The sequence below is a fragment of the Rhinopithecus roxellana genome, chromosome 15 (genome assembly GCF_007565055.1).
Source record: "Rhinopithecus roxellana isolate Shanxi Qingling chromosome 15, ASM756505v1, whole genome shotgun sequence".
Classification (NCBI taxonomy): Eukaryota; Metazoa; Chordata; class Mammalia; order Primates; family Cercopithecidae; genus Rhinopithecus; species Rhinopithecus roxellana.
In genome coordinates this window covers 84,487,300-84,559,388 of record NC_044563.1, presented here as the reverse complement: position 1 = coordinate 84,559,388, position 72,089 = coordinate 84,487,300, and the positions used below count along the sequence as shown (strand labels likewise).

General features: G+C 36.6%; 3 protein-coding genes and 1 pseudogene across 3 annotated transcripts; all 4 read left to right on the top strand.

Moving 5' to 3' along the window:
• Positions 1 to 8,853: 8,853 nt before the first annotated feature.
• On the top strand, positions 8,854 to 9,940 carry LOC104662337 (olfactory receptor 52Z1). The gene has a single exon (XM_010363342.2). The coding sequence runs from the start codon at positions 8,894 to 8,896 to the stop codon at positions 9,851 to 9,853; it is 960 nt and encodes a 319-aa protein (XP_010361644.2). The 5' UTR covers positions 8,854 to 8,893; the 3' UTR covers positions 9,854 to 9,940.
• Positions 9,941 to 15,312: 5,372 nt separating this feature from the next.
• Positions 15,313 to 23,706, top strand: LOC104662348 (annotated as a pseudogene).
• An 11,901-nt stretch (positions 23,707 to 35,607) lies between these two features.
• Positions 35,608 to 36,545, top strand: LOC104662336 (olfactory receptor 52A1-like). The gene is given in 2 exon segments (XM_010363341.1): positions 35,608 to 35,695; positions 35,698 to 36,545. Coding segments are annotated over 2 exon segments (936 nt in total).
• A 22,357-nt stretch (positions 36,546 to 58,902) lies between these two features.
• On the top strand, positions 58,903 to 59,853 carry LOC104662335 (olfactory receptor 52A5). The gene has a single exon (XM_010363340.1). It carries the CDS (start codon positions 58,903 to 58,905, stop codon positions 59,851 to 59,853), a length of 951 nt encoding a protein of 316 aa, XP_010361642.1.
• Positions 59,854 to 72,089: the final 12,236 nt, after the last annotated feature.

The window sequence follows — 72,089 nt, the reverse complement described above, 5'->3', positions numbered from 1 at the left end:
TTCCTGCACTCTCCTGTGGGCATTTAGTGCTATAAATTTCCCTCTACACACTGCTTTAAATGTGTCCCAGAGATTCTGGTATGTTGTATCTTTGTTCTCATTGGTTTCAAAGAACATCTTTATTTCTGCCTTCATTTCGTTATGTACCCAGTAGTCATTCAGGAGCAGGTTTTACAGTTTCCATGTAGTTGAGCGGTTTTGATTGAGTTTCTTAGTCCTGAGTTCTAGTTTGATTGCACTGTGGTCTGAGAGACAGTTTGTTATAATTTCTGTTCTTGTACATTTGCTGAGGAGTGCTTTACTTCCAATTATGTGGTCAATTTTGGAATAAGTGTGATGTGGTGCTGAGAAGAATGTCTATTCTGTTGATTTGGGGTGGAGAGTTCTATAGATGTCTATTAGGTCTGCTTGCTGCAGAGATGAGTTCAATTCCTGGATATCCTTGTTAACTTTCTGTCTCGTTGATCTGTCTAATGTTGACAGTGGATTGTTGAAGTCTCCCATTATTATTATATGGGAGTCTAAGTCTCTTTGTAAGTCTCTAAGGACTTGCTTTATGAATCTGGGTGCTCCTGTATTGGGTGCATATATATTTAGGAGAGTGAGCTCTTCCTGTTGAATTGATCCCTTTACCAGTATGTAATGGCCTTCTTTGTCTCTTTTGATCTTTGATGGTTTAAAGTCTGTTTTATCAGAGACTAGGATTGCATCCCCTGCTTTTTTTTGTTCTCCATTTGCTTGATAGATCTTCCTGCATCCCTTTAGTTTGAGCCTATGTATGTTTCTGCATGTGAGATGGGTCTCCTGAATACAGCAGACTGATGGGTCTTGACTCTTTATCCAGTTTGCCAGTCTGTGTCTTTTAATTGAAGCATTTAGTCCATTAACATTTAAGGTTAATATTGTTATGTGTGAACTTGATCCTGCCATTATGATATTAACTGGTTATTTTGCTCGTTAGTTGATGCAGTTTCTTCCTAGCCTCGATGGTCTTTACATTTTGGCATGTTTTTGCAATGGCTGGTACCGGTTGTTCCTTTCCATGTTTAGGGCTTCCTTCAGGGTCTCTTGTAAGGCAGGCCTGGTGGTGACAAAATCTCTAAGCATTTGCTTATCTGTACAGGATTTTATTTCTCCTTCACTGATAAAACTTAGTTTGGCTGGATATGAAATTCTGGGTTTAAAATTATTTTCTTTAAGAACGTTGAATATTGGCCCCCACTCTCTTCTGGCTTGTAGAGTTTCTGCCGAGAGATCTGCTGTGAGTCTGATGGGCTTCCCTTTGTGGATAACCCGACCTTTCTCTCTAGCTGCCCTTAAGATTTTTTCCTTCATTTCAACTTTGGTGAATCTGGTAATTATGTGTCTTGGAGTTGCTCTTCTCGAAGAGTATCTTTGTGGTGTTCTCTGTATTTCCTGAATTTGAATGTTGGCCTGCCCTACTAGGTTGGGGAAGTTCTCCTGGATGATATCCTGAAGAGTGTTTTCCACCTTGGTTCCATTTTCCCCCTCACTTTCAGGCACCCCAATCAGACGTAGATTTGGTCTTTTTACATCATCCCATACATCTTGTAGGCTCTGTTCATTTCTTTTTCTTCTTTTTTCTTTTGGTTTCTCTTCTCGCTTCATTTCATTCATTTGATCCTCAATCGCTGATACTCTTTCTTCCAGTTGATCAAGTCGGTTACTGAAGCTTGTGCATTTGTCACGTATTTCTCGTGTCATGGTTTTCATCTCTGCATTTTGTTTATGACCTTCTCGGCATTAATTAGTCTAGCTGTCAATTCTTCCACTCTTTTTTCAAGATTTTTAGTTTCTTTGCGCTGGGTATGTAATTCCTCCTTCAGCTCTGAGAAGTCTGATGGACTGAAGCCTTCTTCTCTCATCTCGTCAAAGTCATTCTCTGACCAGCTTCGATCCGTTGCTGGTGATGAGCTGCGCTCCTTTGCAGGGGGAGATGCGCTCTTATTTTTTGAATTTCCAGGTTTTCTGCCCTGCTTTTTCCCCATCTTTGTGGTTTTATCTGTCTCTGGTCTTTGATGATGGTGACGTACTGATGGGGATTTGGTATAGGTGTCCTTCCTGTTTGATAGTTTTCCTTCTGACAGTCAGGACCCTCAGCTATAGGTCTGTTGGAGATTGCTTGAGGTCCACTCCAGACCCAGTTTGCCTGGGTATCAGCAGCAGAGGTTGCAGAAGATAGAATATTGCTGAACAGCGAGTGTACCTGTCCGATTCTTACTTTGGAAGCTTCCTCTCAGGGGTGTACTCCACCCTGTGAGGTGTGGGTTGTCAGACTGCCCCTAGTGGGGGATGTCTCCCAGTTAGGCTACTCAGTGGTCAGTGACCCACTTGAGCAGGCAGTCTGTCCATTCTAGATCTCAACCTCCGTGTTGGGAGAACCACTGCTCTCTTCAAAGCTGTCAGACAGAGTCGTTCGCGTCTGCTCTGGCCTCTGCTGTTTCCCCTGTTGTTTTTTAGCTGAGCCCTGGCCCCAGAGGTGGAGTCTATAGAGACAGGCAGGTTTCCTTGAGCTGCTGTGAGCTCCACCCAGTTCGAGCTTCCCAGCGGCTCTGTTTACCTACTTAAGCCTCAGCAATGGCGGGCGCCCCTCCCCCAGCCTCGCTGCTGCCTTGCGGTTAGATCGCCGCATACTGCTGTGTTAACAATGAGGGAGGCTCCGTGGGCGTGGGACCCTCCCGGCCAGGTGAGGGATATATTCTTCTGGTGTGCCCATTGCTTAAAGTGCGGTATTGGGGTGGGAGTTACCCGATTTTCCAGGTGTTGTGTGTCTCAGTTCCCCTGGCTAGGAAAAGGGTTTCCCTTCCCCCTTGCACTTCCCAGGTGAGGCGATGCCTCGCCCTGCTTCAGCTCTCGCTGGTCAGGCTGCAGCAGCTGACCAGCACCTATTGTCCGGCACTCCCTAGTGAGATGTCCCCAGTACCTCATTTGAAAATGCAGAAATCACCGGTCTTCTGTGTCGCTCGCGCTGGGAGTTGGAGACTGGAGCTGTTCCTATTCGGCCATCTTGCTCCGCCCATCAAAACTGAATCTTTTAACGGCACAATCTGCTCTAAAGTGATGGCAATTTCTGACATGAACTTATGTGAGAATTTTTTAAATCTTTATTTATTGTACATAATACATGTTCCCTGCAAAAATACCTAGGTATATTAGAAAATCATATAGATATACGATTATTAAGGGCATACCAAGACTCCAATGATATTGTTATTTGATATCAAGAACATGATTATGTAACTTTTGTAAAAATTGGAAAATGATTTTTCTAAAGCATGTGGCTCAAAGACTGTCAAACTCTATAAGAAAACTAAGCATATTAGGTCAAGTGCGGTGGCTCACACCTGTAATCCCAGCACTTTGGGAGGCCGAGGTGGGCGGATCACGAGGTCAGGAGATCGAGACCATCCTGGCTAACACAGTGAAATCCCATCTCTTCTAAAAATACAAAATACTAGCCAGGTGTGGTGGCGGGCACCTGTAGTCCCAGCTACTTGGGAGGCTGAGGCAGGAGAATGGCATGAACCCGGGAGGCAGAACTTGCAGTTAGTCTCAGATATTTCCTTACAGCAATATGAGAATGGAAAATACAGAAAATTGGTACCAAGAGTAGGGTACTACTGTGCTGAGATCGCGCCACTGCACTCCAGCCTGGGTGACTGAGCGAGACTCCATCTCAAAAAAGTAAAAAAAAAAAAAAAAAAAAAAAAAAAACTAAGCACATTAAAGGTTATGGATAACGATTATTTCATCTGCATAGAATATTGCTGGAGGTGTGTTTTAAAGTAGTAATATGGTACTTGTATGACAGTAGTAGTAGTTTGGATCACTGACCTCTTGCTTATTATATGTATCAGAAATCATTATTTACAGAAAATGTTTGCTCAAAAAAAAATTCTTAAAACTTTAGAGTATCCAAATTTAAAAATATTATAATAAGTTATCAGCAGACCTCGTGGATTCCATTCTTTGTTTCTAGTCACTACCAGGCAGTCAGATGCAGACATCAATTCCTATTGTCCCCTAAATTCTCCTTGTCCTTTATCCATCTCTTTTTCTCTAATATCCTTTGATTCTTTTAATTTGTTTTCCAAGGATAGGAGGGAAGATAAGTACTATGTTTTTTTTTTTTTTTTTTTTTTTTTTTTTTTTTTTTTTTGAGTTGGAGTCTCGCTCTGTCATCCAGGCTGGAGTGCAGTGGTGCAATCTCGGCTCACTGCAAGCTCTGCCTCTGTGGTTCACACCATTCTCCTGCCTCAGCCTCCTGAGTAGCTGGGACTACAGGTGCCCGTCACCACGCCCGGCTAATTTTGTGTATTTTTAGAAGAGACGGGGTTTCACTGTGTTAGCCAGGATGGTCTCGATCTCCTGACCTCGTGATCCGCCTGCCTCGGCCTCCCAAAGTGCTGAGATTACAAGCATGAGCCATGGCGCCTGGCCAGTACTATCCTTTTTTTTTTAAATATCTGAAAAAGCAAGGCGAAGCCATCCAATTTACTCTCACTATGGTTTTAAGACCTCTGAATGGAAAGCACTTTAAATGCATGTGGTAATTCTTGTGTCTCCTTCCATATAACACTCATGCTTATGTAATAAAACACGACCTCTCTCAGCCAGTGAGAACTAAGATGTCTAGATGACTGACTGGAGGATCTGGGCACTTGCCTAGCATCCAGTCAAGATCATCCAGTCAGGGTCAGCTGATGTCAAACATCGTATTTATAGGGATGTTTTACTATCTTTTTTTTTTTTTTTTTAACTAAGTTTTACTAATGTAGGTTAAAAAAACTTGTAGGGGTTCCTTGAAAAATATCAGAAAATCACAGATATTTGGAAGGCTCCACTTGAGAGAAGTTAATAAGAAAACATCTCTCTCCATAAATCTGGTTTATCTGTGTGAAATCAGTTTTTAATTCCATGAATATCATGGTATTTGTTTCTATCTTTTTATCTTCATCTGTATTCCTCATTAAAGTATACTTCAAGAGAATGGGATCTCTACAGTAGCCAATATAATTTACTGGCCCTTCTGATTCTGACCCATTTACCGTGTGACCAAGAAAAACCGGGGAAAGCAATAGAGCCTTAAAAATTAAAGGGAAATAAAAATGAGAGAATTAACTTTTAGGCGCCATCTAAGATGTGTAAAGTCCTTTTCCCACATGTCTCTTTGGCAACCTATATTTGCCAATGGTTCATTGGGAACCATATATGACAGGGACGAAAGATCTGGACAAGTAGATGTATGTGTTAACTTAGGTGTCAGAGAGTGCTGGCTGAAGAAAAAAATGCACAAATTATAATGGAACAGAATGCAGTATGCTTCTCCCTGTGGGCTATGTACCAGCACCAGCTCCATGTCATCTCCTTCCGTGGGAGGAGTAAAATTCAGTCCTCTAGAGTTGAAAACCTTGGCCCAAGAGATGCTTTTAAAGAAGTATAAATGGTTCCAGATTTCCTATCATGTTTGGATATCTCTTTGCTTTTTTTTTTTTTTTTTTTGGTCTCCTCTCAACCTGCTAAATATCTTCAGGATTCTAGAAAATACAAGTAAGTAAACTGAGTTAAGATCAATGAAAACATGTAGAAAATGACACCAGAAAAAAAAAAGTCAAGAAGCTGCAGAAGCTGATCATTCTTCCAACAACTTAACATCTCACATTTTCCTTGATTTTTGACCCATGGAGTACTGGACTTGGCTTTAGCTGGAGTTAACTTGCAATTGTAGTATTTTTTGTGTCCTTGTATTAAGTGAGTCATTTTCAAAAAGAGTAGTTTATTTTTCTCTTAGAATATGTTTATGTAATGCTCATTTTCTTTGATATGATACAGATTTGAATGTTGTATAAAGACTCAAGGAATTTATATTGTAGTAGTTAAAACAAGGTTCAGTAATAAAAAATTTTAGTAGTTTAATGTGTATGTGTGTGTGCGTATGCCTTGTTCTGTAGTTAATTGACTATTATGCATCAGGTAATAATAGCCTAGGCACAGATTAAGAAGTTGGCACTCCAAAATTTTTAACTCTCTTCCCTGTGTAACAAAGATATTATCCTGGTGAGGGGCAAAAATAAAACTCCATTTCAAAATTCATGTGTCCATCACCATGCTGAACTATTTGCACCTCATCAAAGTAAATGACAGATTCGGGGTGAAGATTACCAACTGATATCATGTACCCAGTGTAAGAAATTTATTCCTGGTATTTATGGATACCCTAAATCAATTAAATTTCAATTTGATGGATAATAAGCCTGAAGTCCCAAAAGTTAAACTTATTCAAGTTGACAATAATTTTGGTCTTAATTGCTACAATTTTGTTAGTACCCTGATGTCATCTATTGTTGGGATAGAGATATGAATGACTTATGTAGCTACCATCCTAAAACACTGACTTCAGAAATGACGTTTTAAATTTATGTTTATTTTTAGGTATTTTACAAGCAAGAGAACTAAAGTGCAAATTAAATGATGTTTCCAGGGTCAGAGAGTCAGAATAAGATTTAGCAAGTATTTAAATACAATTTCATATGTCCTTAGAGCTATACTGTTCCAATTACACCATACTGTCTTTGCTCTGTGGATACATTAATGAGTCAGTCAGAATATGCCATCAGAAATATCCTAGAATAATGCTACAAGGAACCCAGGCCTATAATCTGGGTAATCACATGTGACAATGTTATAGAAAAAACAAACAAACATTAAAAAACCATTGATATCACAAAAGATTACCAGAAAAAAATTTAAAGGCCCGAAAAGTCTGTTTTCTTTCCTTCTTATCTTCATTCTGTACTTTTTTTTCCTCTTAGATTTTTCTCTGCCAACCCTAATGTCCAGATGAAGCCCAGTCACTGTAACCCTCCCTTCTACAACTACACTTCACTCACATGCATGACTCTGGCCTAAAACTGTGTCAGGAATTCTTCAAAATTAATCTTTTCTGTCTCTGAAACATCAAGAGTTTATTTAAAATATTCTAACAAGGTGAGATACATATTAAATAGTAAAACAATTAGTTTATGTAAATAAAGTGGATCCACGGAGTTAAATAACTTCAAATTTTATCTTAATATTTTTAAAGAACCTTATGCTAACTTAAAGCAAGGCTAAATTGGTCAACTGTGTGGATATTTTATATTCTAAACTGTAACTCAAAAAATGGGGTCCAAACATTTTCATCATATAAAACTTGAGACCAGAATATTCAGCACTTAACAAAAAACAAAAGTAAAGGTAGCAGACTATGCTATACGATGATTAGTATATTGAACTGTAATGGAATCAAGAGATGGAGGAGCAGTCATTTCTTAAGCCCCGGTGCCACCTCAAAAAAACAAGAACTTTAGCCAGCTTTTATTTGAGAAAGGGGACTGATAGAGTATAGAAGCCACCTGTCATTTGCATATTATCATCTATGTTTATACCCATGCATCTATCTATGTATCTATCTATGTATCTATCTATCTATCTATCTATCTAATCTGTCTCCTCTAATCTATCTATCTACCTATATAATTTTTCTGTGTGTATGTCACCTACCCTGGTGTTTTATCTCCTAATCTTCCTTTTCATCCAATATTACATTTGCTTCTATCCACATTTTTTGGAACTAGTAATTGGTAATAACTAGTAATTTATTAAAGTAATATAGACTCCTGTTTCATAATATGAAAACATTAAATTACTTGCTACTGTGGTGGTACTTAGAAATACAATATGTATTGTCTCATTTTCAATCAGTGACTGAAGTGGAAAGAAATGAAATATTTTATTCTTTACCATCTATGAGGCATATAGTTGGTTTTTTTTTTTTTTTTTTTTTTTTTTTTTTTGAGAGGGAGTCTCGCTCTGTCACCCAGGCTGTGTAATCTCTGCTCACTGAAACCTCCGCCTCCCAAGTTTAAGCAATTCTCCTGCCTCAGCCTCCTGAGTAGCTGGGATTAAAAGTGCACGCCACTACGCCAGGCTAATTTTTGTATTTTTAGTAGAGACAGGGTTTCACTGTTTTGGTCAAGCTGGTCTCGAACTCCTGACCTTGTGATCTGCCTGCCTCGGCCTCCCAAAGTGCTGGGATTACAGGCATGAACCACCGCGCCCAGCAGGCATATACATTTAAAAACCCAGCTCAGTTTGGCATTGCAAATAGTTAAAGTTTATAATGTCTTATCTTATATTTTTGAGGAATAGATTAATTGGCAGAATAATTTAATTTGCTGTGTGTCTTCAATGGCTAGCATATGGCTTAACAATAAGTTAATGCCAATAAATGTAGAAGAAGGCATATAAGCTATATTGCTTGAAATCTATTTTGTCAGACTTATTCCCTCCCATTTCTGTAAGCAGTACAACTCCATTTCATAACTCTCTATTTTCCTTAGGGATATGATAAAAAATTTGATGCTGTGTTTTGTATCTAGTTTTATCTTGATAGGCAGCATTGGATGGTAGTAAAGATTAAAGTTTTCAGATTTACCCTGCCTTACTTTAAATCCAATAGGGCCTAGGATAAGAGGCTGAAAGTCTGGGGGTTTTCTTACATCTGTAGAAATAATAGGATTTATATAAAGGTAATTTAAAGGGGTTTTCAATAGGTTATTGTGAAGATTTAATAAGTTAATATTTGTAAGGTAGTATAACACATATTAAGCAGTTATTAAATAATATCTATTCATTTTTTAAGGTATAAAAAATTATTTGGTAGGACTTAAATATTAGGCTTATTAACCCATTTTACTCTCCATTCCCAGAGAAGAAAACATTGAAAAGAAAAAAAATCTGATCAGACCTCATTCAGCCTAAGGTGGTGCTTCTGTATCCTCAACCTTGTGGTCTTTCATTAATGGCACTAGGCCTGGAATAAACTGTACACATGGCTCCTTTCATTCATAATCACACTAATCCGCAGGATGTGTGGTATGTCCTAATGGGAATCCCAGGGCTGGAAGGCTTGCATACCTGGATCTCCATTCCTTTTTCTTTTGTGTACACTGTGGCTGTTGCAGGCAATATCTTCTTGATCTTCCTGATCATGACTGAGCGCAGTCTCCATGAGCCCATGTATCTCTTCCTATCCATGCTGGCCTCAGCAGACTTCCTGCTCTCCACTGCTGCAGCCCCTAAGATACTGGCTAACCTCTGCTTCCACTCTACGGATATATCCTTTGGTAGCTGTGTGTCTCAGATGTTCTTCATACATTTCATCTTTGTGGCAGAATCTGCTATTCTCCTGGCAATGGCATTTGACCGCTATGTGGCCATCTGTTACCCACTGAGATACACCACCATTTTAACCTCATCAACCATCAGGAAGATTGGCATAGCAACTGTGGTCAGGAGCTTTTTCATCTGCTGTCTGTTCGTCTTCCTGGTATACCGACTTACATATTGTGGGAGAAACATCATTCTTCATTCCTACTGTGAGCACATGGGCATTGCCAGATTGGCATGTGGCAGTATCAATGTCAACATCATTTATGGCCTCACTGTGGCCCTACTCTCTACAGGACTGGATATAGTGCTTATCATTATATCCTATGTAATGATCCTCTACTCAGTGTTTCAGATACCTTCCTGGGCTGCCAGGTTCAAGTCCCTTAGTACGTGTGGCTCTCACATCTGTGTCATACTTACGTTCTATGCCCCAGCATTCTTTTCATTTCTTGCCCATCGCTTTGGAGGTAAAACCATCCCTCACCACATTCACATCCTAGTGGCCAATCTCTATGTGTTGGTGCCCCCTATGCTAAACCCCATCATTTATGGGGTGAAGACCAAACAAATTAAAGATCGAGTGATTTTGCTTTTCTCTCCTATCAGTGTATGCTGTTAAAATTTAAAAGTCTATTTTAGGGAATAGAAATAGATACAATCCATAGAAATCCTCAAACACACTTAAAAGGATGGTGTCTATCAAAATGCCCACTGCATTTTGCTAAGGCACTCAAAGATCAAAGATATTGAAGAAAAATACTTTAAAATAATGACATTCTCAATTTTTTTCAGACATACTATTTTCAGGAATTTTAACTTAAAAATGCATAAAGATAATTGAGAAAAGAGAAATATATTTTAGGGTTTAATCCAGATTGACTTTTCCTACATAGAGCTAAGAAGTGGGGTTTCGAGTCAGTCACCGTGCTTTTTACAGTCAGTCTGAAATTCTGATGAAATGTACAACACTCCCGCTGTCCTCTGCAGAGACTTGAACCAATAACATGAAGCCATAATATTATAGTTATTTATGTCAACACCTATTACTTAAGTTAAAATGTTACCCTTAAAATATTTTCTAACTCACTGACATCTCACAAAGTCTATTGTATGGAATAGACACATAATACATATGTATTCAATAAGTGCATAATAGTGAATTAAAGCAAATAATAACCAATATTAAATTAACACATATGAGATTACCTGGATGATTTAACAGCTAATACATATTTTCCCCCTATAATGGAGATTTTAGACCCAAATCATCAATATAGCATCATGGCATCAACAGAGACATCACTGAAGAAGTAAAATGATTGAACATTTCTATACCTGGGTGATAAATAAATGTTTAAAATAATCATTTTTTAAAAGCTAAAGGAGATTAAGGAGAATATTATCCAAGAAACTTAAGTAAAAAAAGAATGTAATCACAGCAAAAGTAATTATCTATGATTTAATCTACAGACTATACCTTAATTCCTTCACATCAATACACATTTTTACAATCTCTCCTTCTTAAAAGCCTAGAACAATGCCATAAGAAAGTTTAAAAATTGACCTTATTTATGCCTAAAGAAAGAAAAAAATAACTTTGAGAAATTTGAGGTATTATCTTAAACACTTGCAACCTACTTATGCTTGACTTATGCTTAATTTTTTCTGATTTTTATAGAAATTTATACATGTATTAACACATACATTTACATATACATACACTCATTTTTCTACATTTATATGTGGATATACTTTCATATATGTGTATGTACACACACATACATATGTATGCGTGTGACATACACACACATACATATGTATGCGTGTGACATACACACACACACGTTTGTGCACCAAAGAATAAAAAAGTTAGAAATGGACTTCCTATAGTATTTCCATTATTGGGAAGGGAGAATACATGAAACATTCTAAAAAATCCAATTAATTTTTTTCTACTAGTACTACACTAAATATTTAAGTGCTATTTTGAATTATCTGCAAAATATTTGCATTTCTCAGTACATCTGTTAAACTTTACATAGTATGCTTTTTCTACTCTACAGAATGTTTTGGACATTCTGTGTGAAATTTATACTCATTTTTGTATTTCTCCGTAAAAGTAATAATATGACGGAAAATGAGGGAATAGATTGCAGTATGATGACAGAGGATTTGACTGAAAGGCAGGAAGGTTTTGTATCCCTGATTTTAGCAGTGGGGATCTAAGAATATGACAATTTCCCATCCAGAATGCATGAAACATGTTATCTAAAATAGGTATATGAATATATGTAGTCATATATACATAGCTACACAGTCATACACATGTCATTTTAGCAGTTAAAAATGGTATAAATAAAAATGATTGAATTTATGTTCTTTAAACAAACTTTCAGTTCAGCACTCAGATTCTGAAAGGATTTAGGAAATGGCTATTGCTATGTAGCTGCTGAAGGAAACATTACTGAGCCATTGCCCTGGACATGAGAAGAACTTTTCATGTTCTACTGTCTCCTTAATCACTAACCTTTCAGCTAGGAAAGAGAAAGAAGAAGAAAGAAAGAAAGAAAGAAAGAAAGAAAGAAAGAAAGAAAGAAAGAAAGAAAGAAAGAAAGAAAGAAAGAAAGAAAGAAAGAGAGAGAGAGAGAAAGAAAGAAAGAAAGAAAGAAAGAAAGAAAGAAAGAAAGAAAGAAAGAAAGAGAGAGAGAGAGAGAAGGAAGGAAGGAAGGAAGGAAGGAAGGAAGGAAGGAAGGAAGGAAGGAAGGAGGGAAAGAAAGAAAGAACGAAAGAAAGAAAGAAAGAAAGAAAGAAAGAAAGAAAGAAAGAAAGAAAGAAAGAGAAAGGAAGGAAGGAAGGAGGGAGGGAGAGATGGAGGGAGGGAGGGAAAGAAAGAGAGAGAAAGAGAGAGTGAGGGAGGGAGGGAGGAAGGAAAGGAGGGAGGAAGAGAGGGAGGGAGGAAGGAAAGAAGACCAAAAAAAGGACAGAACACCACACAATTTTAAAGCAGGGAGTTTTGGATGCACTTAGCTAAAATTGATACGTTGTTCTAGACAGAATTAGCAAAAACAAAAAAGTATAGGGTGCTAAGCATTTGATAAAGTGAAAATAGTATTTCATATGAGTGAGAGATCGAAGAACAATACTACTATGAACTATTGTTATAATTGAGGTCTTAGTTAATATAAATCAAACAAAAGTTTGATTTTGGGTGGAGAAAGAAAGACAAATTTGGAATCTGGGGGGTATTTCTTTATTTACATCTTTGACTTTATTTTTAAAATTTCTTTTGTATATGATATGATCATTTAAGTATAAATCACTGGAAAGTAAACAGAGTTATACAAGGACAACATAAAAATTAATAATGTTTTATACAACTGCAAGAATCAATAGGAAAAAAATCACATTCAGAATGATGATAGAGGCCAGGCGTGGTGGTGCACACCTGTAATCACAGCTACACGGGAGGCTGAGGCAGGAGAATGGTTTGAATTCTGGAGGCAGAGGTTGCACTGAGCCGACATCACACCACTGCACTCCAGCCTGGACCGTAGAGAGAGACTCAATCTCAAAAAAAAAAAAAAAAAAAAAAAAAAAAAAAAAAAAAAAAAAATTCATAAAACAAAAACAAAAACAAAAAATGAAAAAAAAGAACCAAAATGATAACAGAACTGTACATCTGCCTAAAATAAATGAAAGAGTTGTTTATTGTACATTGTTTATTATGATAACAATTCTCTCCAAAACAACTCATAATTAATTCAATTCAATCCTAATCAAAATAAGAATTTGTCTTGTGTTTTACATTTCTTTCCATTTTTATTGTGATAAAGTTTATAAATATGCTACATATAATACTGTATATCATATGTGATAAAGTTCACCAGGTTAACCATTTTTAAGTATAATTATATGGCATTAATTATATTCACAATATTGTATCATCATCATCACGATCTCATGCCAAAATTTTTTCATCATTCAAGCAGAAATGTTATACTTGTTAGGCAATAACTCCCCAGTCCCATAGTAACCTCTAATCTACTATATGTTTCTCTAAGTCAGTCTATTTTAGATAATTCATATAAATAGATTCATACAATATTTGTTGTTTTGTGTCTGGCTTATTTTACTCAACATAACGTTTCAAAGTTCATCCATGCCATAACATGTATGGTAGTAAGTCTTTGCTTAATGTTATCCTTTCCTAGATTCTTGGAAACTGAAACTTTAAGCCAAATGACATATAATGATATCCATTTTTTTTCTCATCTAACAAAACAGCATTGGATAAAACAGTGTTATTTGAGGATCTGTTGTACGTTATTTCACTTAGAGTTGCCGTTTCCAAAAACTTATTCATGACATTAAATGAGGACTTACTGCATCTATGCTTCATTCTTTTTTATCGCTACATAATATTCCATTGTGTGTATATATCACATTTGTTTATTCATTCATCTATTTATGTACATTCTGGTTGTTGCCACCTGGCTATTGTGAATAATGTTACAATGAACATTTTGGTACAAGTACCTGTTTAAATCTTTATATATATTTGTAATATATACCTAGGAGAGGAATTTTGGGGTCTTATGATAATTCAGTGCCTACGTTTTTGAAGACCTATCAAAATATTTTCTACAGAAGTTGCACCACTTAACACTTTTAGCAGCAATATATGAGGATTCCAATTTTCTAATATCTTTGTCAACACTTGTTACTTTTCATTTGGTTTGTTTCTCTTAAATTATAGGCATTCTAGTAAGTTTGAAGTGGTGTTTTATTGTTGTTTTGGTTTGCATTTTATGTGCCAATGATCATTTATATATCTTCTTTGTAGAAATTACTCATTCACATCATTTGCATATTTTTAAACTGAGTTGTTTGTCTCTTTGTTTTGAGTTGTAGAACTTCTTCATACATTCTGGATATTAAACTTATCAAATATATAATTTGCAAAGATGTTCTTTCATATCATAGGTTGTCTTTTTACTTTCTTAATAAAGTCCTTTGTTGCATGAACTTTTTAAATGAAATCCAATTTATGTATTTATTTTTTGCTACTCATGCTTTTTGTGTCATATCTAAGAATCTATTGTAAAATCAAAGTTCATGAAGATTTACCCATGCTTCCTTCTGAGGGTGTTATGGCTTTAGTTCAATTTAGGTCATTACTAAATTTTCATGCACGCTGGCTTTTTGAAAGAAAAGCCTATTTGAAAGAATAAATACAAAAAGTTAGCATGACAACTTAAAACTATAGCTTGACCAATTGAATACGAAGTTGTATATAAAAACAGAATAATGGCAGTATGTGCATATGGCAAAAAGGACACAGATCAAAGAACAGAAAACAGTCCAGAATTAGATCCATATTTATATGAAAATTTAAAATAAAATATATGTAGTCCATCAAAATGCTTGGAGACCAAACCTTGATCTTATACTTGGTATTAGAAAAATTGTTTATATGTTTGAGAATACTGATGAGTAAAATCCCTAATTACCCAAGTCACCAAAACAAATATCAGATGGAATCCAGAATCTCTCTATTACCTGTCTTTATCATGATTACTGTCTTTATCCCCCTTTAATATTATCTACACCACTATCCCTATCTGCAGTTTTGTCTCTAGCTCTAGATCCAACTCTGCATCTCTCTACTTTTTGCTTTGTGTACGGAATAGCTTCTTAAGAATGAAAAGTATACAATATTAATAAAACGTATGTTAACCTGACTACATAAAAGTTTTCTAAATGATCGTGTATGAAAAAATTAATGAAGTTAAGAGGTGGGGAAGTATATAAGAAATACAAACCAATGTCTTATATTTAAATTATAATTAATGACATTGTGTAACTATTTTATGTTTATTTGGGTTTTGCATTGACATTGGCATGTTCTTATGCATAATCTCTGACATGTTTCTCAGGAATTATTCCCTCCTTTTTCTCTAATACACCCGAAGGTTCTGGGAATAATTATTCTTGGTTAATGGCTTCTTGAGGGATTCTGACTCATTCTGTCTCTCTGTCTTCCAGTCAACTAAGCACATATACAAGTAGGTAGTAACTATGTCCACAGCCCAGTTGAAAGTAAGCAGTAACAAATAGTATGCATGGATTGATGTGGCAGCTCTCAGTTCCACCTAGGTAAGTATCTGAGGTCTAGGATCAACTATAGTTATGCCTAATGGTATAATGTTCTGACTTGCACCAGCTTAGGAAAACTGATTATGCTCATTTCAGCTCTGCATTTAATGGCATCACATTGGTAGTCTGGAATTCATCATGGTAGGAGTCATTAAAACACAAAAATTGGTAACCGGTAAAAATCAGGGCATTTTTATTTGGAAACATCTATTAGTATTCCATTGATTATGCCTAACCAAGAGCCCTGGTCCAACATGGGAAGAAGAGTTCAGCCTTAGTCACATTCTTACCTCTGAGCCTCATCCTGAATTCCATTTCTGGCCTCCAACCTTAATACCTAAGGTTCTGCTACAGATAAGCGGAACATTAGTGCTAATAAACTTATTCCCAGATAAATATCTCTAAGCCTGTACCCTAGCCCCACCATCACATGTGACTTGTGAGATACTGATGCTTCTGATCATGCTCCCTGACCCCAGGTTCCAGCAGAAGACCCTGACCCTTCTGCAAAATACAGAGGAGCTTTCCTAATCTTCTATGGAGAGCAGGTGGAGAAAGAGTGAACTGGAGGGGCGGAGCAAGATGGCTGAATAGGAACAGCTCCAGTCTCCAACTCCCAGCGCGAGCGACACAGAAGACCGGTGATTTCTGCATTTTCAACTGAGGTACTGGGTTCATCTCACTAGGGAGTGCCGGACAACTGGTGCTGGTCAGTTGCTGCAGCCCGACCAGCGAGAGCTGAAGCAGGGCAAAGCATCGCCTCACCTGGGAAGCGCAAGGGGGAAAGGAATCCCTTTTCCTAGCCAGGGGAACTGAGACACACAACATCTGGAAAATCAGGTAACTCCCACCCGCTGTACCAAGGGTCTTAGCAAACAGGCACACCAGGAGATTATATCCCACACCTGACCTGGAGGGTGCCACACCCACGGAGACTTCCTCATTGCTAGCACAGCAGTTTGCGATCTAACCGCAAGGCAGCAGCGAGGCTAGGGGGAGGGTCGCCCGCCATTGCTGAGGCTTAAGTAGGTAAACAAAGCCACTGGGAAGCTCCAACTGGGTGGAGCTCACAGCAGCTCAAGGAAACCTGCCTGTCTCTGTAGACTCCACCTCTGGGGACAGGGCACAGTTAACAACAACAACAACAAAAGCAGCAGGAACCTCGGCAGATGCAAACGACTCTGTCTGACAGCTTTGAAGAGAGCAGTGGATCTCACAACACGGAGGTTGAGATCTGAGAAGGGACAGACTGCCTGCTCAAGTGGGTCCCTGATCCCTGAGTAGCCTAACTGGGAGACATCCCCCACTAGGGGCAGACTGACACCTCACACCTCACACGGTGGAGTACACCTCTGAGAGGAAGCTTCGAAAGCAAGAATCAGACAGGTACACTCGCTGTTCAGCAATATTCTATCTTCTGCAACTTCTCCTGCTGATACCCAGGCAAAGAGGGTTTGGAGTGGATCTCAAGCAATCTCCAACAGACCTACAGCTGAGGGTCTTGACTGTTAGAAGGAAAACTATCAAACAGGAAGGACACCTACAGCAAAACCACATGAGTACGTCACCATCATCAAAGATCAGAGGCAGATAAAACCACAAAGATGGGGAAAAAGCAGGGCAGAAAACCTGGAAATTCAAAAAATAAGAGTGCATCTCCCCCTGCAAAGGAGCGCAGCTCATCGCCAGCAACGGATCAAAGCTGGTCAGAGAATGACTTTGATGAGATGAGAGAAGAAGGCTTCAGTCCATCAAGCTTCTCAGAGCTAAAGGAGGATTACGTACCCAGCGCAAAGAAACTAAAAATCTTGAAAAAAGAGTGGAAGAATTGATAGGTAGAATAATTAATGCAGAGAAGGTCATAAACAAACTGACAGAAATGAAAACCATGGCACGAGAAATACGTGACAATGCACAAGCTTCAGTAACCAACTCGATCAACTGGAAGAAAGAGTATCAGCAATTGAGGATCAAATGAATGAAATGAAGTGAGAAGAGAAACCAAAAGAAAAAAGAAGAAAAAGAAATGAACAAAGCCTGCAAGAAGTATGGGATTATGTAAAAAGACCAAATCTACGTCTGATTGGGGTGCCTGAAAGTGAGGGGGAAAATGGAACCAAGTTGGAAAACACTCTTCAGGATATCATCCAGGAGAACTTCCCCAACCTAGTAGGGCAGGCCAACATTCAAATTCAGGAAATACAGAGAACGCCACAAAGATACTCCTCGAGAAGAGCAACTCCAAGACACATAATTGCCAGATTCACCAAAGTTGAAATGAAGGAAAAAATCTTAAGGGCAGCCAGAAAGAAAGGTCGGGTTACCCACAAAGGGAAGCCCATCAGACTAACAGCAGATCTCTCGGCAGAAACTCTACAAGCCAGAAGAGAGTGGGGGCCAATATTCAACATTCTTAAAGAAAAGAATTATAATCCAGAATTTCATATCCAGCCAAACTAAGTTTCATAAGTTAAGGAGAAATAAAATCCTTTACAGAGAAGCAAATGCTTAGAGATTTTGTAACTACTAGGCCTGCCTTACAAGAGACCCTGAAGGAAGCCCTAAACATGGAAAGGAACAACCGGTACTAGCCATTGCAAAAACATGCCAAAATGTAAAGGCCATCGAGGCTAGGAAGAAACTGCATCAACTAACGAGCAAAATAACCAGTTAATATCATAATGGCAGGATCAAGTTCACACATAACAATATTAACCTTCAATGTAAATGGACTAAATGCTCCAATTAAAAGACACAGACTGGCAAACTGGATAAAGAGTCAAGACCCATCAGTCTGGTGTATTCAGGAGACCCATCTCACATGCAGAGACATACATAAGCTCAAAATAAAGGGATGGAGGAAGATCTACCAAGCAAATGGAGAACAAAAAAAAGCAGGGGTTGCAATCCTAGTCTCTGATAAAACAGACTTTAAACCATCAAAGATCAAAAGAGACAAAGTAGGCCATTACATAATGGTAAAGGGATCAATTCAACAGGAAGAGCTAACTCTCCTAAATATATATGCACCCAATACAGGGGCACCCAGATTCATAAAGCAAGTCCTTAGAGACTTACAAAGAGACTTAGACTCCCATACAATAATAATGGGAGACTTCAACACTCCACTGTCAACATTAGACAGATCAGTGAAACAGAAAGTTAACAAGGATATCCAGGAATTGAACTCATCTCTGCAGCAAGCAGACCTAATAGACATCTATAGAACTCTCCAACCCAAGTCAACAGAATAGACATTCTTCTCAGCACCACATCACACTTATTCCAAAATTGACCACATAATTGGAAGTAAAGCACTCCTCAGCAAATGTAAAAGAACAGAAATTATAACAAACTGTCCCTCAGACCACAGTGCAATCAAGCTAGAACTCAGGACTAAGAAACTCAATCAAAACCACTCAACTACATGGAAACTGTAAAACCTGCTCCTGAATGACTACTGGGTACATAACGAAATGAAGGCAGAAATAAAGATGTTCTTTGAAACCAATGAGAACAAAGATACAACATACCAGAATCTCTGGGACACATTTAAAGCAGTGTGTAGAGGGAAATTTATAGCACTAAATGCCCACAAGAGAGAGCTGGAAAGATCTAAAATGGATACTCTAACATCACAATTAAAAGAACTGGAGAAGCAAGAGCAAACACATTCAAAAGCTAGCAGAAGGCAAGAAATAACTAAGATCAGAGCAGAAATGAAGGAGATAGAGACACAAAAAACCCTCCAAAAAATCAATGAATCCAGGAGTTGGTTTTTTGAAAAGATCAACAAAATTGACAGACTGCTAGCAAGACTAATAAAGAAGAAAAGAGAGAAGAATCAAATAGATGCAATAAAAAATGATTAAGGGGATATCACCACCGACCCCACAGAAATACAAACTACCATCAGAGAATACTATAAACACCTCTACACAAATCAACTAGAAAATCTAGAAGAAATGGATAATTTCCTGGGCACTTACACTGTCCCAAGACTAAACCAGGAAGAAGTTGAATCCCTGAACAGACCAATAGCAGGCTCTGAAATTGAGACAATACTTAATAGCCTACCCACCAAAAAAAGTCCAGGACCAGATGGATTCACACCTGAATTCTACCAGAGGTACAAGGAGGAGCTGGTACCATTCCTTCTGAAACTATTCCAATCAATAGAAAAAGAGGGAATCCTCCCTAACTCATTTTATGAGGCCAACATCATCCTGATACCAAAGCCTGACAGAGACACAATAAAAAAAGAGAATTTTAGACCAATATCCCTGATGAACATCAATGCAAAAATCCTCAATAAAATACTGGCTAACTGGATCCAGCAGCAATCAAAAAGCTTATCCACCATGATCAAGTGGGCTTCATCCCTGGGATGCAAGGCTGGTTCAGCATTTGCAAATCAATGAACGTAATCCAGCATATAAACAGAACCAAAGACAAAAACCACATGATTATCTCAACAGATGCAGAAAAGGCCTTTGACTAAATTCAACAGCCCTTCATGCTAAAAACTCTCAATAAATTCGGTATTGATAGAATGCATCTCAAAATAATAAGAGCTATTTATGACAAACCCACAGCCAATATCATACTGAATGGGCAAAACCTGGCACAAGATAGGGATAACCTCTCTCACCATTCCTATTCAACATAGTGTTGAAAGTTCTGGCTAGGCCAATCAGGCAAGAGAAAGAAATAAAGGTATTCAGTTAGGAAAAGAAGAAGTCAAATTGTCCCTGTATGCAGATGACATGATTGTATATTTAGAAAACCCCATTGTCTCAGCCCAAAATCTCCTTAAGCTGATAAGCAACTTCAGCAAAGTCTCAGGATACAAAATCAATGTGCAAAAATCACAAGCATTCTTATACCCCAGTAACAGACAGAGAGCCAAATCATGAATGAGCTTCCATTCACAATTGCTTCAAAGAGAATAAAATACCTAGGAATCCAACTTACAAGGGATGTCAAGGACCTCTTCAAGGAGAACTACAAACCACTGCTCAGTGACATAAAAGAGGACACAAACAAATGGAAAAACATACCATGCTCATAGATAGGAAGAATCAATATCGTGAAAATGGCCATACTGCCCAAGGTTATTTATACATTCAATGCCATCCCCATCAAGCTACCAATGACTTTCTTCACAGAATTGGAAAAAACTGCTTTAATGTTCATATGGTACCAAAAATAGCCCGCATTGCCAAGACAATCCTAAGTCAAAAGAACAAAGCTGGAGGCATCACGCTACCTGACTTCAAACTGTACTAGAAGGCTACAGTAACCAAAACAGCATGGTACTGGTACCAAAGCAGAGATATAGACCAACGGAACAGAACAGAGTCCTCAGATCTACAGCCATCTGATCTTTGACAAACCTGAGAGAAACAAGAAATGTGGAAAGGATTCGTTATTTAATAAATGGTGCTGGGAAAATTGGCTAGCCATAAGTAGAAAGCTGAAACTGGATCCTTTCCTTACTCCTTATATGAAAATTAATTCAAGATGGATTAGAGACTTAAATGTTATAGCTAATACCATAAAAACCCTAGAAGAAAACCTAGGTAGTACCATTAAGGACATAGGCATTGGCAAGGACTTCATATCTAAAACACCAAAAGCAACGGCAACAAAAGCCAAAATTGACAAATGGGATCTAATTAAACTAAAGAGCTTCTGCACAGCCAAAGAAACTACCATCAGAGTGAACAGGCAACCTACAGAATGGGAGAAAATTTTTGAAATCTACTTATCTGACAAAGGGCTAATATCCAGAACTTACAAAGGACTCAAACAAATTTACAAGAAAAAATCAAACAACCCCATCAAAAAGTAGGCAAAGGATATGAACAGACATTTCTCAAAAGAAGACATTCATACAGCCAACAGACACATGAAAAAATGCTCGTCATCACTGGCCATCAGAGAAATGCAAATCAAAACCACCATGAGATACCATCCCATACCAGTTAGAATGGCAATCCTTAAAAAGTCAGGAAACAACAGGTGCTGGAGAGGATGTGGAGAAATAGGAACACTTTTACACTGTTGGTGGGATTGTAAACTAGTTCAACCATTATGGAAAACAGTATGGTGATTCCTTAAGGATCTAGAACTGGAAGTACCATATGACCCAGCCATCCCATTACTGGGTATATACCCAAAGTATTATAAATCATGCTGCTATAAAGACACATGCACACGTATGTTTATTGTGGCACTATTCACAATAGCAAAGACTTGGAATCAACCCAAAAGTCCATCAGTGACAGACTGGATTAAGAAATGTGGCACATATACACCATGGAATACTATGCAGCCATAAAAAAGGATGAGTTTGTGTCCTTTGTAGGGACATGGATGCAGCTGGAAACCATCATTCTCAGCAAACTATCGCAAGAAGAGAAAACCAAACACCACATGTTCTCACGCATAGGTGGGAACTGAACAATGAGATCACTTGGACTCGAGAAGGGGAACATCACACACCGGGGCCTATCATGGGGAGGGGGAAGGGGGGAGGGATTGCATTGGGAGTTATACTTGATGTAAATGACGAGTTGATGGGTGCTGACGAGTTGATGGCTGCAGCACACCAACATGGCACAAGTATACATATGTAACAAACTTGCACATTATGCATATGTACCCTAGAACTTAAAGTATAATAAAAAAAAAGACAAAAAAAAAGAAAAAATGGAAAATACTTTATTCTAGCAGAAACTATCTCTGTGTTCTAATATATTAAATTGTTGTTTTTATTCTATACATTTAATGTTAACTATATTCCACATATAATGATACACAATATATAAATATTACTTTAAATTACTATTATTGTGTTTATAGCAAATATCTTGGTCTGAGATAATTAGAAATATAAATAAACTTTAATATAATTCCAAGATTACAAGTCAATTAAATGTTAGAATCGTGGATACTCTTTACTAGTGTTATATTACTTTAGCTGTTTATTTACTCTCTTTACAAACACTACAAGTTAGCAGTTTCTTCAGTCAAAATTTCCCTGTGACTCTCATCTCTGTGCTTATTTTAACTGTTTTCCACTGCCATAGATGACCCAACCTGAGATTTCTATTAATGCCTTCTGTATCTGGCATATAGCCTATGTTGGAACACTTTTCTGTATGACCCACTAGGTTTCTCTTCCACTCACTGTGGCTTACCTGTGCCCTTGTTTCAGAAATAAATTTTTCATCCCTTTTTCTGAGAAAATGTCTTAGATATGACTGTTAGAAGCTCAGAATTTGATGTGCAATAACTGAGTAGAAACTTATATATTCCAGTCTCCATGTGCTTCTCAATATCTTCGGAGGAAGTATCACCATGATATTTTCAATGGTTCCATAACATTCATACCTATAACATTCACTCTTGTTGGCATCCTGGGACTGGAGGCAGAACATATATGGATATCCATCCCCTTCTGCCTGATATACACCATCATCTTTCTGGGAAATGGCATCATTCTTCACATCATCCGAATTGATTCTTTCTTGCACCAACCCATGTACTACTTTCTGGCCGTGTTGGCCTTTGCTGAACTTGGTGTCTTTGCTTCCACCATGCCCACTGTGTTAAACATATTCCTCTTTGGCATTAACGATATCAGTTTTGGTGATTGTCTGCTCCAGATGTTTTCTATGCATTCTTTCACTCTCATAGAGTCAGGTGTCCTTCTGGCAATGTCAGTGGATCGCTTTGTGGCCATCTACAGCCCACTGCGCTACACAACCATCCTGACAATTGCCCACATTACTGGGATGGGTGCCGCCATTGCCTTGAGAAGTGTAATGCTTATGTTCCCAATGCTCTTTCTCCTGAGGCATCTGCCTTTCTGTGGCCACAATACCCTCACACTCTTATTGCCTCTACTCAGATCTGATCAAATTGCCCTGTGGAGACACATGCCCTGATAGCATCCTGGGTCTATTTGTCATTACCTTCACATTTGGACTGGACTCATTGTTCGTTGTGGTTTCTTATGTGCTGATTCTTCATACAGTACTGGAAATAGCTTCTGGAGCAGGGTGGTGGCAGACACTCAACACATGTGTGTAGCACATATGTGCTGTGCTTGTGTACTATGTGCCCATGATCAGCCTCTCCCTGATGCACTGCTTTGGATGGCATTCACCTCCACTTCTCCAGACTGTCATGGCCAATGCTTACCTCTTCTTTCCTCCTGTGGTCAACTCCGTTGTCTATAGCATCAAAACCAAAGAAATTCGCAACAGCATTGTTTGTACACTATCCAGGAAGAGGGGTGAGTTCTAATGGAGACATATGATACCCTGAAAGTACATGCACTTAGAACAGGCTTATTACCTGAATATTAGTAGCTTTGCAGATATGAAAAATTCCATGGCTTATTATTGCTTGTTAATGAGCTTTAATATTTTGTAGATTGAGAAAAAAAAAAACGGTTTTACATATTTCCCTGAGAATAGGAAATGGCATTGCTCTGAAATAAAATTATGGAAGGAGGCATAAAACCCAGGCTTTGACCTGGTGATGACACACTTTGTGTGCTGAATCCTTGAATACTCATTTCAGTGACAGTTGGTTCTTGGAATATGTAGAAAGAGTCTTGGGGAGGTTTATGTTTCTGGGTATATTAAAATTAGTGATACATATTTGTGAAGGAAAATAATCAGGACACAAATGAGTACATATTGTATTATTTGTATAGTTTCAGAACATGTACATCTAATTTAATGTCAAAAAATCAGAACACTGCTTACCTTTGATGGATGTAAAGATGGAAGAATGGGGAGAGACATGAGGCAATTTCTGGGGAGATGGAAATATTTTGTTGTGTTAGGGACGTGGTGACATGGTTTTGTCAATTTGTCAAAATGGTACAGCTAAGATTTGCACATTTCAAGGTGCATCAATTTTACCTCAAAACTTCTGAATGATAGTAATAACAAAAAGGAAAATAGTAATAATAATATAGATGATTAAATTGCATAGTGAATGGAAGTGTAGAAAATACAACAATGTTGTAATGATGATAATTGTTGAAGTTGTGTCATGGGTACCTGGAAATTCATTATAATATTCTGTTTACTTTGTATAGTTTACAATTTCTGTAATAAAAAGATCCTTAAAAAAGTATACTCAATCTGCCAGTGTTAAATCTTCATTGAACATGCAGTATGAAGCAGAGACAACTTTCAACTGGTCAGGAGAAAACTGTTTGGCTTTAGAAAACTAATTTACTTTTAATGAGTTCAATACTAGAAAGAAAAAAAAACACAACCATTTGAAAATATTGTTTTAGAAGAAAATAATTAAAAAGCAGAAAAAGTAAGGCCTACTCCTGTAATAGTCTTCGGTGACATGAGTCGCTCAGCAGTAGACATGCTTCTGACAAACAGAAAGGTAGGGAGGACAAAAAGAATTCTAGAAAATCCCTCAGACAGGGATTGCAGAGCCCAACTTTTTGTTTTCTACAGATAATTTTGAATTTCCATGAACCATAATGAATATCCTAACAAACCACACAGTCTTGAGTGATTACCAGTCAACCAAGTAATTAATAGAAGGTTTGGTCAAATAAAAATATGTATAAGGTAATGAGTGGCATGATTTATATTTTTTTCTGTTTTCATCTAATTTACTCAATTTATGGACTTTAAAAAAATTTTAATGAATGAAACACCTTTGAAAGTGTTCAATATAGTAAAGTCATAAAAACAAGATGGGATTTTTTAAAAATTCTCAAAATTTATTCCTTAACAATAATTATTGGTAACCTCCATGACAGTCCTGTAAGTTAGACAGTACTATTATTCTTATGGTATACATGAAAAGACTAACAGATAAGTTACGTAATTTTATCAAGTTCACAAAATGGAAAAGTTGTACACCCAAGAGCCAAGTCCTCAGTGAGATGTTATACACTTGAAACAGATGTACCTCGTTCGAATCTTAGCTATCTTGCTATTAATAATTGTGGGATCTTGCTAGTAGTATGACCTGATTGAATTTAATTTATTCATTTATAAAAGGATAACAAAATAAAATTCAGCTTTTATGGTCTTGAAGATTAAATGAAATGGTGCATACGAAGCAATTAGCATAGTTCCTAGTAAAATTTGCTCAAGAAGTAATTATATTTTATTAAGTAATTAGTTTTTTACCAAGTCTGACTAAAATACGTGAATACAGCCAAATTTCACAGTTCCTGATAGTCTCTCTAGATCCTAATTTTATGCTCAAGTACATCAAAATTAAAGTCATAAATTCCTCTGACATGAACTATACCATACTAAGTGATTTATATAGATTAGCTCATTTAATGCACAGAACAAATACATGAGGAAATTATCAGTTTGTCTACATGTTACAAACGTAGAAACAGAAACAGAGAAGTCAAGTTATCACGTCCCAAGTCAAAGAGTTAGTAAGTGGCAGAATCACAATTCAAAACCAGACAATCCAACTAAAAACCTGATTCCTTAGCCCACCACATCATCAGTGATGGGCTTAACTTAAGATTCAAATTGGACTTTAAAATTGGAATCTGAAGAACATCAAGCAATTCTGTAAACCATTTTCTTCTTTGAGACTCACGAGGACAAAATTCACTCACCTCTGTTTTCTCTAGTTATGGTTATGTCTTGATAATGTATAAATGATTTCTCAAGAGAATCTTTATAAAATGGGCCTTCACTCACATTAGTTTAACTGCTTAGGTACTGATTCTCTTCTACTTCCTCAACCCACACTTTTAGAAATATCATCTAAGATTACATCGGTCAAATTTTCTTATGCTTGCAATAAGTAAGTATTTTTTCAAGTCAGCAACTTAACTTCACTTACTATGTTTTATTACATATTATTCATTCTAAGTGTAGTCCTAGATATAGTAGGGTACTACTTCAAGACATCAGGTCAAGGGCAAAAAGATGATTCTAAAAGCAGAAGAGATGAGAAACAAATAGCATATAAAGGAGCTCCAAATCCTGTGACAACTAACTTCTCAACAGCAATCACGCAATCCAGGAGAGAGTAGAATGAAATTTTCAAAGTGCTCAGAGATAAAAGAAAACTGACATTCAAGAATATTGTACACAGTAAAACTGTTATTCAAATATAAACAATATATATAGTCGTTCCCAGACAAACAAAAGTTGAGAGAATTCACCGACACCAGACCCATCTTGCAAAAAATGCTAAAGGGAGTTATGCAATCTGAAACAAAAAGGACATTAACATGCAAAAGAAAACTTTGCAAAGTATGAAACCCACTGTAAAATTAAGTACATATAGAAACCTAGAATACCCCATTACTATATTTGTGGTGTGCAGTCCACACATAACTCTAGTATGAAACTCAAAAAGCAAATCTTTCAAAAACAGTAATTGCTATAGCAACCTTTTAAGATGTAGGTAATATAAAATATGTAAACTGAGGCAATTAAAAGTCAAAATGTGGGGGTGGGGTGGAGTTAAAGTGTAAAATTTTTTTGCCTGTTTTTGCCCTTGTTTATATTTCTTTATTTGTGATCTAAATAATTTGTCATCTCTTTAAAATAACTTGCTATATTTATGTTTCTTGAAAGCCCCATGGTAACCACAGCACAAAAACCTATAATAGATTAACTAAAAAAAAAAACCAATAAATTAAAATATACTACCAGAAATAATCATACAACCACAAAGGAAAAAAAGGAAGAGAGGAGTCTCCATAGAGCCAAAAATAGGAAAAAAACAAACAAGCAAACAAACAAACAAAAAAAAAACAGAAAGAAAAAAAGGAAATCCTTACTTAATAACAACACTGAGTGTAAATAGTCTCAGTTCCCCAATTAAAAGTCATAGAACGATAAACGGATAAAGAAATAATATCCAACTATACGCTATCTTCAAGAAACCCACTTCACCTATAAAGGCACACATAAATGAAAGCAAAGGGTTGGAAAAAAATTCCATGTAACTGGAAACCAAAAAGTGCAGTAGTAATTGTACTTAAATCAGATAAAATAGACCACAAATTTAAAAACTATAAGAAAAGATAAGGAGGGCCACTGTATAATAATAAAGGAGTCAATCCAGCAAGAGGAATACAATTATAAATATTGATGTACCCAACATCAAAGCTCCCAGGTAAATAAGGCAAACATTAATAGTCCTAAAGGGAGAGATAGACTGCAATACAATAATAGTAGGAGACTTTAAACACCTCACTCTCAGTAATGAACAGATCAGCCAGACTAAAAATCAACAAATAAACAACAGTCAATGTATGCACTATATCTAATAGACCTAACTGACATTAACAGAACATGTCACCCAACTGCTGCAGAAGATACATTTTTTTAAAGCAGCATGTACAATATTTTCCTAAATAAGGCCATATGTTAGGCCACAAGGTAAGTCTGGACAAAGTTTTCAGAAGTAGCAATTTTATCAAGTATATTTTCTGACCACATTGGAATAAAAACTAGAAGTGAATAACAAGAGGATCATCAGAAAATACAGAAACATATGGAAATTAAACTGTATGCTCCTGAATAACCAATGAGTCACTAAAGAAATTAAGAAGGAAATTTTAAAACTTCTTGAAACAAGTGAAAATGGAAATACAACATACCAAAATCTATAGGATATGGCAAAAGCAGTACTTAGAGGGAAGTTTATAGCAATAAACACCTATATCTAAAAAAGTAGAAAGGCTTCAAATAAGCAACCGATGTGCCTCGAGGAAACAGGAAAGCAAGAACAAACCAAATGCAAATTAACAGGAGGGAAGAAACAATAAATATCAGAGAAGAAACAAATGAAATTGAGACCAAAAAAGTACAGAAAATCAATAAAATGAACGGTTGTTTTTTTGGAAAGGTAAACAAAATCAGCAAAACTTTAAGAAAAAAAAGACTCAAAATCAGAAATGAAAAAGAGGATACAACAATTGAGACCTCAGAAATACAAAGACTCAATAGAGACTATTATGAACAGCTGTATTACAACAATTGGAAAATCTAGAAGAAATGGATAAATTCCTGGACACACAGAGCCTAGCAAGACTGAAGCGTGAAGAAATAGGAAACCTCAACAGAACAGTAATGAATAACAAGATTAAAGTTGTAATATAAAGTTTCCTATTAAAAAAAAACCCCAGGATTTGATGGGCTACCAAATATTTAAAGTAGAACTAATACTAATCCTACTCAAATTCCTCAAACAAACAAACAAAAACTGAAAAGAAGGGCCTCCTTCTAAACTTATTCTGTGAGGCCAGCATTACTCTAATATACCCAAACCAGACCAGGACACAGCAACAACAAATGCACCTCAAAGGAGGTACAGAAGAATCATACCTCAAAATAATAAAGACCATATAGGACAAAGCAATTGCTAACATCATACTGAACACAGAAACATTGAAGGCCTTTCCTCTTAAAGACTGAAACAAGGCAAGAACGCTCACTTTCACTGCCATTATTTAACGTAATATTGAAAGTCTTGGGCAGAGAAATTCAGCAAGAGAAAGAAATAAAGGGCATTCAAATTGGAAAGGAAGAAGTTAAATTAGCCTAGTTTGTAGAGGACATGATCTTATATTTAGAAAAAACCTAAAAACTTCACTAAATACTATTAAAACTGATTTTAAAAAATCAATAAAGTTACAGGATATGAAATAAAAATACAAAATCCGTAGTGTTTCATATATAAAAAGTAAATAATCTGTAAAAAAAATCAATAAAACAATCTTATTTATAATAGCAATAAAAATATAAGATACCTAGGAGTCAATCTAACCCAAGAAGCAAAAGATCTCTATAAGAAAAACTATAAAACTCTGGTGAAAGAAATAGAAGAGGACACACAAACAAAATGGAATGATATTCCATGCTCATGAACTAGAAGAATTAATATTAAAATGACAATACTACCCAAAGCAATGTACAGATTCAGTGCAATTTCTGTCACAATACCAATGGCATTCACAGAAATAAAAAAAACAATCCTAATATTTGTATGGAACCACAAGAGATCCCCAACAGCTAAAGCAATCCTAAGCAAAAAGAACAAAACCAAAGCTATCACACTATATGACTTCAGAATCTACTACAAAGCTACAGTAGTCAAACAGCATAGTACTGCATAAAGACAGACACACAGCCCAATGGAGCAGCATAGAGAACTCAGATACAAATCCAGGCACTTAACAATCAAGTTATCTTTGACAAAGTCATCAAGAACATAAAAAGAGGAACAAACGGGCTGGGCACAGTGGCTCACACCTGTAATCCCAGCACTTCGTGAGGCTGAGGTGAGTGGAACACGAGGTCAGGAGTTCGAGACCAACCTGACCAACATGGTGAAACTCCATCTCTACTAAAAATACAAAAATCAGCCAGGCATGGTGGGGAGCTCCTGTAATCCCAGCTACTCAGGAGGCTGAGGCAGGAGAATCGCTTGTACCTGGGAGGCAGAAGTTGCAGTGAGTTGAGATCGTGCCCCCACTGCACTCCAGCCTGGGCAACAGAGTGAGATTCCACCTCAATAAAAAAAAAAAAAAAAAAAAAAAAGATACAAACAGTCTTTTCAAGGAACAGTGCTAGGAAAACTGGATATCCATATGCAAAAGAGTAAAATCAGACCCCTATCTCTCACTATACACAAAAATCAAATCAAGGTGGATTAAACACTTGAATCTAAGACCTGAAACTGTGAAACTACTGGAAGAAAACAGTGGAGGAATCCTCCAGAGCATTCATTGATTTGGGCAAATACTGTCTATGAGACTTCAAAAGCACAAATAACCAAAACAAAAATAGACATTGGGATTGTTTCAAGATCTGCACAGCAAAGGAAATAATCAATAAAGCGAAGAGACAACCCACAGTATGGGAGAAAATATTTGCAAACTATATATTTTACAAGGGATTAATAACCAGAATATGCAAAAAACTCAATCAACTCAATAGAAAATAAAGAAATAAAAAATGGCCAAAAAATCTGAATAGATATTTCTCAAAAGAAGCCATACAAATGGTCCAGAGGTATTTGAAAAAATGTTTAGTATCACTAATCACCAGATAAACCAAAACCACAATGTGGTATAATCTCACCTTAGTTAAAATAGCTTATAACAAAACAACAGGAAATAACAGATGCTTGTGTGGATGTGGACAAAGTGAAACCCTTTTACACTGTTGGTGGAAATATAAATTGGTATAGCAATGATAAAGGACAGTATGGAGATTTCTCAAAAATTTAAAGTAGGACTAACACATGATCCAGCAATATCACTCCTAGGTAAAAGAGGAAATTAGTATGTCGAAGATATATCAGTACTCCCATGTTTATTATAGCACTATTCACAAATGCCATGATTTGAAAGCAACCTATGTATTTGTCAACAGATAAATGGATAAAGAAAAAAATATATATATATATATACACACACACACAATGGAATATTATTTAACCATAAAAAAGAATGAAATATTATCAATTACAGTAACACAAATGGTACTGAAAGCAATTATGTTAAGTGAAATAAGCCAAGCACAGAAAGAAAAATATCACATTTTCTAACTCATGTGTGGAAGCTAAAAATGTGGATCTTATGAAGACAGAGAGTAGACTGGTAGTTACCAGAGGCTGGAGGGAAGAGAAGAAGGAGAAATGAAGCGGAAAAAAAAACTCCCACTCTCTCTCTCTCTTTCTGTGTGTGTGTGTGTGTGTGTGTATGTGTGCATATGTGTGTATGTGTGTGTATATATATATAAAAACGTGTATATGTATGTGTATATATATAAATTTGTATATCTATATATGTATGTATTACCACTGAACTGTACACTTAAAAATGGTAAAGATGGGCTGGGCGTGGTGGCCCATGCCTGTAATCTCAGCACTTTGGGAGGCCAAGGCAGGTGGATTACGAGGTCAGTAGTTTGAGACCAGCCTTACCAACATGGTGAAACCCTGTCTCTACTAAAAATACAAAAACTTAGCCGGGCATGGTGGAAGGCGCCTGTAATCCCAGCTACTCAGGAGGCTTGGGCAGGAGAATCGCTTGAACCTGGGGGGCGGAGGTTGCAGTGAGCCAAGATCGTACCACTGCACTCCGGCCTGGATGACAGAGAGAGACTCTGCCTCAAGGAAAAAAAAAAAGTAAAGATGGTCAATGACATATGTATATTTTACCTTAATAAAAATAAATTTAAAAAATATTCAGTAGACTAGCTAAAAAAAATCTAGAGATAGGTATTGATTCATATGTAAAAGTCTTCCAATATTTACAAGAAAATAAAAAAAAAATCCTTGAATTAAGTGTAGAACTCACTGACAGTGTTTCAAAGGATTGACATATGAACTAAAATGTGGACAGTACATTCTGTTCCTACGTACTTGGAACACAGGGAGAAAATCTGGGCTGGAAATATTGTTATAGGAGTTAGCACATGAAGGTGACAACTAAATTATTTGGAGTAGATGGAGTCACTAGCACATATGAATAGTTTTAGAATGAAATGACCCAGGATAGAATTTTGGAGAGCCCCCAAATTTAAATAAAATCAGTATAAGAGAAGAGGAAGAAACCAAATGGTATACTAGTCTAAATTGTTTCTTAGTGACAAAAGAATAACCTGAATATTAGATTAGCTGCCTATATGCTCTCTAAATCAATTTCATCCAACATGCAGCAGTACCGTTGTTTTATGCTCCTTCACAGAGGAAATTCTGGAAAGAGCACATAGGGTTCCTTGCCTTTTCATCTGTATTCCTTATTCTCCTGGAAATTCACTATAAATATTCTCCACCATTAGTACGCTTCCTAAATTTGCCAATGTCTAAACATTATATGAAGTGTCTCTTAGCTACATTAAAGAAAGCCTAGAAACCAGGTGTAAAATGTCAAGGAGAATAGTGTCATATGCATAAGTCTTGCTTAGAATTTATCAGATACTTATGTGATAAATGAAATTTTAATGCATAATCCCATTTTACTAATAATGTAAAGGTAAGAATATTTATAATTTTTTTCATTTCATTCAGAGTATATAACATTATCTCCCTCATATATAGTAGGAATATAATGATTGTTTTTTTGAAAGAAAAAGAAGGAAGGAAAGTAAGAAGGAAGAAAGAGAGAAAAGAGAAAATGGATGCAAGTTAACTCAAATGTTCAACAAGCTGCTTCCAGCTTTAAAATTGTAGGACTTAGAAATGTCCATTATAATTTGTCACTGTAAGAATGTTACATAATTTACTAAAAGATAAAAAAAAATTCAATGAAATAAAATGGGAAGAATGAGACTGAAGAAGACTGAGGAGGTAATTGTGTGATAAAAAGTAGTTATGAACACAGATTTTTCTTTTCTGAAAAAAAGAGAAAAACCTTGCCTCAGTGAAAGTGTCACCAAGATATTTATTTAAATAGAATGGAATTGGCATAGAAACATGTTTGCATTTAAATGGGCTTTAGAATTTTGCAAATAGAAATGGCAGAAAAGGAACATAGCTTGTAAAAAAAAAAAGCATATCAATTATTCTGCATTTAGCCTGAGGGAAAAGAGAAGAAGAGAGATAGGAGATTTCTGCAAGTGTAGAAATAACTACGAGGATATTAGGTGCCAATGAACCCAAGAGGGCTGACTTAAAATTTGCTGGGTTCCTTGTGGTTTTGGCTATTAACTAGGAAATCCCTCATTTCATGCTCATAACTCTTCCTACTTCGCCACACATTCATAAAGTAACATTAAATTGGTGGCTAGCAACTTTTTTTTTTAATCCAATTTGAGCTCAACAAATTTATCCCGTGTTTCGAATGCCACAGACCTTTTGAATGCCACTTTGAGTTTTACTGGGGGATGAGCACACAAAAATGGTCTCAGACAGACTTCCAGAAGACGAAGAGTGTCCGTATTAGAGATAAATGAAAAGTGTAAAAAGTCATATGCAAAATGTCCACAGTATATTATATTGGCACATATCCCAGCACCGAATGGAGTAAAATTTATGACATTAGCTGGATGCTGTTACACAGAGTGCAGACAGAAAGTACAGCCATCACAGAACCCGCAGCTTAAGGGAAGGTGACTGGAATCACTGGAGAAGAAAAATTGGTGAGTGATGAATGAAAATGTTATGAAAAATGGACAATATTCTTCAGGTATTTGGTAAGAGTAAAACCAGGTCTCAATAATAATTGAGGAGTAAGTCTCATGAATTCCAAGTTTCCCCCATAATTTAATTGCCAGCTTCTCCAATAACAATCACCCTATCCAACTAACCAGGAACTTACATACACCACCACCTGCAACCCTGCTATCTGTGCCTGTCAGGTAGTCCTCACATGTCAGCTCTTTAATCTTGAATAAGTCAGACATTGTGATTGCCCTTAAAGGATTCTTATTCCAATTGTGATTATCTTTGGAGAAGAAAAAATTTGCCCTATTAGAAAAAGCCAGTGACTTACGGATGGGAGTGTCATAAAACTAAGCACTGAGGATCAAATCTATGGAAATCACAGTATTTAATTGACCTACAAATTTACAGTAAATATATGTTAGCTGATACAACCTCCCTGTCATGAAATGTCCTCTGCTGATTTGGTTCTTTGATTTGAAGTTCAGCAACAGTTGAACATTTGTTGTTGAACATTTGAGTAAACTTGTATCCCTTTCCTCTTTTCTCTTTCTTCCTTGTTACTTTCCTTCCTTCTTTTTCTTTCAAAAAACAGCAGCTTTTTCTTTCAAAGAAGAGTTGCTTCCTGAATTTCGAGTATATTGGTGACATTAAGTATGTAGTTAGCTCATTCATGAGCTTGCTGAGATAAAGCAATTTTATTGAAATGTCTAGGAAAGAATGAAGTAACTTAACCCTACTTTTCACTGAATCACAAACATTTCTCTAATGTATAGCTTAAAACGTACTGATCCAAAATATGTAATTTTTAGAAAATAACTATTTTGATCAGAGAACTTTCATATAAAGCATAAGAACCCAGGTTTTTCAGAAAATTCAGTCATCAGTGAAATTGAAAAGTGACTAAATTTTCTTCAGTTATTCATAGTGCTTTTCTCAATTTTAGTATCCTCAAGTTTGTCCTGTCTTCCCTGTCTAGTTCTGCATTTGACTTCTTCTAAGAAATCTGTCCTTTAGCTTTTTTATTTTTACTAATTTCTTATGTCAGAGCTCACAAAATTATATAAGCATCTCACTTACCTATATTTCATTGAGAACTAATGAACCTTCATTGGGTCATATTATGCTAATTATGACTCTCAACAGTTTAAAACCGAGAAACTGGACTTTATTCTGGCTAAATGATTCATTTGTCCTTATTCATGATCTGTGGTTTATCAGGAGCAAGTCCTCTTGCTGCATGCATTGTTGCTGCTCATCTTGTCCCTTAGCAGTTCCTTCTCTCTAGGTATTCTATAAAGTGTACTACAGAATTTTTAAACTCACAACATTTCAAGAATCTCAGCTGTTAAAAATATATAGGAAAAGTATAATTCCCTTTAACTTTAAAGAAATTTAAAAAGCAACCAGGAGATTTGGCCCAGATTTGTCAAAAGTATAAGGACTTCTATACCTTCTAAAACACTCTCTTTACATTCTTCTGAATATAAAAAGAAATATATTATGTTCTTGGGTGTCAATTATTTCTACCTCTATTCTCTTTCGTTGGGAATCTTTTACACCAATGTACTGGTCAGAGTCTGATAATCTGCTGGTCTAAAATGTTCTTAACTTAAAGAAAATTGGAAATAGTTAAATACTAGAGGAATAGCTGAAATGTGAAATATGGAGAAGTTTATTACACTCATTAAAGTGCAATACCCAATAAAAATAAATTTCTATGTATTTTTTTGTCCACAGGTCTAGAAAGAAATAACAGACAGGCCAGTGGTCCAATCTCCTGTCCAGGTGATTTTGCTGGTTCTAATGTATTTGGATTGCCATGTGCATAATGTCCTATTATGCCACAGTGCCTGTGAATGCCCTACCTGAAAACAGTGATGTATCTCCATGAATCCATCTTTTCCTTTCAAAACTGTGAATAAGATGGATGATTTTAGAGTTCTACCCAAATCAGACAGACTCAATATAATGACTTTGGATAAAATCAGAAAGCAGAAGGGGAACAATAACACTGACTGAGAAACTTCTTTTGTTTGCATCAGGAGGCCCAAGGACACTATGTCCATTTCCAACATCACAGTCTACATGCCCTCTGTGTTGACACTAATAGGGATCCCAGGCCTAGAATCTGTGCAGTGCTGGATTGGGATCCATTCCGTGACATTTATCTCATTGCTATGATTGGAAATTCCCTTCTTCTGATCATCATCAAATCTGAGCGTAGTCTCCATGAGCCCTTGTGCATTTTCTTAGGCATACTAGGAGCTACAGATATTGCACTTGCTAGCAGCATTATGCCCAAGATGCTTGGAATATTCTGGTTTAACGTGCCTGAAATCTATTTTGATTCCTGCTTGCTTCAAATGTGGTTCATCCACACATTTCAGTGCATAGAGTCAGGCATCCTGATGGCCATGGCCCTGGATCGTTATGTGGCCATCTGTTATCCACTAAGACATGCCATCATCTTCACCCATCAGCTTGTCATTCAGATAGGAACTATGGTCGTACTCAGGGCTGCTATTCTTGTAGCCCCATGCCTAGTACTGATAAAGTGCCGGTTTCAATTGTACCACACAACAGTCATCCCCCACTCCTACTGTGAGCATATGGCCATTGTGAAACTAGCTGCAGCAAATGTTCAAGTCAACAAAATCTATGGTTTGTTTGTGGCCTTCACTGTTGCAGGATTTGACCTCACATTCATCACATTGTCCTACATCCAGATATTTATCACAGTGTTTCGTTTGCCCCAGAAGGAGGCTAGGTTTAAAGCATTCAATACCTGCATTGCTCACATCTGTGTCTTCCTCCAGTTCTACCTCCTTGCCTTCTTCTCCTTCTTCACGCATGGGTTTGGGTCTCACATCCCCCCTTATATCCATATTCTCTTTTCTAGCATTTACTTGCTGGTCCCTCCATTTCTCAATCCACTTGTCTATGGTGCAAAGACCACGCAGATTCTCATTCATGTGGTAAAAATGTTCTGTTCATAAAATCCACCTTAATTAATGCCCACATGCTTCCTTCTTTTGCAATAGTAACCATATCAAAACAAAACAAAAATACATATTATTTGAGATGTTTGGTTTGTGAAATCTGCCAGCATAATAGCTGGTTTTAGATCATCATAGCATATCAATCAATGGGGTTGTAAATTCTACCTGACTAATGAAATTGAGAAGTGTGAAGACTAAAGTGGTGAATACATGCTATTTGTTTTTTCTCTTTTATTCTTTAGCCCCTGGTTGAGTTATTCCTCTAAAAATATTTCTCCAGGAGGATTTATAAATTATGCCTTTGTCACTGAATTTAAATGCACCTAAGTCTCGTTGTTCTGAAACGTCCAGGTACTCAATGAAAACAAGTTGTTGACTCTCATTTTCTCCATTATCCTTGCCTTAAAAAAAAAAAAAAAAAAAAAAATCAAAGGAAGTACATGTTAATGGTGTTCTTATCAAAGAAAACCTTATGAATATCAAGAGACAATAAAGCCTAAAAATTTAAATACATTTTCAGAGTCATGCAGGGAATTACAGGCACAAAAATTAGAACCAGTTGTTGAATTTGACACAGCAATGTGTTTTTTTTTTTTGTTATTGTTTGTTTTTTTGCTAACCCCAAAATTTACTTCTTTATTAATTCATTGTTTTATCAAAAACCTACAATATTATAAATACTATACTACAGAATTGTGACATAATAGTAAATTTGGTACAGTGAGTAGTTCTCATGAGTTTGTACCTATGTAATTCTGGAAAAGAGAGACTGAAAGGAAAAGAGGTGGGGGATGGGCCAGCAGGGGAAAGAAGGAAGAAATAACAAGTGTACATATGGGATGTGGAGTTCAGAGAGAATGAAGCATTGAAATCTAACTAAAGCAGAAGAGTTGCAGTTACTGTATTTTGTTTTTTGGTTAGGCAGTTACCTCTGATTCCTGAGGAATGATGGATGAGTGGACAAGGTAGATAGAAGAGCAGATTTAAACTAGATAATGTAGTTTAAGGTAACTCTAGTTTTTTCAATATCGTATAAGTGCAAGGTAGAACTTGGGGAGACAAGGAAAATACAAATATCAAAAATGACTATTAATGCTGTGAGAGTTGCTGGACTTTATTCCAAAAGCTATAATGTGCCATCGGAGAGTGTTCATTTGTTTGCTTGTGTTCTACAAGTAAGACACGTGTGTGTGTGTGTGTGTGTGTATGTGTGTCTGCTTGGGCATGTGGCAGCATACCACACAGCAAATATAAATAAGTCCAGGGCTATTGTGTTAGTGAAGAGGAGGAATATATTGTCTAAAATTAGTGGCATAAGAACTTACGGCTAGTTAATTGTTCTTGAAAAACCTCAGATCATAGATCATTTTTCTCAAGGTTATGGAAAATATTCACATATATGCAGATGTCCATACTTTGATTTACCAGATTAAAGCCACTGCAAATATAAGAAGTATTAGATTGCTTGTCATACACCTACCTGGTGGATCCTCTGGCTTCAGGGATTAGGACTTAGCAGATAACCATGGCTGCTGAGAATGATTACAGAGGCTGCCTTACGGGATCTTTTGAGACTGTTTCAAGTTTCAATATTTACTAGAACTAATTTTATTGGATTACCAATAGGGATGGTTTTTCTTAAGTAACATAATTTTCTCAAAAATAAAATAGCCTCTGATGTTATTTCTTAATATTTTAGCCAGAATTCAGCAAACTTTTAAATAAATGGCCAAATAATATATAGCTTAGGCTTTATGGAAAAAGAGGCAAATTCAAGAATATCACATAGGCATTAATATAACAAGACAGTAAAATATATGTCCACAAATAATTTTTATGAAATTCAAACAATATTAACAACAACAATAATTGCATTGTCTTTAATTAAAGGTCCACTAATTAAAATAATATAATCCATTTTTTTTCTACAAAGTGTAGCTGAAAGTTAGAGTTTCCCTATCACCAAATTGAATACAAATATTCATCTGTGAAAATCATTCTTAACTAGTGGGCTATAGAAAAACAGGAAGCAGGCCAGGTTTGGGATGTTTAACAATTACCACTTTTAGTAGCACCACATATTATGTGGTAATATAGGACCAACAAAGAGAATAATGTGAAACTACAACATATTTGCACCATTTCCGAATTGTAATATCTCATAAAATATGTAGTCCAGAGTTCATATTGTTTAATTACTGTAGTCTTCAAATTTCAGGATCAGTCCCAAGCTGAGACTTACTGATAGAAAATAGAAAAAGCAAATGGGTCATTACAAGGAAAGGAGGATAACCAGGACCCTCTACCCTCTTACACACTTTGACAGGGACAATTATTGAAAACATTCTTAAACATAAAATTGCTTGAAAGATAATAATTTTTTTGTAAGGATAATTTTCAAGAAAGATTTATAGAAATCACAAAATTAACTTCCAGGAGATTACATCAATTTCAACAATGACTAAAATAATGTTTGCCTAAATTTTCAACAACACTAGTTATTACTGACATTTACCTTTGACAGTTTGATAGGTAAAATATGATTCCCTTTATAATTATCATTTAACAAAGAAATATTTGTGCTGCTATCTTCTTTTCCATTTGTACATTATGTGAAGTACTTCATTGTTATTTTGTTCATTTTTCTAATTTGTGTCCATTTATTTTCTTCTTGAGTCTAAAATTTGATGAGTAAATATTGAATTATTTCCAAGGGCTTTATTGCTCAGGACTTTACCTGAGGATTTCCAATAGGCTATTGGCATTTTCTCGTAGAATTGACTTCAGGCATAAAGAAGAAAAGAAAAAGAAAAGTAAAAAGTCTTAATATTGGAGATCTTTGACCTATTAGGAGCAGAACACTTGGTGAAAAAAAAAAAAATGCTTTCAGGCAGGGCGTGGTGGCTCACGCCTGTAATTCCAGCACTTTGGGAGGCTGAGGTGGGTGGATCATGAGGTCAGGAGTTCAAGACCAGCCTGGTCAAGATGGTGAAACCCCGTCTCTACCAAAAATACAAAAAATTAGACGGGGGCAGTGGCAGGCGCCTATAATCCCAGCTACTTAGGAGGCTGAGGCAGGAGAATCGCTTGAACTCAGAGGGTGGAGCTTGCAGTGAGCCAAGATCGTGCCACTGCACTCCAGCCTGGGCAATATAGTAAGACTCTGTCCCCCCCCACCAAAAAAAATTGCTTTCAGGAACTGACCATTCTAGCTTTTTGCACCCCTTCATTTAAATGTTCAATCTGGGAAAAATAACTTGCAACATTTGGCTCATTTCCACCCTTCTTGGTAGAGAACTGTCCTTTGGCAACAAGCCTTTTATGTTGGTATTCCTAAGTAGTCTCCATTGCAATGTGAGAATACAACAGTATTACCCTCAATTTATCGTTAAATTTATGAACTTTTGAGATTTGGTTAGCAGGCCTATTTGACTTTAATACTAAGCTGTATGCCTGTATTTAAACAGTATTAAAAATGCAGGTGATTCCCAGCTACTCGAAAAGCCTAAGGCAGGAGAATTGCTTGAACCCGGGAGGTGGCAGTTGCAGTGAACCGAGATGGATCCACTGCACTCTAGCCTGGGTGACAAAGCGAGACTCCATCTCCAAAAAAAAAAAAAAAAAAAAAAAAAAAAAAAAAAAAAAAAAGTGATATCCTACCACATCTATTTATAATTTCTAAAACTGCTCAGAATTTGTATTAATAAGGGTTCTTCAGGGTAAACAACCAATAGGTTATGCATACATGTATGTATATACACATACATGCAGATAGGTATACATATACATATATATCTGTATCTATGTATCTATATGAGATAGATTAATTTTAAGAACCTGCCTCATACAGTTATGAAGGCTGTCAAATCCAAAATCTGCAGGGAGAGCCAATAGGCTGGAGACTCAGGGAAGAGTCAGTGTTGTAATTTAAGTCCAAAGGCAGTCTCCTGGTAGAATTCTTTCTTGATTGGTGCAAGTCAGTCTTTTGTTCTATCCAGGTCTTCAACTGCTTGGAAGGCACATTATAAAGGACAATATGCTTTACTCAAAGTTTATTAATTTAAATGCCAGTCTCATCTAGAAATACCCACACAGAAACATCCAGAATAATATCTGGCCAGAATCTGGGCACTGTGCCCCAATTAAATTGACACCTTCAACTATTCAGAATAAAAAAAACCAAGGCAGAGAGCAGGTAACTACAGCACCTCCCGACCCCAGAGACTCAACATCATGGTTTACAAGTTACTAAAGAAAGAACATTGGGACAAAATAAAGCTTGTAGGAATTCATCCACCTTCAACCACTGATGTGCTAATCTCAGTATTGTAAAGATATCAATTCTCTTTAAATTTAATCTAGAAATGTAGAGTAATCTCAAGCAGAAGGCTATCAAACTTTTCTGGCATAAGTGCAAATGCTTAAAAAAAAGATATTCAATTCAAGAAGTAAAAGCTGAGAGTGAAATGTATGATAGAGTTCTGATAAATAACTCTGCCCTATATTCTAAGATTCAGTGTCTTTTAGATGATGACTCTCTAAAGAGTCGAGGACGGGAACGGAGGACAGTAACTGTTGTCCCCTCCATGCAAGGTCTGAGACTAACATACACAATGACAATTGCACAACCTTTATTTGTAGTGAACACAACTTTTTAACATGAAAAATCCTAAAAAGTATACAAATACAACAGATATCATGAATTAGTAGGTGAATTTAGCAAAGTTTAATGTATGAAGTCTACATAAAAATTGTTTATAAATCTACATACTGGAATCCAATAATTAGAAAATAACAATAGTTTGCCATAAAGTGTAAAAGCATAAGATACACAATTTATATTTAGGCAAACAATAAAATACAAAAATTTTACACTGATAATTACAAAACATTGTTGAAAGAAAGGCAACATCTAAAGAAATAGAGAGCTGTGCCATATGCACGGATTGGACATCTCATTATTGTTAAAATGTTAATTTCCTTAAAGTCATGTAAAGATTCAAAGAAATCCCAAATATAATCATAACAACCTTTTTTTTTTTTGCCATGAATTGAGAAGCTAATTTTATATTTTACATGAGAACTCAAAGGACCTACAGCCAAAGCAATCTCAAAATAAAGAATAAATGTTAAGTACTGAGAATACCTAACATCAAGACTTACTACAAAATTCTAATAATAAAGACAGTGTGATATCAGCATGAGGACAGCTAATGAAACACAACAGAGCCCATAAGTAAGCCCACATTTGTACAATCCATTGATTTTATACAGAAGTATCAAAGCAATTCAATGGAAAATAGACAGCCTTTTAAACAAAATTAGGTATTCATATATATCTATACATTTTATAAATATATATGTTTAATCTAAAAATTTAATACCACACAAAATATTAATCCAAATGGGATAATATAGAAGTAAAAAACAAGGCTTCTAGGAAGAAGAAATCAGAATACTTTAATATATTGAAGATTGGCAAAGATTTCCTTCTTACAACACAGAAAGCAACAAGATATGATCTTATCAACAATTTGGACTTCAGCAAAAGTAGACTGCTAAGAAAATTAGCAAGCAATACACAGACTATAAAATCATGCAAAAAAACTTAAATCTGAATTATATAAATAGTTTTAAAATTTTATATAAATAACTCTTGTAACTCCATGTAAAAAACAAAAATGTGCAAAACACTTTACCAGACACTTCATAAAGCAATACACTAATAAGCTCTGCAAAAGTATGGGTCATAATTTAGAAAAAACTTTTTAGTTAGTAAAACTGATTAGTTCATATTTTAGTATTCTATTTATATGATGTTCTAGGACAGGTAAAATTAATTGAAAGTAATTCTTTTTTAAACAACAATGCTTTCCCCTGAAAAGGTAGGAAAGGTCATGTTGGGAAAACTTTCTCGAGTGCAGGAAATATTCTATATCTTGATAGGATAATGAGTAACATATTTGCAAAAAATAAGTTTAAGATCAATACATTTTACTGTCTTTTCTTAGTAACAAAAGAGTATAAACAAACACCAAACAGCTTTTACATTTGCTTTTCGTAGTAATATTGGCTAGACATCTGGGAGTTATTTACTGGGTATTCTAGGCTTGAAGAAATGAGAAAAACTGTTGAGGATAATGGAAGATAATTTTTATACTTGTGAAGAAAATAATTACTTATATGGAAAGTATTGAGACTAGAAAGAATCTTGAAGGTTTGGATTCCAATTGCAATTGCAAGTATGGATTCACTGTTTTTAATAAAGAGAGACACAGACATACGCAAAGGTAATTACATGATTGTGTGTGTGTGCATGTATTTCCTCTGTTCACTTATAGGAACCAAAAGCAAGGAACAAGCAATGGCAATGAAAAAACAATCCTTGTTTCAAGATATTGATTTTCTTAATAACTTTGTTCACAGAAAAAGATCAGGGCTTTTTGGAAAAATATCTGTTTCTGTGGCTTGAGCTGGAAAAGCATAAAGTAATTTGAAATCACGATGCAGAGATAGAAAATAAGGAAGTACTCAAAGCATGATTGGAACATGTGGAAAGGACCCAAGTTCTAGTTGGAAGGAGCTCCTTATGGCATAATTTAGAAAATTTTGAGCATCAAAATAAATAATTATGGCAAGGATTGTAGCCCATTGAATAAAATCAGATTCTGTGAATCTATACAAATATAAGTAAAGCAATACAAATTTGGGAAAGGAGAATGCTCTTCCTTATAGTGTAATGCCAATAAATAAAGAGGAAAGGTATGATGCATTTAAAAATTCATAAACAGAATAATAAAACTCATGAGTGAAAGTGCTCTGAGGAGTGGACCATTTAAATAGTCTCAATAAATATATACTTTCACAGATTTCTATGAATTACAAAGAGAAAAATAGCAACTTACCATGAATCCAGAGTGACATCCCATTAACCAAGTGACTGAAACTAACCACATTAATATTAGAACATATCAGCATCATATGATTAATGATATTGTGCATGGAGAAAGGCTACATTATTCTGTGGCATTAAAAGCAAACAAGCAAAACTGCATAACCTGAATCCTAGTCATGAGGAAATGCCAAAGAAACTAAAATGATGGAAATTCTAAATAATAAATGGATGTTCTTCAAAAATTCCACTATCAAGAAAGCAAAAGAAGAGCTGAGGAGCTTTTGAAAACTCAAGAAGTCTAAAGAGACATGAAAAGTAACTGCATTAGTTGTTCCTGGATTGGATTCTGAAAAAGGAAAATACAGCTATAGAAGTCATTGTTGGGACTACTGTCTAACTTTAAACATGGACTTTATATTAGGTTATAATTTTATTTAAATGCTAACTGTCCTCATCTTGGTTATAATACCATAGTTATACAATATAATGTCTTTTCCTTAAGAAATACAAGCTTTAAAATTTAGATGTAAAGGGGCATCATGCCTCCTATTTATTTGTAAACCAATCAGAAAAAAAAATTCTCCATCTTCCTACCTACTGAACTAGTGATAAAGCACAATGGGGCAAAATATGAAGACTTTGTGATTATGGGTACATGTGAATCTTTGCATATATGTTATAGGGGAGTTTCTCATACTCTTACTGCAAAGTTCTATGTATTTAAAATTATATAAATAGTTAAAAAGTTTTAAAGTGGCACTATTTCTTAAACCATCCTCAATTCAGGAAAAACACCACTATCCATTCACTTGACTCATCCAAAAATCTAATCATTTTCTTTGAAAGTGACCTCAATTTCATACAATACACCTACTTAATCACCAATTGCTTGTGATTTGTTAAATAATTCTTAAACATATTTCCTTCTCTCCCACTGATGAAGTAATAAATCTATCATTACTTCTTTCCTATTTCAATCTTTCATAATATTGTATGTAAAATAATGAAATGTTGCATCTTTCGTTTATTGGTAATTTTTATATGACGTGTTTCAGAAAGTTACTCGAGTTAGCATTATAACATTAAAATCTATTTCTTCATCTTCATGTATTATGTTCGTTTTTCAGAGAGCCTTACGTTTTTGTTTTCATTTTCCACAGAAATTGAGCTGCTTGATGTATCTGTCTGCTGTTCTTCATATAGTGTGTGCCAACACTTGTACATTTTTGCACTGCTAGCCAGCTTTTAGACTCAAGTTAAGACAATTTAGTTAGAAGTGTTGTTTAATTAAAGTAATTTTCGGCCACTTCCCTGGTTTTGTCTACCCCTCTCCTCCAAGTTTTCATAGCAGCTACCACATTGCTCTCCAATTTTTTTTTTTCTTTCTTTCTTTCTTTTCTTTCTTTCTTTTTTTTTTTTTTTTTTTTTGAGACGGAGTCTCACTCTGTCGCCCAGGCTGGAGTGGAGTGGCCAGATCTCAGCTCACTGCAAGCTCGCCTCCTGGGTTTACGCCATTCTCCTGCCTCAGCCTCCCGAGTAGCTGGGACTACAGGCGCCGCCATCGCGCCCGGCTAATTTTTTTTGTATTTTTTTTAGTAGAGACGGGGTTTCACTGTGTTAGCTAGGATGGTCTTGATCTCCTGACCTCGTGATCCGCCCGTCTCGGCCTCCCAAAGTGCTGGGATTACAGGCTTGAGCCACAGCGCCCGGCCCAATTTTTTTTCTTTATGTAACTGCTTCCTTCACCAGGATCATACGTCTAATTTATCTGTGTGCTCACGATCCACACAATTCATGGCACATTTTTTAACTTGTAGTCAGTTTTATTGCAGATATAAAATCCCCTGTAAACATGTACCATCCCACTCTTCTTTAGCCATAAAGTAGAAAACAGCTTGAAACAGGTTAAATATCAGGTAAGAAACTAAAGTAGTAGTTTAGTATGATTGGCAGGATCTGGTCCTGGTGGTGGCTAGAAATGTCTATGTATTTATGTATGTATGTGTATATGTGTTTATGTGGGCATCTGACAGAATAGAGGCTGAGTTGAACCCTAATCCCATTTCCTACATATAATCACTGTTAACAGTATGATGAGGTTCTTTCAGATGATTTTAATATGTAAATGATGATTTTAATATGTAACTTATAGTTACAATGTATTGTTACCAGTGGGTCCTTGCTCCCAGAGCTCCCAAGATGGTGGCGGGCTGCTTCCAAGATGGTGGCAAGTCTAGTGTTCTCTGACCTGGAGTTCTTGGCCTCACAGATTCCAAGGAATGGAAACTTGGGCCAGCCCTGAGTATTACAGCTCTATTAGAAGTCGTGGGTCATGGAAGAGAACCGTGGAACCCAGTGACTAGTGTTCAGCTCAATTAGGACGAACCCAGGCACTTAGCTGTGCAGGAACAATGGCAAGCCTTTAGCCCCATGGAGAGTGGCAATGGGCGCCTGGCTGGATCAAGAGCACCGCCGACACCCTGCTGCATCCCTAGGGATGGAAGTCAGCTGTGGGTCTGTGGTGGCGGCAAACAGCAATGGTGGATGCCAGCAAAAGCTAGCTCAAGCTGTAACAAAACACGGACCAGAAGAGTGCAGTTGCAAGATTTAATAGAGTGAAATAGAGTGAAAACAGAGCTTCCATATAAGGGGAGGGGACCCAAAGGAGGTTGCCGGCTGGAATGCCTGGGGTTATAACCTGATCCTTGTCCCTCTCACTGTGCTCTCAGGCAATAGATGATTGGCTATTTCTTTACCTCCTGTTTTTGCCTAATTAGCATTTTAGTGAGCTCTCTGATTCCTTGGGTGTGGGCTAAGTTGCAAGCCCCATGTTTAAAGGTGGATGCAGTCACCTTCCCAGCTAGGCTTAGAGATTCTTAGTTGGCCTAGGAAATCCAGCTAGCCCTGTCTCTCAGTATCATATTAGTTTTATTTTTTCACATAATGTATTTTAATCACCTTTCATTGGCAGTATATAGAATCTCTTCATCGTTTATTAAGCTAATAAAATATTTCCATAGCATAGATGTAACTTGAATTATTTAACTAATTCTGAATTGATGAATAATTGGAATTTTTAAGTAATTTACTATTATAAACAGTGTAACAAGGTATTTGTATATAACTCTGCCTACTTGCTTAGGTATTTTAGCCTAAGATTTCAGGAGTGGAATTGATAAGTTAAAAGCTATGAATATTTGCTGGGTGCAGTGGCTCATGCCTGCAATCCCCGCACTTGGGCAGGACAAGGCAGGCAAATCACTTGAGCCCAGTTGTTCGAGACCAGCTTTGGCAACATGGGGAAATCCCATCTCTACTAAAAAATTTAAAATTATCTGGACATGTTGACCTCTACCTGTAGTCCCAGCCACTCCGGAGGCTGAGGTGGGAGAATCACTTGAGCCCTGAGGTTGGGACTGCTGAGTCATGATCATGCCACTGCACTCCAGTCTGAGTGACATAGTGAGACTCTCTCTCAATAATCATCATCATCATCATCATCATCATCATCTATAAATATTATAATAATCTATAAATCTATAAAAATCTATAAATTTATAAATATAAATATTATAAATAATAATCTATAAGTATTATAAAAGTTAATAGAAATTGTGCAATTACTCTTGAAAATCATCAATGTTATAAATAAAGTTTTGGTGCCACAAAGGAAATAGCAGTCAAATATAAAATTTTATTTTTAATTCTCAGCAAGGCAAGTTACTTCTACAGAAGAGTGTGCCCTTACAGATGGAGCAATGGTGAGTACACACCTGGACAAGGGAGGGAAAGGGGTTCTTATTCCTGACGCCCGTGGTCCTTACTGCTGTGTCATTCCCCTATTGGCTAGGGTTAGACTGCACAGGCTAAACTAATTCCAATTGACTAATTTAAAGAGAGTGACGGGGTGAGTGGTTTGGCAGGAAAAATGTTTATGAAATGAGTCAGGGTGGAGAATGAATCTGAATGAGTTGGAGTGGAGTAGGTAATCAGAATGAATGAGTCAGGGTGGAGTAGGGAATCGGAATGGATGATTCAGGGTGGAGTAGGTAATCGGAATGAATGAATCAGGGTGGAGTAGGTAATCAGAATGAGTCAAGGTGGAGAATGAGTCAAGGTGGAGAATGAGTCAGGGTGGAGCAGGTAATCGGAAAACGTTGCTTTACGAGGAAGTTAAGTTTAAAAGTAGAAGGCAAAGAATTGACCATACTGACATACTAATTCTTTGAAGAGAAATTCAGAATTTATATTTAGCACCAATGTACACTCTCTTTAATAGTATGAGTCTGTTTCTCTATATATACTCAGCCCCAAGTAACATCAATTTTTTTTTATTCTTGCCAGTTTTATAAATGAAAAATGATTTCCTACCATACTAAAGCAATCCTCCTGCCTTGGCCTCCCAGAGGGCTGAGATTACAGGCATGAACCACCACTCCCAGCCTGTATTTCTTTAACTTATAGTGAGTTTCAGTGTCTGTTTACATTGTTCTTTGGTCATTTGTATTTCATCTTATATAAGCTGGCTATCCATATATTCTGCATTTTAAAAATATTGGTTTCTTTTTAATATTGATGTATAGTGTGAAAAAAGTACAAGTATGGGCAAATGTAGTATAAAGGACAGTAGACAGATGCCTCAAACAGCTTCCTTTCTGTAGAAAATGAAAGAAGCGTAGGGCTCTCTGGAAAACAAAACGCAATACATGAAGATGACTAGATTTTAACGTTACAATGCCAACTCTAGTGACTTTCTGAAACATGTCATATAAAAATTACCATATGTATATTGGAGATTTTAACTACTTGTCATTTGCATTACAAATATTTTTCAGTTTGTCTTGAGTTTTTTCATGGTCCACATCAGTTAGAACTTTTTATTTTGCAAATAAGACCAACAACAAAAAACAGCTTAGAAAAGAGGATTGACTGAAAGTTCAAAGGTAGTTCATGGTCAGTTTGATTCAACCTTCAAACATTTTAGCCATTAATAAAAACATATTGGATAAAGCAATTAGAAAGTAAAGACCTTTAAAATCTTTAACAATGTGCATGAGCATTAATTGTTGCACTTGAATTGTTTACTTTTTTTTTTTTTGAGATGGAATCTCACTCTGCCACCAGGTTGGAGTGCAATGGAGTGATCTCGGTTCACTGCAAACTCCGCCTCCCAGGTTCAAGCAAGTCCCCTGCCTCAGCCTCCTGAGTAGCTGGGACTACAGGCACATGCCAACACGCCTGGCTAATTGTTTGTATTTTAGTAGAGACAGGGTTTCACCTTGTTAGCCAGGATGGTCTCGATCTCCTGACCTCATGATCCGCCCGCCTCAGCCTCCCAAAGTGCTGGGATTAATCGGAAGGACACATGAATTAAGAGATGTTCTAAACTAAAATAAACTCGTTACATAATATTTTATTTTATTACCGTAGGATAAAGATTTTTCTGGAGGGCGCGGTGGCTCACGGCTGTAATCCCAGCACTTTGGGAGGCCGACGAGGGCGGATCACGAGGTCAGGAGTTTGAGATCAGCCCAGCCAACATGGTGAAACCCCATCTCTACTAAAAATACAAAAATTACCTGGGCGTGGTAGTGGGCGCCTGTAATCCCAGCTACTCGGGAGGCTGAGGCAGGAGAATAGTTTGAACCTGGGAGGCGGAGGTTGCAGTGAGCTGAGATTGCACCATTGCACTCCAGCCTGGGAAACAGGGCGAGACTCCGCCTCAAAAAAAATTTTTTTTTCTACCATTTTATTGTTTTTTCATTAATGTACTTTGGTTTTTGGATAAAACTTAGGTTTACAGAAAAACTGAGTAGAAAGTACAAAAGATTTCGATATACCCCTTCTACCCAGAATAAAGATTTTGCATTTATATTTGAGCTATGCTTCCTTCTTGTTTATCAAATTACATCACCATATTTATTTATCATATCCTAATATTTCAAAACATATATCTAGTTTTTTTTGTATAGTATGTGTATACCATGCTAAGCCAATTATTATTTTTTAATTGTGATATAATTCATATACCAAATAATTAACCTGCTAAAGGTGTACAAGTCAGTGGATTTTAGTACAGTTAGAAAATAATGCAACTATCACCATCCTGTAATTTCAGAACTTTTTTTTTTTTTCTTATTGAGATGGAGTCTCACTGTGTCACCCAGGCTGGAGTGCAGTGGCATGATCTCGGCTCACTGTAACCTCCAGGTTCAAGCAATTTTCCTGCCTCAACATCCCAAGTAGCTGGGACTACAGCCGTGTGACACCATGCTCAACTAATTTTTGTATTTTATTTGTTTGTTTGCTTTATGTAGAGACAGGATTTCTCCATGTTGGCTAGGCTACTCTCAAACTAATGATCTCAGGTTATCTGCCCACTTCGACCTCCCAAAGCATTGGGATTATAGGCATAAGCCACCAAGCCCAGCCTCAGAACACTTTAATCACACCAATAATGAAATTCCATACCCACTGGCAGTCACTCTCCATTTCTTCCTGCTTCCAAATTCTGGTCATCACTCATCTACTTTCTGTCCCTATGGATTTGTGTATTCTGGATACTTCATATAAGCGAGTTTATACAACATGTTGCCTTTTATGTCTGGCTTCTTCCACTTAACATAATCTTTTCAATGTTCATTGATGTTTTAACATAAGTCAGAACTTCATTTCTCTTTATGATTAATAGTCCATCATATAGATGAGTCTACTCTTGAACTTAGTAGGCAATTCTCTGGTCAATATAAACTTCCATGATCCCTTCTTTTTCTGTGTGGTAAAGACATCCATCTTAATTTGTAAAATTCTACACATCATATACATATGGCCAGGCATTTCTATTTTAAATTTTCATATTTCATTAAAACATTTCTTTTCACTAGATGAATTTTATCAACGATCTATAGTAAAAGCTATTCAAATTTTGTTTCTGTTATATTTTAACTCAAATGTTTTGTTTCTGCTTTTCTCTGGAAAATATGTGCAGATAGGAGTCTTTTTAAAAAAACACTTTTTATTTCCTATTACATTTTTCAGAGGTATACATTTCCATTAAAATGCTTATGCAAACAATTATTTTTATTTATTAACATGAGTACTAAGGATCCATATCAGTCACCAAAGTAGTGAGTCATCTTGTGCCTAAAGCAGATGTTTTCCCCATGTTAACTAAATAGTATCTAGTAATGGGTTTTAACTAAATAGTATCTAGTAATATTTTTGTCTCCAGTATTCTATAGCATTGTGATTCCTTGAGGTTCACACATTTTTTTTTTGCATGTTTCCAAAAGTGTCTTTGGAGCCATTCAGTAGGTCTGTATTTGTTAGTTACTCTATAAATAATAAAGTAGTATTTAGATTTCGGAAGTGCACAGATTTTACCTGAGCCTGCTTCGTATCTATCTGAAAAGTATTTATCTTACTTTTCCCGAAGATATTTCATTTTATTTGGAGTTCGTATGTTGTTATTTGTGTCGGGGATTGTAATCCTTGTTCACATTGTTTGTTCACTTTCCTGATGTAAATACTCCGACCATGGCTGATTTCAAGCTACCAACATGAAGTCAGTGAAAGCAAAGCTAAGCAAAGCTGGAAAGAGATGCTTGAAACCAGCCCTTACAGGCATGATATGAGCTCGTTCTAGTATATAACTGTTCTTAATTCAATACCTTTGGTTTTTCTAGGCTGCGTATAATTTTATGGGAAGTTACTGACAAGATGGAGTCACTTGCTTTTTACATGTAAAAGAACAGGTCTCCTGAATAAGTCCAGATCCAATAACACAGGAGAAAAGCAGTGTGATTCCTGGTAAGAGCGTATCTCTCAGGCAGATGCAAGAAATACAGTCTTGTACCATGCAGAGAATGGGAATGTTTTCCCTCTGTCTACTTTAGGCCAAAGCTATCAATCCCTTTTCCTTTTTAATTGATGAGTAGAAATTATATAAATCTATGGTGTATAACATGATGTTTGATAAATGTATACATTATGGAATGATTAAATAGAGCTAACTATTAGTGACATGTGCACCTCACATATTTATCTTTTTTATTGTTGTGAGAATACTTAAAAACCTGCTCTCTTAGCAATTTTCAAGTATATATAATGATATGTTGATTAATTATAGTCACCTTAATGTACAATATATCTCTTGAACTGATTTTCTCCATCTAACTGAAATTTTTTGTCATTTCACCAACATTTCCCCAACCCCCCTGTCTTCCAAAAGTCTGGTAACCATCACTTTATTCTTTGTATTTATGAGTTCAACTTGTAAAATCCATTTTGTAAGGCACAAACTCTTTTCAACTGTAAAATCAAGTTTAGCCTAAAGCTGCCTCCTTACATATTTTAATTTCGGCCCAAGGGTTTCTCTGTATATTGTGAACTATAGAAAGTGGAGGTATAAACAGACGGTAGTCTATACTTGCGCTAATCACTGAGTTTTTGTCAATCAAATATAGACAACCTCTGGAACTATGTTCAAATAATGCAAACGCCAACCTGTAATCAATTCAGTTGTTTCCGTACCTTACTTCTCTTTTCTGTTACCTCAGTTTCCTTTTTCTGTCCATAAATCTTCCCCCATGTGGCTGCGCTGGAGTCTCAGAGCCTACTCTAGCGGGGAGGCTGCCCAATTTGCAAATTGCTCATTTAAACTTTTCTAAATTTAATTTGGCTGAAGTTTTTCTTTTATCACAACTAAGGAAATAAATGTTAAAAATTCTAGTCTCCAATGCAAAGTTGATACAGATATTATGACTGCACTAAAATTTTTGAAAAATACGTATCATTGTGTCAGAATTCTGACATGACTGGGACAACTTGAGGAAGGCTGGTTTGTATATAAGAAAGATTTGTGTCACCAAAGCTCATGCACAAGAGGCTCAGAGAGTGACTGTGATTGAGGCCCTGAGGTACACTTTTCAAAGTCAGCCTCTTTCATGAACCTAATGAGAAATAATTGCCTGTCATACTGGAATTAAACTACAAAAATATTCCTTTAATTATCTGTCAGCATTTGTCTATACTTATTAGTCTGAATATTTCAAGACATTTTAATTTCTCTTTATTAGCTCATTATTTTTATAATTAAGTGCTGTGATGGCATTGTCATCATGGTACACTGTCATCTCTTATGAATTTGTAAAAGGGAGTTCATTTTGGTTCCAAGTCCTGAAGAGATTGAGTATTTTTGTTTCTGTTTTGTATTTTTAGATACAGAGCACGATTAGTTAATGAATCTTGTGAGTTCTTAACCAAATTCTGCCTCTTGTCCCAAGTGGTCCTCAAAGCTGGCCAGAGATTTGTGAGATCCCAATCCCAAAGGGGCCTTTTATAATACAAAATGCTGAGGGTTCACTGCCTGAAACATTAAAAGAAAAAAAAGAGAGAGAGTTCTACTCTATGACTTCTGCTTATAAGTCCATTGATATCTCTGGTAAGTCTTTGAGCTTGAGATTCTGCATTATATTTGGGAAATTGGAGAATTCATTCTAAAGAGAACATATATCTTCTGCGATTCAATATGCCAGAATGATAAAAATGCAACAGAATCTTAAAATAGTTGAGTGTTCAGACTCTAAAATGACGTCTCATGGTATCTCATGGTTTTCAGAATATTTATGGATCAGTTGATGAAATGCTGGGTGACAAATTTTAAAGTGAGATTTAATAATGGGAGGACATCTAGAGAATGATTATCTGGGCTGATAAGCAAATGGAAAGCTTATCTGTTAAAACCCGAGAAAACTGAACGTGCCTAGACTGGGGAAGGAGAAATGCTCACTGTGCCATCAAATATGTGAAGTTATTTCATGGGATAAGAAGGATAAAGTCTTATGGAAAAATAGCTGGTGCCAATCAACATGTTTTTGTTTATTTCTCAATATTTGAAATGGATTATGTCATTAATTTTTACAATCACTCTGTAATGTGTCTCTTTCTATTTTACCAATGAGGAAACTGAGGTAGTTAGAATTTCACAACTGGCTCAAGGGCATACAAAGTCAAGCAATAGCAGGTCTAGGATTTGACCTCTCTTGACTGGCTTCAGGTTCTGCAGAATTCACTGTCATAGACACTATGACTGGTGTCTATTATTAAAATGTAGATTTCACACCTTCATGAGAAATTAAGAGGGAGGCGGCTTGTGGCTATGTATAAAGACCTAGATGAGGTTGGAAGCTGTATTGCAATGTGGCACACTATCTCAGAAAAAAAAAAAAAAAAAAAAAAAAGAGGGAGAGTTTTCTGTCATGGGAAGGTTTCAGGCAGAGATCAAATGGTGAACTTTAAAGATGATATAAAGGGATGAGATTTCTGATATTGTGGATAGTATGGATTAACTTTAGGAGGGAGTGTAAATTTAGACTCCTAAATCCCTTAGTACTTTTAGAACCTTGGAATTATCTTGTATCAGAACTGGAGTGGTAGTTATTTAGGGTTTATTCACACATCCAAGATGTAGGTTTCTAGAGTGTTGACTTTAGCCCAGGAATTTCAAGGGGTTCAGGGAGCTTTCTTCTTCTTTTAAACATATGCATACTTGTGCAAACAAAGTTCTTCCCTAGGTTGCCGTTTCTCATTTAGTGCAGTAATTCTCAGCGCAAGAACATGTTTTGCTCCTCTCTCAGTTTACCCTTACATCACGTGGGTGAGTCCTCACAGATTTTGATTTGTTGTTAATCCTTCACTATTGTCACATTACTTTATAATATCTCATCTGGACTATCACAAATACCTTTCTAGCAAGATCTTACTATGCCCTAGTTTTCATTCCCTTAAAATCATTTGCTAACCTGCTAGCAAATAAAATTTTTAAAAGGCCAAATTTCTGGCCTATCACCTACAAACTTTTAATTACTTGGCTTAAAATAGTAACTTTACATTTGATCCTTTCCTTTTTACATTTGACCAACTAATATTTCTGCTTATGAACTAATTTATGTAGTAAAATATTTATTGATATGTATTTCCAGCATATGTTTCACACTTCTGTGATTTTATACAAACTATTTTGTTTTTAAGGACTGTTCTTCTCTATCTCCTTTATCTGGCCAGTATTTACTGAAGAATTATTTCCCTCAATACCCAGTTTTATTCTGCCCAGTTTGATTTAAGATACATAAATTCATCAATCTTTATTTAATTAAGGGCTTATTTTCCCCTCTAATATGAAGTATTAGGTTATAACTGCTAACAACCAGTGATATGTCCCTCTCCATGCATCCAAGGGACATCTGGCAATGCTTGAAGGCATTTTTTATTGTTGCTGCAAGGAAGTGCTACTGGCATTCAATGGATAAGAGCCAGAGATGCTTCTAAACCTTTTACAATACAGATGATATCTTCCACAATAAATAATTTATTTGGCTTAAAATGTCAGTGCTGAAATTGAGAAAGCCTGCCCTAGAAAAATAAATTAGGCCTATTGGAAGGTGGAAGTGGAGGTGGAAATAGAAATGGAAATAAAAAACTATCCAGAAGAAAGGTCATTATTTTCTCAACCTGATCTATGGGCTTTTTGATTGAAGGCTTGCTTTCTATTTCATTTACTTGCTATTTTGTTCACTTGCTTCATCATCTTTTTGCTGTCTTTTCTCTGACTACACAGTACATACTTTGTCAAAGCTTGAATTTGTATGTTACCTTTCAGGGAGTCTCCAGTGCAACTATTACTCAAGTGGCCCTGTTGAATTAATCAAGGCAATATTTCTGATAAAGGCAATACTAAATATTTTTGAGCCAAATTGGAGATTATTGCCCAGTATATGTGTCAACAAGAAAAGTCAAACTCTGTAAAATATTTGAAGAGATTTATTCCGAGCCAAATATGAGTGACCATGGCCTGGGACACAGTGCTCAGGAGGTCCTGAGAACATGTGCCAAGGTAGTCTGGGTGCAGCTTGGTTTTATGCATTTTAGGGAGAAATGAGACTTCAATAAAATACATTTAAGAAATACGTTGATTATGTCCAGAAATCAGGGGTGGTTCCAGGTTTGTAGGTAGGTTTAAAATTTTTCTAATTGGCAATTAGAAAGGAATATCTGAATTGCAATAAGAGGTTATGGAGATCAAAGTTTTATCATGCAGATGAAGTCTCTGAGTAGCGGGCTTGAGAGAGAACAGATTGTAAATGTTTCTTATTAGACTTAAGGTCTATGTTGATGTTAATGCTGGAGAGATATAATGAGGCATGTCTCACCCCCACTTCCCTTCATGGCCTGAACCAGCCTTTCAGGTTAAATTTTAGAGTGCCCTGGATCAGGAGAAAGTTCATTCAAATGGTTGAAGGGACTTAAACTTTTACTTTTTATTTACATTCGGATGGTATGTTTTCAAGAAGTGGACATATATCAAACAGGTAGCATATAATAAACATGTTGTATACTTTGTGTCCTATACCTATGTGGTAAATTAAAGTGACTGAGGAGTAATGTCCATCAGAGTCTTAACAAGTTCACTGATGAAAATAGTTGGTATATTTTTACATCACACAGCCTAATGTAATTATACTCTGATACATAGATCTTTTAATCCTTATTTATAGAATTATGTTTATAAAATCTCAGAGGACACAAATTTGCATATTTTGTTCTTTCTGGGTAAATACAGCATAAAATTTTGATCCGAGTATATTTACTTATAACAAGAAGTCCTAGGCTTTCATTAATATAATCAATTATATTAATATTAACATTAATATATTAATATAATCAATGGTAATTTCATAAGTTAAGAATGTAAAATGTTTAAAGATATTAATTAAGTGATATTTAACACATATTTAATAAATGGTACATGTTACTTTTTGAAGTCCAAGCATTCAGCAAAATGTAGATAACTGATAAATATGGAATAAATAAAATTATCTTTGTTTCTCAATTGCTTCAAACAATATTTGGATCATAGTGGATACTTAATAAATCTTTGTTAATTAAAATCATTAAATAATAAACATCGAATTTATTTCTGGGATAAGTTTTATGGAAAGAAAGAAAGAGATATTTCTGCAATTACTGGAGATAGCTTATATGTGCTCTTTCACTTCCCAGAAACAATCTAAGTATATCAGGGGAAAAGGAAAAAATTAAACAAACAGACAAATGAAAGGTGATGAAGCTGGCAGGTTGGTGGAATTTTTCCTTGTTGGCCTTCCAATACTATCTCTATCTATTTTGCAGTCTACTTAAATTACTTCAGAAAGTGAGTTTTGCAATTACTAAAAGAAAATACAGGTAATATGTAAATTATTTAATATTTTACATATTTTGTGGTGCAAATAATTTCTTGAAACAGAGATTAATTCAGACAATAAAAAGCCATTGAGCTTTGGATGATGAAAAGGCAAAGCCACTCTACACTGAAACTTGTCCCCTGGTAACAGAGATAGGAGGCTCTGAAAGCCTAGAGTGTTGCATGTTGGAGTTACCAGTGAAGGGCAGAGACAGAAAAGAGTGTTGAAATAGTCCTATGCAAAATAATGTGCCAAAGAAAATGTTCACCTCTACAGAAATAATTGTATTTGAGTGGATAGAAGATGTATAGATATATAAAGCTTTATGTAAATAAAAAAAAACGTTTTTCATGTAATTTCAAGTTGTTAAGAAGAGATGATGGTTCAGGCTTAGGGAGGTAACAATGCCTATTTCCAGGTAATGAAAATTAAAGGGTATATGTTGGCAATTGATATTAAATACAAGAGATGTGCACATGGCAGAGCATGGTAGGTGAGAATAAGCTTTCATAGGAAGTGCTGAAGAAAAGACCCATGAATTCAAAGATAAGGAATTAATTTTGTTAGAGAATGCACAGGACAAGGTATAAGACATATGATTGGGTTTTGAGAAGACACTGAAAGTTTGAAAAATTAGGTTGAAAGAATTTTGAGTCTATATGAGAAGAATCAGACTATGAAAAAAACTAACCTAAAAAAAAAAAAAAAGCAGTCAATGAATTTCAAAACCAAAAAACATTTTATTCAAACTTGTCTTCTGATTGTGACCAGAATGGTCTACCAGCACTGTGGATCCTTTCTTTTCTTCTTCTTCTTCTTTTTTTTTTTTTTTTTTAAGACAGAGTCTAGCTCTGTTGCCCAGGCTGGAGTGCAGTGGCACGATCTCAGCTCACTGCAAGCTCCGCCTCCTGGGTTCACGCCATTCTCCTGCCTCAGCCTCCCAAGTAGCTGGGACTACAGACGCCCACCACCTCTCCCGGCTAGTTTTTTGTATCGCCCGGCTAGTTTTTTTGTATTTTTTAGTAGAGACAGGGTTTCACCGGGTTAGCCAGGATGGTCTTGATCTCCTGACCTCGTGATCCACCCGCCTCAGCCTCCCAAAGTGCTGGGATTAGAGGCGTGAGCCACCGTGCCTGGCCTGTACTTTCTTAATAGTATGTCTGATGGCTAGAAATGCTCTTAATTTTAATTAAGTCCAATGTATACATTGGCCTCCCAAAGTGCTGGGATTACCTGCATGAGTCACCAAGCCTGGCCATGGTGCAACTACTTTTCAATGTGTATGTATTCATTATACCATGTGATTGAGAGATATTTTATATATATATACATTTAAATATAGCACACCATGTGGTTGAGAGATGGTTCATGTTTATATACATTTAAATGCAGTCTCCGCTGTATGCAGCTGTTTAATATATGTTTACTGAACACAGACATAAATTGATTATAGTAAATTTTTTTTTTTTTGAGACGGAGTCTTGCTCTGTCGCCCAGGCTGGAGTGCAGTGGTGCGGTCTCGGGTCACTGCAAGCTCCGCCTCCCAAGTAGTTCATGCCATTCTCCTGCCTCAGCCTCCCGAGTAGCTGGGACTACAGGCGCCTGCCACCATGCCTGGCTAATTTTTTGTATTTTTAGTAGTTTTCACCGTGTTAGCCAGGATGGTCTCGATCTCCTGACCTCGTGATCTGCCTGCCTCGACCTCCCAAAGTGCTGGAATTACAGGCGTGAACCACTGCGCCCGGCCTGTGGATCCTTTCTTTATGGCTAATGTAGATGAAGTCTCATTTTAAAATTCTTTGCTTTGCATTAAATATTTTTTTTTTTTTTTTTTTTTTTTTTTTTTTTTTTTTTTTACAATTTCAATTGGTAAGTCACAGAAAAAGCACATACGCTGAGTAACAAACATAAAATACTGTTGATCCAGTAGTCATGAACCAGAAAGAAGTGATCTAATCCATTTAATTTTGCCCACTGAAAATGATTAAGACATGGAGAAATAGAACCTGATGTTCGTCTTTCAGTGACTTTGGTAAAGGAGACAGAAAATTAGAGAAGATTAGTTAGAATAGAAAATATAACATGATACACTCCTAAAATAAGTAAAGTATATTTTCCTAAAATAAATTAACATATTTTTAATTTTTAATTCATCAAGGCTCAACAGAGAATAGAAGATGAAACAGCAAATCTACTACTTGATTCTGCTGAACAAATCATGCTGACATTCAATGGCTCAATCTTCATGCCCTCTGCATTTATACTAATTGGGATTCCCGGTCTGGAGTCAGTACAGTGTTGGATTGGGATTCCCTTCTCTGCCATGTATCTTATTGGTGTGATTGGAAATTCCCTAATTTTAGTTATAATCAAACATGAAAACAGCCTCCATATACCCATGTACATTTTCTTGGCCATGTTGGCAGCCACAGACATTGCACTGAACACCTGCATTCTTCCCAAAATGTTAGGTATCTTCTGGTTTCATTCGCCAGAGATTTCTTTTGATGCCTGTCTTTTGCAAATGTGGCTTATTCACTCATTCCAGGCAATTGAATCAGGTATCCTTCTGGCAATGGCCCTGGATCGCTATGTGGCCATCTGTATCCCCTTGAGACATGCTACCATCTTTTCCCAGCAGTTCTTAACTCATACTGGACTTGGGGTGACACTCAGGGCTGCCATTCTTATAATATCTTCCTTAGGGCTCATCAAATGCTGTCTTAAACATTATCGAACTACAGTCGTCTCTCATTCTTATTGTGAGCACATGGCCATTGTGAAGCTGGCTATTGAAGATATCCGAGTCAACAAGATATATGGCCTATTTGTTGCCTTTGCAATCCTAGGGTTTGACATAATCTTTATTACCTTGTCCTATGTCCAAATTTTTATCACTGTCTTTCAGCTGCCCCAGAAGGAGGCACGATTCAAGGCCTTCAATACATGCATTGCCCACATTTGTGTCTTCCTACAGTTCTACCTTCTTGCCTTCTTCTCTTTCTTCACACACAGGTTTGGTTCACACATACCACCATATGTTCATATCCTCTTGTCAAATCTTTACCTGTTACTTCCACCTTTTCTCAACCCTATTGTCTATGGAGTGAAGACCAAGCAAATTCGTGACCATGCTCTGAAAGTGTTTTTCTTCAAAAAAGTAACTTGATCTTTAGTGACTCCTATAGAGATTTAGGGTTGTCTCTAAGTAAAAACCTAAATGTAATGAAAGTCACAGATCAATATTCTCAAACTACTAGCTCAACACATAACCGTAATTCTAAACTACACCTCACTTTTTAGTATTTGCTTTGAATCTGTATTTTGATAAATTTGGAATCATTTATGTGTCTTATCTACTTTATCTGAAATACTTATCAATATAAAAATAATATGAAATCAGTAATACCAATATCTGCAACATGAAATTTATGTAATTCAACCAATGACTATAAACACCAAGGAATTTACAAGGAGAGAATGCAAAAAAAAATTGAAAAATATTAAACATATTCACAAATATCATTTTTAGGAAAATAAAATCAGGGATCTGGGCTTACATATCAAATATCCTTCTAGAACCACACAATTTTATTGATTTTTACCTAATTTGAATTTTACTCAAGTTTGGAAGTTTAAGTTCGATAATTGAACATACAAATTCTGTTACCCACTGAAAGCATCTTGAGTACAGAAACTGTATCTTATTTACCCTTTATCAGCAATACAGAGGACAATGCCTGAGAATTCTTAGAATCTAAGTAAAAATGACATTGAATAATGAACAGAGTAAACATTTTCTTTGTGTCAATTAATGGTATTCAAAAGCCACAAATTTGGAGACTCTAAGGTAATATGCAATCTTACCATACAGAAAACCTGCATACTAGAGATTATATTTCCCTATTATCAGGGTAAAAGAAAGGTGAAGACTTGAAATAATCATTATGCAAACTTGAAATAATATATTGGCTAAACACAGAACTGACATGTAAGAAACCAACTCCTGAATAAGGACTTTAGTCAAGACAGAACCAAACAAATTTTTTTTTTTCCTAAGAATCAAGTTGACAGAGAGAGTCATCTGAATCACTAATTTTGAAAAGATGCATGGTCGAAGGAATAAATAATACAGTAAAACGTTCTGATGTAAAAAATCATGTCATTCAAGAGGCAGATATAGACACTTCAGGGGGGGCGGAGCAAGATGGCCGAATAGGAACAACTCCAGTCTCCAACTCCCAGCGCGAGCGACACAGAAGACCAGTGATTTCTGCATTTTCAACTGAGGTACTGGGGTCATCTCACTAGGGAGTGCCGGACAATCGGTGCTGGTCAGCTGCTGCAGCCTGACCAGCGAGAGCTGAAGCAGGGCGAGGCATCGCCTCACCTGGAAGCGCAAGGGGGAAGGGGATCCGTTTTCCTAGCCAGGGGAACTGAGACACACAACACCTGGAAAATCGGGTAACTCCCACCCCAATACTGCGCTGTAAGCATACAGGCATTCCAGGAGAATATATCCCACACCTGGCCGGGAGGGTCCCACGCCCACGAAGCCTCCCTCACTGCTAACACAGCAGTCTGCCGCGATCTATCCGCAAGGCAGCAGCGAGGCTGGGGGAGGGGCGCCCGCCATTGCTGAGGCTTAAGTAGGTAAACAAAGCCGCTGGGAAGCTCGAACTGGGTGGAGCTCACAGCAGCTCAAGGAAGCCTGCCTGTCTCTGTAGTCTCCACCTCTGGGGACAGCGCACAGCTGAAGACCAACAGGGGAAGTAGCGGGAGCCGGTGCAGACGCGAACGACTCTGTCTGACAGCTTTGGGGAGAGCCGCGGATCTCCCAACGCGGAGGTTGAGATCTGAGAACGGACAGACTGCCTGCTCAGGTGTGTCCCTGACCCCTGAGTAGCCTAGCTGGGAGAAATCCCCCACTAGGGGCAGTCTGACACCCCACACCTCACAGGGTGGAGTACACCCCTGAGAGGACACTTCCAAAGGAAGAATCAGACAGGTACACTCGCTGTTCAGCAATATTCTATCTTCGGCAACCTCTGCTGCTGATACCCAGGCAAACAGGGTCTGGAGTGGACCTCAAGCAATCTCCAACAGACCAACAGAGAGTCCTTCTGACTGTCAGAAGGAAAACTATCAAACAGGAAGGACACCTATACCAAAACCCCATCAGTTCGTCACCACCATCAAAGACCAGAGACAGATAAAACCACAAAGATGGGGAAGAAGCAGGGCAGAAAAGCTGGAAATTCAAAAAATAAGAGCGCATCTCCCCCTGCAAAGGAGCGCAGCCCATCACCAGCAACGGATCAAAGCTGGTCAGAGAATGACTTGGACGAGAGGAGAGAAGAAGGCTTCAGTCCATCAAACTTATCAGAGCTAAAGGAGGAATTACGTACCCAGCGCAAAGAAACTAAAAATCTTGAAAAAAGAGTGGAAGAATTGACAGCTAGACTCATTAATGCAGAGAAGATCATAAACGAAATGACAGAGATGAAAACCATGACACGAGAAATACGTGACAAATGCACAAGCTTCAGTAACCGACTCGATCAACTGGAAGAAAGAGTATCAGCGATTGAAGATCAAATGAATGAAATGAAGCGAGAAGAGAAACCAAAAGAAAAAAGAAGAAAAAGAAATGAGCAAAGCCTGCAAGAAGTATGGGATTACGTAAAAAGACCAAATCTACGTCTGATTGGGGTGCCTGAAAGTGAGGGGGAAAATGGAACCAAGTTGGAAAACACTCTTCAGGATATCATCCAGGAGAACTTCCCCAACCTAGTAGGGCAGGCCAACATTCAAATTCAGGAAATACAGAGAACGCCACAAAGATACTCCTGCAGAAGAGCAACTCCAAGACACATAATTGCCAGATTCACCAAAGTTGAAATGAAGGAAAAAATCTTAAGGGCAGCCAGAGAGAAAGGTCGGGTCACCCACAAAGGGAAGCCCATCAGACTAACAGCAGATCTCTCGGCAGAAACTCTACAAGCCAGAAGAGAGTGGGGGCCAATATTCAACGTTCTTAAAGAAAAGAATTTTCAACCCAGAATTTCATATCCAGCCAAACTAAGTTTCATAAGTGAAGGAGAAATAAAATCCTTTACAGATAAGCAAATGCTTAGAGATTTTGTCACCACCAGGCCTGCCTTACAAGAGACCCTGAAGGAAGCCCTAAACATGGAAAGGAACAACCGGTACCAGCCATCGCAAAAACTTGGCAAAATGTAAAGACCATCGAGGCTAGGAAGAAACTGCATCAACTAACGAGCAAAATAACCAGTTAATATCATAATGGCAGGATCAAGTTCACACATAACAATATTAACCTTAAATGTTAATGGACTAAATGCTCCAATTAAAAGACACAGACTGGCAAACTGGATAAAGAGTCAAGACCCATCAGTCTGCTGTATTCAGGAGACCCATCTCACATGCAGAGACATACATAGGCTCAAAATAAAGGGATGGAGGAAGATCTACCAAGCAAATGGAGAACAAAAAAAAGCAGGGGTTGCAATCCTAGTCTCTGATAAAACAGACTTTAAACCATCAAAGATCAAAAGAGACAAAGAAGGCCATTACATAATGGTAAAGGGATCAATTCAACAGGAAGAGCTAACTCTCCTAAATATATATGCACCCAATACAGGAGCACCCAGATTCATAAAGCAAGTCCTTAGAGACTTACAAAGAGACTTAGACTCCCATACAATAATAATGGGGGACTTCAACACTCCGCTGTCAACATTAGACAGATCAACAAGACAGAAAGTTAACAAGGATATCCAGGAATTGAACTCATCTCTGCACCAAGCGGACCTAATAGACATCTATAGAACTCTCCACCCCAAATCAACAGAATATACATTCTTCTCAGCACCACATCGCACTTATTCCAAAATTGACCACATAATTGGAAGTAAAGTACTCCTCAGCAAATGTAAAAGAACAGAAATTATAACAAACTGTCTCTCAGACCACAGTGCAATCAAACTAGAACTCAGGACTAAGAAACTCAATCAAAACCGCTCAACTACATGGAAACTGAACAACCTGCTCCTGAATGACTACTGGGTACATAACGAAATGAAAGCGGAAATAAAGATGTTCTTTGAAACCAATGAGAACAAAGATACAACATACCAGAATCTCTGGGACACATTTAAAGCAGTGTGTAGAGGGAAATTTATAGCACTAAATGCCCACAAGAGAAAGCAGGAAAGATCTAAAATTGACACTCTAACATCACAATTAAAAGAACTAGAGAGGCAAGAGCAATCACATTCAAAAGCTAGCAGAAGGCAAGAAATAACTAAGATCAGAGCAGAACTGAAGGAGATAGAGACACAAAAAACCCTCCAAAAAATCAATGAATCCAGGAGTTGGTTTTTTGAAAAGATCAACAAAATTGACAGACCGCTAGCAAGGCTAATAAAGAAAAAAAGAGAGAGGAATCAAATAGATGCAATAAAAAATGATAAAGGGGATATCACCACTGACCCCACAGAAATACAAACTACCATCAGAGAATACTATAAACGCCTCTACGCAAATCAACTAGAAAATCTAGAAGAAATGGATAATTTCCTGGACACTTACACTCTCCCAAGGCTAAACCAGGAAGAAGTTGAATCCCTGAATAGACCAATAGCAGGCTCTGAAATCGAGGCAACAATTAATAGCCTACCCACCAAAAAAAGTCCAGGACCAGATGGATTCACAGCTGAATTCTACCAGAGGTACAAGGAGGAGCTGGTACCATTCCTTCTGAAACTATTCCAATCAATAGAAAAAGAGGGAATCCTCCCCAACTCATTTTATGAGGCCAACATCATCCTGATACCAAAGCCTGGCAGAGACACAACAAAAAAAGAGAATTTTAGACCAATATCCCTGATGAACATCAATGCAAAAATCCTCAATAAAATACTGGCAAACCGGATTCAGCAGCACATCAAAAAGCTTATCCACCATGATCAAGTGGGCTTCATCCCTGGGATGCAAGGCTGGTTCAACATTCGCAAATCAATAAACGTAATCCAGCATATAAACAGAACCAAAGACAAGAACCACATGATTGTCTCAATAGATGCAGAAAAGGCTTTTGACAAAATTCAACAGCCCTTCATGCTAAAAACGCTCAATAAATTCGGTATTGATGGAACGTACCTCAAAATAATAAGAGCTATTTATGACAAACCCACAGCTAATATCATACTGAATGGGCAAAAACTGGAAAAATTCCCTTTGAAAACTGGCACAAGACAGGGATGCCCTCTCTCACCACTCCTATTCAACATAGTGTTGGAAGTTCTGGCTAGGGCAATCAGGCAAGAGAAAGAAATCAAGGGTATCCAGTTAGGAAAAGAAGAAGTCAAATTGTCCCTGTTTGCAGATGACATGATTGTATATTTAGAAAACCCCATCGTCTCAGCCCAAAATCTCCTTAAGCTGATAAGCAACTTCAGCAAAGTCTCAGGATACAAAATTAATGTGCAAAAATCACAAGCATTCTTATACACCAGCAACAGACAAGCAGAGAGCCAAATCAGGAATGAACTTCCATTCACAATTGCTTCAAAGAGAATAAAATACCTAGGAATCCAGCTTACAAGGGATGTAAAGGACCTCTTCAAGGAGAACTACAAACCACTGCTCAGTGAAATCAAAGAGGACACAAACAAATGGAAGAACATACCATGCTCATGGATAGGAAGAATCAATATCGTGAAAATGGCCATACTCCCCAAGGTTATTTATAGATTCAATGCCATCCCCATCAAGCTACCAATGACTTTCTTCACGGAATTGGAAAAAACGGCTTTAAAGTTCATATGGAACCAAAAAAGAGCCCGCATTGCCAAGACAATCCTAAGTCAAAAGGACAAAGCTGGAGGCGTCACGCTACCTGACTTCAAACTATACTACAAGGCTACAGTAACCAAAACAGCATGGTACTGGTACCAAAACAGAGATATAGACCAATGGAACAGAACAGAGTCCTCAGAAATAATACCGCACATCTACAGCCATCTGATCTTTGACAAACCTGAGAGAAACAAGAAATGGGGAAAGGATTCCCTATTTAATAAATGGTGCTGGGAAAATTGGCTAGCCATAAGTAGAAAGCTGAAACTGGATCCTTTCCTTACCCCTTATACGAAGATTAATTCAAGATGGATTAGAGACTTAAATGTTAGACCTAATACCATAAAAACCCTAGAAGAAAATCTAGGTAGTACCATTCAGGACATAGGCATGGGCAAGGACTTCATGTCTAAAACACCAAAAGCAACGGCAGCAAAAGCCATAATTGACAAATGGGATCTAATTAAACTAAAGAGCTTTTGCACAGCAAAAGAAACTACCATCAGAGTGAACAGGCAACCTACAGAATGGGAGAAAATTTTTGCAACCTACTCATCTGACAAAGGGCTAATATCCAGAATCTACAAAGAACTCAAACAAATATACGAGAAAAAAACAAACAACCCCATCAAAAAGTGGGGAAAGGATATGAACAGACATTTCTCAAAAGAAGATATTCATACAGCCAACAGACACATGAAAAAATGCTCATCATCACTGGCCATCAGAGAAATGCAAATCAAAACCACAATGAGATACCATCTCACACCAGTTAGAATGGCAATCATTAAGAAGTCAGGAAACAACAGGTGTTGGAGAGGATGTGGAGAAATAGGAACACTTTTACACTGTTGGTGGGATTGTAAACTAGTTCAACCATTATGGAAAACAGTATGGCAATTCCTCAAGGATCTAGAACTAGATGTACCATATGACCCAGCCATCCCACTACTGGGTATATACCCAAAGGATTATAAATTAGTCTACTACAAAGACACATGTACACGTATGTTTATTGCGGCACTATTCACAATAGCAAAGACTTGGAATCAACCCAAATGTCCATCTGTGACAGACTGGATTAAGAAAATGTGGCACATATACACCATGGAATACTATGCAGCCATAAAAAAGGATGAGTTTGCGTCCTTTGTAGGGACATGGATGCAGCTGGAAACCATCATTCTTAGCAAACTATCACAAGAAGAGAAAACCAAACACCGCATGTTCTCACTCATAGGTGGGAACTGAACAATGAGATCACTTGGACTCGGGAAGGGGAACATCACACACTGGGGCCTATCATGGGGAGGGGGGAGGGGGGAGGAGGGAGGGATTCCATTGGGGAGTTATACATGATATAAATGATGAATTGATGGGTGCTGACGAGTTGATGGGTGCAGCACACCAACATGGCATAAGTATACATATGTAACAAACCTGCACGTTATGCACATGTACCCTAGAACTTAAAGTATAATAAAAAAAAAAAAAAAAGAGGCAGATATAGATTCATGTAATTTTGGGGAAAAATCTTGTCAATAACGTAGAAATAACTTTGAATCATAATATGTTTGCTTTTTAATAAAGTCTATGTAAACATTAACTATATTTAGAAAGAATCAAAAATACAATGACTAAAGATAAAGCAACATGTTAGTTGATAGGCAGACATATTAAAAATTATTGAATTAGATAAGCAAAACTTAATCATGAAATAACCATTTTAATTCTGGATTAGAGCATTAAATATTTCAGTAGTTATGCCATTAATAATGCAGAAAGAATAATTAATGACGAGTTATTCTCCCAAAAGAAAAAAAATCATAAATATATGAATTCTTTCAGAAAAGTTAGTATACATGAAAGATAAAGAATAAAGATAATAAGTATGTGATATTCCTAAATAAGAAACCAAAACAAACAATATGATGATAACTACAGATTAATCATGAGTGAATGAAAAAACTGTATTTCAAAGTATCTGGTATAAAAATGCACCAAATTATATAAATGAAAATAGACAAAACACCCATATTGGAAAATATCAACAGAAAATAAAAATTCAACATAGGTATATCAGAAAAAACACATTAAATATCCTAAAAAACACATGTTGTTTTTCATGCTCTGGAGTATGAGGGAAGACAAACAACAAAGATCATAAAAACGCACGTTATCTAATGGAAAAAATTAACTGAAAAATTTGTGTCATAATTAGACTGTGGGTTGGCATTTCAAGTCATTTAAATCTGTAATTAATAAAAAGAACAATTACAGCGCATAATAATATTACTAGTTTCTGTGACAATGTTGTCCCTGTCCAGTGTTCTCTGCTAAAGAAACCCCAGCCAGTCTGCTGAAGCAATCTCCACATGGAGTACAGCATCTGGTCCAGCTGATTTCAGCTAGGTCCCAGTCTCTTTGACTTCTTGATTGCCTTTTGGTCTTCCTTACAGGTCAAATTTGTTCCGTGCTGAAGATCTGGGTTCATATTACCGTTTTTTAAGGTGTAAAAAAAGAGACCTGGCCTCAAAATGAGGTTGTGCACATAGTTTCTGGGACTCCGCTCCATTGCTCTTCAATTGAGGGCTCTGGCTAATTGGATGCAGAGTCTGAGGTAAAGGACAGCCACTTATAGCAGCTAGAAGGCTGAGATTTGAGTCAGACTCATATGCCCTGACTATGATGCAACGAACATCTTAAAAAGAGACATTTATTCCAAGAGTGAATTGTTTGAGGGCTCGAAGGGATTGTCTTAAGTTAAAGATGGATAAACAGGTATCAAAGCTAGGAATCAAAAAGGTCTGTAATTCTCCATTATCCTTCCTTTAACGTTCTACATACCCCTGGGCATGTTATTTCCTCTTCTCTGCAATGGGGCTAACAATACAAGCCTCAGAGACTTACGAGGAATATGTGAGAAAAGGGTCTTCAAGCACGTAGCACAGATCTAGGCTAAAACACACCTTAAACGTGTAGGCCCAGGTGTATATACTCTGAGAATTAAGACGCAGAGAAAAATGATTTCAGGTTTAAGTGCAAAGAGACAGAAATGAATGGAGCAGAGTCCAGAATAGCTGTGTGGCTGACGATCCTCTAGCTGGAGCTAGGTCAATGTCTTTGGGCAGAGTGTGTGTGTAACATGCTCAGAAACATGCCAACTGAGACAACAGAATACCTTGGTGATCTTTATTCAACTGTTTACTTTTACTGAGACAGAATTCACATGCCATAATATTAGTAATTTTAAAGTATGCAATTTGAGGATTTTTAGTGTATTATAAAGGCTGTGCAACCATCATCACTACGTAATTCCAAAATATTTTTGTCATCCTAAAAAAAAATCTATACACATTAGTAGCCACACCTGATTACTTCTGTTCCCCCCATTTCTAGTCTTAGCAATCTCTAATCTCTTTACTGTTTCAATGGATTTTCCTGTCTGGATGCTTTATATAAATAAAGCATTTCATATGTGAACTCTTCTATTGACTTTTTTCAATTCTTTTCAATTAAGTCTTATATTAATGTAATATTTTAAAGGTTCATCCATGTACAATATATCAGTAATGCATTTCTTTTTAAGGCTGAGTAATATTCCATTATATGGGTATGCCACATTTTATTCATTTAGCCATCAGTTGATAGACATTTACAATGCTTTCACTTTTTGGCTATCATTAGCTTTCATTAAAAAACATCACTAAGAGACCCATTTGATGTTATTTGTCATACATTTAAAACCAGTCTCATCAACAATTTTTCTTCAGTAAAATTCATTTGCAGGGAAGAAGGAATAGACAAAGTGTATGTTTAAATTCAAAGATGAGATTAGCTATGATGAGACCAGATGAGATAAAATAGTTGAATAGAAAGCAAAGAATGAAAGCAAGATCATAGATGAACTATGAAAGAAATGAAGCACAGCAGAAATAAGGTGAAATCAACAGATTTAATGTGTCTCATTCTGTCAGTGTTGTTGAAGTCAGACTGAGGAGAGTGAACTGGTAAAAATACAAAGAATAACATTAGAAATAATGCTCTCCAGTTGTAGGATATTAATTATCTCTGGAAGGAGGGTGGGAAATATTGTGGAAGTGCAGAAGAAGTGTGATTCAATTGTATTGAACCTTCCCTCAAGAAACAGTGTGATGGGTTACATGGGATTTTTAGTTATGCTTTATTTATTTTTTGTATATTTTTATTGTATATATTTGGCAAAAAAGATAAGTGAATATATTCCTGATGTAGTACTTGGCAAACCACTGAGTTTAACAGAAGATAAACAGTATTTTTATATTCATAGTAAAAATATCTCCTAATGTGTTTTAGTTTCTTTAGCAATTATTTATTAAGATTATTCCATGCTTTAAGAACTATGGTTAGAATTTAGGATAAAGGAATGTTCATGAAGGCAATGAACATAAAGGTGCAGCCCCGTTTCTTACATTCAAGTGTATATTCTATGTGTCAATATGATGTTTGTAGAATTTTTAAAACTTAATTATTGCCTTGTTTTTTCAGTTACAAAGAGAACGATGTTAAATTTTCCTACACTGTAGATTTTTGTTTTTTTCCTTGGGGATGAATCAATGTTCTCTTTTCTTTTTTTTTTTTTATTTTTTAAACTTTATTTTTGGTTCAGGTGGTACAGGTGTAGGTTTTTTACATGGAAAATTTCATACCACTGGGGTTTGATGTACAAACGATTTCATCAAACAGATAGTGAATGTAATACCCAGTAAGTAGTTTTTCAGCCCTCACCCTTTTCCCACCCTCTGACCTCAAGTAGACGGTGGTGTCTATTGTTCCCTTCTTTGTGGCCATGTGTACTCAAAGTTTATCTTCCACTTATAAGGGAGAACATGTGTTATTTTGTTTTCTGTTCCTGCATTAATTCACTTAGGATTATGGCCTCCAGCTGCATCCATGTTGCTGCAAAGGATATAGTCCCTTTCTTTTTTATGGCTGATAGTATTCCATGGTGTACATGTACTACATTTTCTTTATGCAGTCCACCACTGATGAGCATCTAGGTTGATTCCATGTCTTCACTATTGTGAATAGCACTGTGATGAACACAGAAGTGTATGTGTTTTTTTCGGTAGAATAATTTACATTCCTTTAGGTATATATCCAGGGATGGTCTTGCTGGGTCGAATGGTAGTTCTGTTGCAAGTTCTTCGAGAAATCTCCAAACTGAGTTCTACATTGGCTAGACTAATTTACATTCTCACTGGCAGTGTATAAGCATCCTTTTTTCTCTACAACCTCACCAGCATCTGTTACTTTTTGACCTTTTAATAATAACTATTCAGACTGATGTGAGGTAATATCTTATTGTGGTTTTGATTAGTATTTCTCTAATGATTAGTGATGAGCATTTTTTCATATGCTTGATGGCCCCATGAATATCTTCTTTTGAGAAATATCTGTTCATGTTCTTTCCCTCTTTTTAATAGGGTTTGTAGACCTTTCTTGGATGCATATTTTGCAAATATTTTCTCCTATTCTATAGCTTGTCTACTTACTCTGTTAATAGTTTTTCTTGCTGTGCAGAAGGTCCAGAATAGTATTTCCTAGATTTTCTTCTTGAGTTTTTATAGATGGAGGTCTTATATTTAATACATTAATTAATCTTGAATTGATTTTTATATATGGTAAAGGATGTTCAATTCAATAAATGGTGCTGGGATAACTGGCTAGCCAATACAATCTTCTGTAACAGATGCAGAAGATTGCATATGACTAGCCAGTTATCCCAGCACCATTTATTGAATAGGACATCCTTTACCAATTACTCATATTGTCAACTTTGTTAAAGATCAGATGGTTGTAGGCATGCAACTTTATTTCTGAATTCTCTAAACTGTTCCATTGGTTTATGTGTCTAATTCTGTACCAGTACCATGCTGTTTTAGTTTCTGTAGCCTTGGAGTATAGTTTGAAGTCATTTGGTGTGACTTCATGACTTTGTTCTTTTGCTTGAGATTGCTTTGGCTATTCAGTCTCTTTTTGGGTTCCAAATAAATTTTAGAATTTTTATTCTAATTATGTGAAAAATGTCTTTGGCAATTTGATAGGAATAACATCATATCTGTAAATTGCTTTGGGAAATGAAGTCATTTCACAACATTGATTCTTTCTATCCATGAACAAGAAATGTTTTATTTATCATTCATTTGTGTCAACTCTGATGTCTTTGAGCAGTGTTTTTAAATTCTCATTGTAGAGATCTTTCACCTCCCTTGTTAGCTGTATTCCTAGGCATTTTATTCTTTTAGTGGTTATTGTGAATGGAATTGCATTCTTTATTTTGCCCTCACCTTGGATGTTGTTGATGTGTAGAAATTCTGCTCATTTTTGTACACTGATTTTGTATTCAGAAATTTTATTTCAGTTGTTTAGCAGTTCTAGCAACCTCTGAGCAGAGACTATCGGGTTTCCTAGGTATAGAATCATATTGCAGGTGAGGAGAGGTAGTTTGACTTCCCCTCTTCTTACTTGGATCCCTTTTGT

Excerpts from the sequence above, each read along its gene's own strand:
- LOC104662337 (XM_010363342.2), top strand. The coding sequence starts at position 8,894 with ATGGCTCCTTTCATTCATAATCACACTAATCCGCAGGATGTGTGGTAT.
- LOC104662335 (XM_010363340.1), top strand. The coding sequence starts at position 58,903 with ATGCTGACATTCAATGGCTCAATCTTCATGCCCTCTGCATTTATACTA.